The 60,948-nt window shown below is 44.2% G+C and overlaps 4 protein-coding genes across 7 annotated transcripts in view; all 4 read right to left on the bottom strand.

The window, feature by feature from the left end:
• Positions 1 to 842: 842 nt before the first annotated feature.
• Positions 843 to 15,399, bottom strand: faxcb (failed axon connections homolog, metaxin like GST domain containing b). 2 transcript variants are annotated; one of them, XM_070967029.1, is made up of 7 exons: positions 15,225 to 15,399; positions 13,463 to 13,584; positions 10,716 to 10,851; positions 10,329 to 10,525; positions 6,622 to 6,839; positions 4,842 to 4,958; positions 843 to 4,300 (listed from the first exon to the last, which is right to left on the bottom strand). In XM_070967029.1, the coding sequence occupies exons 1-7, from the start codon at positions 15,258 to 15,260 to the stop codon at positions 3,981 to 3,983; spliced, it is 1,146 nt and encodes a 381-aa protein (XP_070823130.1). In that variant the 5' UTR covers positions 15,261 to 15,399; the 3' UTR covers positions 843 to 3,980. The 2 variants fall into 2 exon arrangements, with proteins under 2 accessions (XP_070823130.1, XP_070823129.1); XM_070967028.1 differs by lacking the exon at positions 15,225 to 15,399 and having other exon boundaries at positions 13,463 to 13,912.
• Positions 15,400 to 16,152: 753 nt separating this feature from the next.
• Positions 16,153 to 21,881, bottom strand: coq3 (coenzyme Q3 methyltransferase). The gene is made up of 6 exons (XM_070965528.1): positions 21,647 to 21,881; positions 20,986 to 21,123; positions 19,217 to 19,316; positions 17,952 to 18,221; positions 16,903 to 17,062; positions 16,153 to 16,668 (listed from the first exon to the last, which is right to left on the bottom strand). Exons 1-6 carry the CDS (start codon positions 21,775 to 21,777, stop codon positions 16,493 to 16,495), a joined length of 975 nt encoding a protein of 324 aa, XP_070821629.1. The 5' UTR covers positions 21,778 to 21,881; the 3' UTR covers positions 16,153 to 16,492.
• Positions 21,882 to 22,495: 614 nt separating this feature from the next.
• On the bottom strand, positions 22,496 to 29,365 carry pnisr (PNN-interacting serine/arginine-rich protein). 2 transcript variants are annotated; one of them, XM_070965635.1, is made up of 12 exons: positions 29,261 to 29,365; positions 28,611 to 28,719; positions 28,255 to 28,431; positions 27,788 to 28,023; positions 27,244 to 27,406; positions 26,695 to 26,885; positions 26,341 to 26,481; positions 26,130 to 26,229; positions 25,440 to 25,493; positions 24,844 to 25,038; positions 23,324 to 24,452; positions 22,496 to 22,850 (listed from the first exon to the last, which is right to left on the bottom strand). In XM_070965635.1, exons 2-12 carry the CDS (start codon positions 28,696 to 28,698, stop codon positions 22,817 to 22,819), a joined length of 2,508 nt encoding a protein of 835 aa, XP_070821736.1. In that variant the 5' UTR covers positions 28,699 to 28,719; positions 29,261 to 29,365; the 3' UTR covers positions 22,496 to 22,816. The 2 variants fall into 2 exon arrangements, 1 of the variants encoding a protein (XP_070821736.1); XR_011602323.1 differs by lacking the exon at positions 22,496 to 22,850 and having other exon boundaries at positions 23,434 to 24,452; positions 27,852 to 28,023.
• Positions 29,366 to 34,182: 4,817 nt separating this feature from the next.
• usp45 (ubiquitin specific peptidase 45) overlaps positions 34,183 to 60,948 on the bottom strand; it is a 35,709-nt gene continuing 8,943 nt past the window's right edge. For both annotated transcript variants that reach the window (XM_070966692.1, XM_070966693.1), the window contains 13 exons: positions 56,850 to 57,001; positions 55,335 to 55,430; positions 54,768 to 54,898; positions 44,887 to 44,974; positions 41,939 to 42,020; positions 41,353 to 41,444; positions 40,200 to 40,256; positions 39,851 to 39,982; positions 38,908 to 39,559; positions 37,681 to 37,778; positions 37,482 to 37,568; positions 37,070 to 37,214; positions 34,183 to 36,342 (listed from right to left, as the gene is read on the bottom strand). In XM_070966692.1, coding sequence (XP_070822793.1) covers positions 36,212 to 36,342; positions 37,070 to 37,214; positions 37,482 to 37,568; positions 37,681 to 37,778; positions 38,908 to 39,559; positions 39,851 to 39,982; positions 40,200 to 40,256; positions 41,353 to 41,444; positions 41,939 to 42,020; positions 44,887 to 44,974; positions 54,768 to 54,898; positions 55,335 to 55,430; positions 56,850 to 57,001 — 1,943 coding nt within the window. In that variant the 3' untranslated portion in view covers positions 34,183 to 36,211. The remainder of the gene's footprint in view (positions 36,343 to 37,069; positions 37,215 to 37,481; positions 37,569 to 37,680; positions 37,779 to 38,907; positions 39,560 to 39,850; positions 39,983 to 40,199; positions 40,257 to 41,352; positions 41,445 to 41,938; positions 42,021 to 44,886; positions 44,975 to 54,767; positions 54,899 to 55,334; positions 55,431 to 56,849; positions 57,002 to 60,948) is intronic.

Here is a 60,948-nt window from a genome sequence, read left to right as displayed (position 1 = left end):
GAGACAGTCAGTGTGGAGGGTGGGCTGTTCAGAGAGCCAAATTAAAAAAGGAGCAATGCAGATTGTTTTAAGCTCTGGCAGCCCCTTCAGGCCCAAAGGCCTTGCTCACAGCCTGCACCTGCTCCGTCCCCCGGGAGGCTGGTTCCTGATCCGTGGCCCTCGCTTCTCCTCCCCGGGCCCCTAGCCCAGCCGCCTCCTCCTCCTCTCCTCTCTTCCCTTCTCTCCTCTCGTCTCATTCCCACTCCTATTTTTCATACTTTTTCTCCTCCCCATCGACTTCTCTCCTTTTCCTTCCTTTCCGCAGCCTCCATCCTCCTCCTCTTAAACTTTAACTCTTCATCTCTCCCCTCCAAAAACTCCTGATGCTCCTTTCCTCTTTGCTCTTCCCCAGTGACTTCCCTCTATCCCTTCACTCCTCAGTCGTGGCCTCTTCACCCCTTCTCTCCTCTCCACCACCTGCTCCTCTCCTCCTCTTTATCCCTCCTTCTCCTCTTGCTTCTGGTTACATCCACCTTTTGTTTTGCCTCTTTGCCCTGGCCCAATTTCCCCCTATCCCCCAATTTTTTTTTTCTCATCCCCCATGTAACTTTTCCTCTTCCAGTTCCTGCTCCTCTCTCGTTTCCTCTCTCCTCCTGTCTCGCCTCCAGCCTCCAAGTCTTAATCAGCCCCCCTACTCACCCGAATGATTGTGACTTGTTTGCCTGATTGAAAACACACAACCACATACATAAAATACAGTTAGAGCTATGACAATATAACACAATCTGGGGGCTATTATGATTATTAAACTACAGTGCAGAACACATGCCAAGGATGCAAATTAAACTCATAACCATGGCCTGTTTAAAATGATCACAGATATTCTTTATTGAAATCCTCCAGTCGCTCCAGTTTATGACTACACATCCATAGGTAGTTTGATCAGTCAGTCAGCTCTACATACAGTACAGTACACGTTGTCACACATACAGTATTTACATTACCCCAGCAGTAATGCTATGACATGATTCCAATAACAAGACATTTAGTTTTAATATGGCTTGATTAAAGCAGTCCAACTGTAGAGGATGCCCAGCCTGGATGAGGCGACTGAAAAGCACCTTACCCAGAGGGGGGCGGGTCGGGATGCGAACCACAGGATGACATGATGGAAGAAGGTGGTCTCTAAAGTCCCAGTATCTGAGTCAAACTCTGTCACTAACTCACCTACAGCCCAGCATCTGTCCAGGCTTCTCATTTAAATGGTCAATTCACCGAAATTGCAAAAAACATATCTTGTCAATTACCTAAAGCACAGGTGTGGAGCCATGCACATAGTTTTGGCTTTGGTGTCCAGATTAGTTTGGAGTTAGCAACCTGATAAATACAAGTCCAATGCTTACTCTGCTTTTTGGTCAGAGGGAAATATCTGTCTCCAAAGCCACTGAATGACAGTAGCGGAGCTATGTTCACCAGCTAGTCCCTAACTTTGTCTGTTGGCATTTGGTGCTGAGCAGATAGCGTACAGTAGCTTTTTAGAGCTTTCTTGATTAAAACAGCTGTGTGCTGAGTTTAAGAATGATGCTGATGAGAGCGCCGAGAGTGAACCAAACCAATAAAGCTATGGGCCATAAAACCAAAACACGGAAGAAGACGCTAAAGCACTCCCTAGAGTTGAGAAAAGCTGCAGAATCAATTGATAATTCCCTGTGGGTTCACATTAGACAATGTCATTTGATCTTTTGTTAATATAAAAATACTATAGCAGCTTTAAAGGGATAGTTTGGATTATTTGAAGTGGGGCTGTTTGAGGTACTTAATAGCACTTAAAATCAATAGTCAGTGTATTACCTGCAGTGGATGGCAGCTGGCACGCCATGCTGACTGCTGCTTAGCTTCCTACCTTGGTGCTCCTGCTGCTTCTCCAAACTGGGGCTGTGCCAACCGCCATCTACTGTAGGCAATACACTGACTATGGATAAGTATTTCAAACAGCCCCATTTCAAAAGACCTGAATTATCCCTCTAATGCTGCAATGTACCTACAGATTCTGGAGCAACATGTGCTGCACCACATCTTATTCTAGCTAGACGGTGCAAAGATATAATCTGCAAGTGTTACAACAGTGTGGCTTCAGGTTCAGGTACTGGACTGGCCTGACTCCAAATGAACAAAAATTCCACCCCCCCTTGATTGCATGGAGGCATCTTACAGACACATATACCTGAAAGCCTGGAGACATTAAACCAAAACTACTGGCTTGGCTCAGTACCACTAGATGTAAGTGACAACATGTTTTTTGTTCTAAATAGGGTGAACTGACCCTTTAACAAGTACTATTTACTCTATAAGCACCACAATCTTATTACAGCAGTCACACTGCCATGACGATCACTTCTACCGTGCTCCATGTGACAGACAAAACACGTGCCGGGACATTTTGGTCCATTTTAAACCCGAGGTTTTGAAACTAGCAATGGTTAGTTCTGATGATTTGGTAATTCTGACTGTCTCTGCAAAAGCGTCGTCATCAACTGCTTCATTGATGACATTCACACCCCGTAATATTCACATACACACAGCCGACATTAGCAGCACAGTCCCCTCAAAGCACAATCATGACCAGAACACTCAGCATCCTGTACTACCGATATACACGTTTATGTTTCCCATTCATTTGGCCTAGACTATTCTTTACCTCTACACCACACTGCTCTCACTGAAATAAGGTGAAAATAAATTTCCACTAGTGCAAAATAACTTCTCTCTTTGAGAGCAATAAGAAAACAAAGATTAAGAAAAAAATATATATTTGACACATAAGATCATATAGAAAGAATAATCCAGTGGCACTGATAAGAAATTATATCACAACAAAAAAAGTTTCAGACTATTTCCACCCACTGCAGTCTGAGAGAACTAAGGCTGATTTGTTGCAGTATGCACAAATGCATGCATACACACCTACACACACACTGACAGGTTACCTATGAATGGGAACCACGATATTAAAGTTCAGGACTGAAGGAGGAATCATTCGCTGAGTTAAACGGACTGCAGGTCATCAGGGTGGACTGACCTTGATGTTAGGGAGTTTAGGAGGCATCAGGCTGGCTGCCGACTCCATCTAGTGGTCTAATATACAAATTACAGCTGTTTACTTATACCAAAAACAATGACTCGAAACTCCCACTTCCCCAAAAACAAAGTGCAAGCAAATCATTTCTAAATGGAGAGAAACAAGGATGCTAACGGGTAAATGAAACAGGCACAAATCTGCTTGTCTCTCCTTCTGATTTAGGACTACAAGTACATCTAAGGTTGTGGTCTGATGGAGACATGGAGTACATCACACTTCGATACGGATTCTTCCCACATACAGTAGCATACAGGAAATGACACGAGGATCAATCTGCCACGGTCTGGCACTCAGTGTCATCTGTGTTTCCTCTCCAGCACATGGATGGTTAACAGCTGAGACACAGCAGCTGTTCCTTTTAGCCACATGATCAATCTCCACCTGTTCGAATGGGCTTGTGCGTTAAGACACATGGCAGAGTGGTGATTAGTTGCATCGTTTCATAGCAAGTGAAGTGCCACCTGTCTTGTCTACAACACTCCTCTGTAATCTCCACACTTTTGATGAGATGAGATGTTTCCTCTGCGTTGACCTTTCACAACACCAGCATCTGTATCTTGGGACGAGACAAATAAGGCAAAGAGAAGCTGCCACAAGGACAGTTCTGACATTACAGGAGGGGTGAAACCATACAGTAGCATGTGTATGATGCGGTTCAGTTTGTACGCTCTGCATATTAATACCCAGTCTGTCCATCAGGAGGGGATATCATTCGGAGTACTGGGGTGGAGGAGCTGGAGTAGTTTCTTCAGCTGTGAGAGCTGTTGTCTGGCAACCTGTCCACACCGCCAGATCTATCAAGCTAACCGAGACAATTTGTCCCGCCTCCTCAATCTGTCAGCCAATCATGGCCATTCTCGGGTCAAACCTCCAGGTCGGGCATTAACTCCTCCTTAAGCTGAATGTCATTGTCAGATCCCGTGCCCACGTCTGAGTCAAAGAGCGAGTGGTCGGAGTCGGGGGAGTGTGTGTGCGTGTGTCCGGCTGAGTGGCTGCTGCCGTCGCTGTCGTCCAGAGTGTCAGTCCTGGAGAAGAGGCCAAAGTCCAGTAAGCCTGTAGGGGAGCCGCCGCCACTGCTCTCACTGTCTCCGTCATAATAAAGATCCTCCACCTCCACAAACCACTCGGGCCAAAACCTCCTCCGCATCCGCTCGCAGAACATGGCCAGGTTGATCAGCTCTCCTGCAGAGACGGCAGACACAGCAGGTTCACATGTACAAGCTTTTACAGGTACAGTGAAAAGCAGCAGGAGGCATCACTGGTGCTTATTGACATGTTGAGTCTGATACACAGGAAGACAACACATCTGAGATACTCTGTGAGACATATTTTGTGTTATCCCTTCATTATCAGCCCTTTCATCCTTAATTATGAATCAAAACAACAACAACAACAAACAATCAAACATCTTCATTTGTGACACTACAAGCTCTCATTTCGCTCTCCGAAAAGATAAGAGACTCGAGTGTTTCCTACTCTGTGCAAGATGAGAAAGCAGCAATCAAAGCCTGTGTCAGCAACACTGCACTGCAGAAGAATATTGCTGCCACCTAGTGGCACAAACAGATAAATACACCTATGACAAACCAGCAGGCAAACTAAAAATGACAACGTAGATGATGTAGTAATATCTCCAGTAAATGTGCAATGATCGAATTCATGTATTTAAGTTGAGTTAATTATTAGAATATTCAGTTTCATGTCTGAGTACAGCTGCACTGACCTTTGATGAGCTGCTCTGGTCTTGTCCCGGGCAGAGTCCACATCGCCTGGGCTAGATGCCCAAACACCGTTGCATCTAATGTTGACATCTTAGAGCCCATAAAGTACTTCTTATCTCCTATAGGACAGAAAATAAAGAGCAATTTGAAGTTTGGATGCACAAAAAATTTCCACCATTTTTCAAATATTGCCTGAAATTAATGAAACAAATATGGAAATAAACATGCTAACATGTTAAATAAACCTCTTTATTAGAAGCCAAAAAATACTGAATACTCCAATTCAATCAATTCAGTGATTCCCAACCTTTTTCAGTCCACCCTCTCATTCAACGGTACTAAAAGTAGATACTGTTATTATAATTTGTAGGTTGAGTTGAAGTTTTTCATACACTTTAACGTCCTACCACTAACACTTAAAGTGGCAGAAGCTGCATCTTTCTACTACTTATCCATGACGTTCAGCTAATTATCTCAACCGTTTTTCCATGTATCCATTATTACTGCTAACAGGTACTTCAGCTGTTTAACCATTAATTTTAGCTGATGAGTTCAAACGTTCAAATCATGACTTCTAATTTTCCAAATTATATGAGCAGCTACACAATCTGTCCATGTAGCCCTGCCAGCTGCAGAAGCAGCCTGCTTGGGGATCACTTTCCTATTGTTTTACATAATAACACGTTACCTCCATCACTGAAATCTATCACAGAACATTTTAGTTTTGTTAACGTAATTGAGTGCAAGCAAACATTGCGTTGTAATTTATGCTAAATCAATGATCTTCTGCCTCCCATCCCTTTAGATAATACACTTCAAAATCGGCTCATTTCATCTTGAAGCTGGAACAGCTGCAGATTTTAGAATCACACACTCGCATGCACTTGAGTCTGGAACAGCAAAACATTCAAAGGGAAGCTGTGTGTTGTCAGAGTGCACGGATCCTTTCGCTCTGGGAATAACTTTCCCTTTTACAAGTCCTCGTCCGTTGAAATGGCCCAAACAGATCGATGTAAATGACTTTCTTTCCAGCGTCTGACTCTTTGTTTCCATCTCAACTCTGATATTTTATCACTGTGGCTGACATCCACAACTTCACATTTTCATTCATCTTTAGTATGATGGAATCTACTGTAAATTCTGCTTTTTCATCCCCGGTCACAGTATATCATTGTGCATATGTGCTGTGAAATAATTCATCAGGTCTATAAGTCATTAACACTAATGCTTCATTACACCACATTAGCCTGCCAGCGCATCCAACTATTTTTACTTTGGTTGTTAGACCTGGCAATGTCAAAACAAATTATGTTGATACAAATGTACAGACACACTTCAACATCATTCACACCAACATGAATATTTCCTGTATCTGGCTGCACACATGAACTTGGATCTCCTTCTGATTTTATAGAAAAACAACAGCAACTTTTCTGTAAAGGATGTCAGATTTCTCCACAGCTATCCATCAAACTGAGTTTATGAATACACGTGAGAGCATTCAGCGCTTCTAGAAACAAACACAGAACTCTCCCTCTCATGACAAAGGACTTATGGTAACAGATGCATGTTATTCCATTATTCTAAATAAGAAATCTGGTAACGTCACATTATATAACAGAGTTTGGGTAATCTCTCATAGGATCCTGCTCATAACTTTGATGAGGAAAGTGGTAGCGCAAAGGTTTGGAGAGGAGGCATTTAGAAAGCTTATCCACACACACACACACACACACACACACACACACACACACACACACACACACACAGTCCTCTTCCTACCCAGCAGCGTGGCCAGTGTCCTCATGTCCTTCTCCATCAGAGCGTAGACCTCCTCCTTAGAGAAGCGTCCGATGCCGTGGCCGTACATCTCCCTGCGCACCATGCTGCCGTTCAGGTGGCTCAGCAGCCACTTCAGGGTGTCGCTCAGAGGGCCGCTCATCGCCAGAAGCTTCTGAGTTTCCTCCAGGTTGTCCACCCACTGGCAGTAGGCTATCGTCCTGAGAGAACACACACAGCAGACAACATCAAGAGGCTGCTACTGGTCCACTATAAAGAGTCACAATAAATTCAATATCTTTGCAATTCAGGCTTTTAGACTCCAGAACCAGAGATCTTTTTGGTTTTAACTTCAATAATATGCAACTGCTCCATGAAACCACATTCAAAAAGTCTGTGGCAGAACTTTTCATATTCAATGTTGTCTTCAGCTCAGATCTATAAAGGTTTTGGATCTCTGACAGTAGACGTCGTCTGCTCTCTGCCATTAGGTCCTCACAAACCAAATCATATACAGTATTTCTACAAGAAGCTCTAATCCAAGGCTATTTTTAGCAACACATGATGAGTGGCCATCATCTCAGGATACCAAAAGCTAATCCTGACACCAGCACAGCACAGCAAGTCCAGTTGTGAAAAAACAGGAAGTAACTGAGCCCGTCATGAATGGACTGTGCAGGATGCACAGCGGTGTCAATAATAATGTTTTAATCACAGACTCAGCCCCTGTGTCCTGTTACCAACAATGCTTTGTGTCTATTGACAATCCACCTCATCCTAATCAATAAAAGTGGACTGCCGCATCCGTCCCACTGCCCATTTATCAGCTGCGCTGCTCTCAGCTGGCTGCCAGGAGATATCGTATCATATATCTTATATTCGTCCCTTCGAACTGTCAGGCCGCTGTCACGTCCCTGAGGAAACGCTGGGAATCTATCGCTGCCTCACAGGTTAGAGGAGAAAAGGTGACTGTGCACACGGGCAAGAAATTCCATTACAGATTTGGATTAAAAGCTCTTGAACAAAGCACTCACTTAATGCTGCATTGCACGGATTCAGATTCCCTCTTGCTTGTGGTAAAAGAAAGGAAAGCTGAGCAGCTACATCCTGATGTCAGGCAGAGATTTATCTCACAGCAGCAGACTGAGAGATGTGGTTTGTCTATGTGTGCAAACAAGCCTGACTCAAAGCCTTAAAATCCCTCTCTGACTCCACTTCTATTGTTCTGCATCTCCACTTTTGTGGCCATGAAAGATTTGCTCAAAGAAACCAGTAAGAGGCAGCTGTTTGAGCAGCATGATCTCATTAAATGACAGTAACTGTCTCTGATGTTTGGTACATTCATTGTCGACTCTGCTGTGTTCTGTTGTTCCAGAATCCTCCTGCGTGTAGACGCTAACAAGATTAAGCTGCTATATCCTTACACACTTGCACTTCCACCTTGTTGGAAACACAGACTGAGCTTCTCCCTCAGCTCGTCTGAAAGCCTGGAAGCTTCATGTCATCGTTCTGCTTGTAGTGGCCAACCCAAAGGAGCCTCTGTCTGCAGCCTGAAGTCTTCTGGATCACTCTGACAGACCGGTCGCTCAATGTCAATTGAATTAAAGCATCTGGTCTATATTACTTCTGGGAGTGATCACTGTACACTGGCCACACCCCACTTCCTATTATATTATCTGACCCGTCAAGATGCTGTCCTTTGTTTCAGATTTGGAAGAAACTGTTTGGATACTTCATACATAAATAAATATAAATCACACATAACGTATTCAAATATCAAATTAAGCTTTAGCTAGTCAGTGTGAGGCAGACAGGGGACATAATCCATTTTTTGTCTCTTCTAGCTCTGTTTTGGTGTCCTCTAAAGGTACAGACGCAGAGTCCAGCGAGGACGCACCGCCCAGCTCACGGGATGAGTTTTTCTTGGCTCGTCTGTTTTCAATATGGCGCCTGAGTAACAAACTCTCATATTACACCCAACAATATACGTGCAGTAAAATCTGTTTCTGAATAGCTTTTATATGAGAAATAGACAATGCAATAACAGAATCTAGATTCATGCTTTATCAGCACTGTCTAATTTGACAGCTCTGGTGTGCTGAGGAGGAGTCGTTATGTAAATTCAGATACGCCGACTGGTCTCGCTGTGCGGTTTCCATCATGCACTGGATCTCCTGTGCTCCACAGAAAATGAATAGGATCTGTCGATTTGATGCAGAGTGTCTGTGCTATAACTCCTAAAAAGAAAAAGAAATCTGTCTCTTTAGCTGCTAAGTGCTTCTCCATGTTCACTGATTGGCTGCTAATGCTGTCTGTCTGCTGTTTGGTGCCGGGCAGGTAACGCACAGTGGATTCATCTCACTGCCTGCTGCTGCTAGAAATAAGTCTGAGGACTAAACGAGGTTAAAAAGTTACACAGGACTGAATGCAACTGCAGCTGGGTCATAATTTATCAAGCAACCCATCATGTCATTTGATCCATTGTTAACATAAAGTGCAGCTTTAAGAGAATTCTTGGAAACGTGATATATTTTTTGAAAGGCCAGTTTGTTTATCATCCCCAAAAAGCTGATAACAGATACGACTGGTTTGATAGCAGTGGTGGATAAAGCTTAAACCACAGTTGCCACGGTTGCTATTTCCTCAGTTTCCTGTCATATCATTTTTATTACAGCATCAGTCAGGAGGGCTGGTGGGAAACTGTGCGTGTATGACCTCACCATCAGTTGCTGCTGCTACCCTGCAGCTCTGAGGACCTGAACAGAGAAACAATCCGCCACGCTGCCCTTCCCTGACATAAATAATTCAATCAATAGGTCTATATGTGGTCTAAACGTGGCACAGGGTGGGTGGAGGAGCAGAGGAAGGAGAGCATGGAAGGAGGGAGGGAGGGATTATGTAGGTCACATGAATGACCTCTAAAGCTTCGGAGAAGTGTTATAAAATCTACCCAATTCTACCCAATGACAACATTCCTAAACACATTAACCTGTGAGGTTAGACACGTCACATCCACCTTCACACAGTGGATGAAAGCGTTACATGGTCTGAATGTGAGGACTCAGAGGTTAGCTCAAAATGATTAAATAGAGGAGAATAGGCCACATCTCACTGGGTCAGACAGTGTAAGATCAGTGTGTGTGTGGGGGGTGGGGGGTGGATGGTGGAAGATGGATAGAGCTTTTAGGTAATGGAAAACACTCTGAGCCTCTCTGGGCGTGGGAGGAGTGGTAAACCATTTCCTAGCAGCAGCGTGGTTCTCACCCAGAGGTACTGGAGTGACTCACCACGGCGAAGGATGGCTGACAACACAATGTTTACGGCGAGGACGGAGTCAGCCTGGCCCGGAAGGCTGCGTAAATAATGCTTCAATAAGAATATGAAGAAATGAAGATCTAAGACTCAATGTGTCTTTTTTTAGCCGTTAAAATCATCGTGACGCTGTTGTTTTTCCATTAGATCTGCGTGGGTGGTTCCTGACATGGCTTCACACAGCTTATGTGTTAAAATATGTATTTAAATGTGAATATGTAAAATAGAAATGTACATATTCAAGTCAGTTTACGCAGAATTTTATCCCTCAAGCACAACTGTTAGGTCAAATTATGGAAAAGTTGACGTATTCAGCCTTTAAAATCAGCTTCCAGTTGCTTAATGATTGGATTTTTCCACTGAAATCACTGGAGACCAAAGACACCAGTGTAACTCACCAGTAGAGGTGCTCCTCGACCATTTTGGTGACAGCTCGGGACACGGCTCTCTCCTGCGGGGTGAGGTTCTTGTTGAGGTTGGCGCCCAGCTTCTCCTCCAGGAAGTCTACGATGAACTCGGACCCTGACGCCTGCTCGTGGTTGTACTCCATCCACGGCATCTTACCCTGCGGCGACAGCTTCCCATCAAAGTAGTTCTGCAGAGGCAAACAGCTCCGTGTGACAACATTTTCTGGACCGTGAAGACATGTTATTTCAGACAACACAAAGCTTCGCTGACAGGAAGAAGACAGTGAAGGCTCTTAAAGCAGCTGGCGGCCTCGTCAGAAACACCAGAGCGAAGAGCACTTCGCTGCCTGTCCTGTCGCTCCGTCCGCTGGGTGTCACCTGGTAGGGGAGATCCAACATGCGCAGGTACGTCTCTATTTTGAGGCAGAAGGGTGAGAGGCTGGGCACGCCATTCTTTGGCCTGGAGAACTGATGGAGGATGATGGCGTCTTTAGAGTCCAGCTCCTGCTCCTTCCTGCACAGATGGAGACGACACAATCCTCAGTAAATAGACAGTGACTAAATGATGGAGTGTCTCCCTCTATAGATGGTGTGTTTCCTGCTTTTCAGGCATCATTTCTGGGAGGTTTGGGAATATCTTTAACCTTGACTGTCACTGGTGTGGCTGGGAGCAACCGGTGTTACTTCCTGTTCTCTGGGTCAGCGAGGGATGTGAGATAAATACCAAATAGAACCCAGCTTCCCAGGCTCTAACAAACCCTCCTGGGATAAAAAAAAAAGGTCGCATCTGCAGTTTATTATAGCCTGGTGAGTCCCTGTGGTTTTTCAACCACCCACCAACATGCACGCTTTTATTTTCAGCAGCGGCGGTGGCGTCACTTCATTAACTTTCAAACAATAGCTATGAGCAGACCCAGATTCTGTTGTCCTGGTTGAACTCCACAAGGAAAAAAAACACTGTTCATCCAAATGACCCCCGAAAGCAAAGCTATAACATGAACAGGAAGTGCTTTTAGGGTCGACGATCCTGTGAAATGAGTCGAGCTTCTGATACTGAAGTTCTGCACCACTGAGTGGCTTTAAGAGCTTCACTTAGAATAGAAGTTATTGACTAAATGAGTCATCACGCTGCTCCAGGTTTAATCAAACACAGTCATCCTGTGCGCCTGCCGTCCGGACACAAACAACTAGAAACTGTTCTACTGTCCTTGTCTCCGTCTGTCTTCCCTGGACTGCTGTGGATGTGAGGTCCTGTTGTCTCTGGAACAATTGTGCCAACGTGCACATGGACTGTATTATTAATGCCAAACCTATAGGTCCCTGTTCCTCACCACACGTTGTTCATGCAGCACACAGGAAGTGGTAAAAGGAGACTTTAGCGTGGCTTTGCAGTCAGATGGACCTCGTCCGCTCTGTTCAGCGTCTCTTTTATCACAAGCTCTTCAAGTCTGAATAATTCAATATATCTTAACAGGGGGTTGGTGATATGTGCTCTGCTTCTTATTTAACATGATTTCATGAATAATATAATCATTGCCAGTTTATTAGGTACAGCAAGCTAAAAATGCTGCAGGCTAATACAAAAGGCCTGAAATAAACCTGCTCAGTTCAGTTTTTCTTGAAAAGATTTTAAATGTATTTCTATATATATAATATTTCATCCACCCTCATTTCTTTACGCATAACCTTCGACATTTAAAACAGGAAACACTTCCTTATTGGTGTAATAAGAGTTTATCTTGGTCTTTTTCCCCTTATTTTTTCATCATCCAATGTTCACAACCAGTGTGTGGCAGAGGGAAGGGTCACCACGTCAATACTTTATATTCAGCTTTAACATGACCAGACAAAATGTTTATGTATGATAGATTTACACATACATCAGTGGGATCTGTAAGTCATGGAGGAAGTAGAGCCAGTGTAAACAAACAGAGTGAAGTAGGCTGTTTGTTTGTTTGTTTGTTGACAGTAGTGGCCATTTTTCTCATGACTGTCAGTTGATATGTCATTTATGTGATGCTAGGCTAAATAACAGAATCCAGGGAGCATTTACTGCAGGACTGTGGTGTCACACTGCATTAGTTTTAGTGAGGTGTATCCAATAAAGACAGCGTGGACACAGTATGTAAAGCACACTGAACTCTCTCCTCGTGTCTCTGTCCACATCATGTGGTGCTGAAACAGTTCCAAGTCTGTGCAGTCTGCACAAACGAACATCTCTGTCCACTGCAGCACTGAGCCTGCTCTGTCCTGTGTGTCCCGTCCTTCTTTCAGGTCTCCATCAATGGAAAGGTGCTGCTGAACTCTCACTTTACGAGCTCTGCAAGCACGAAGGAGCTCTGATAGAGGGGACACGGAGAGGAGGCTGAGTGCAGAGGCAGAGCTGCCGCCTGTGTCGACGAACACATCACATGGCATGAGCAGATGATGCCGGCAGGCTGCGGCTCCAGCCTCAGCAGCCTGCACGTGATACGGCAGCTGAGTTTCTGCACGAAATGCAAGGTTGCACAGATTAGCGCGCGGGGGGGGTAGTGAAAGCAGACACTACCAGGCCACTGTTACAGGATGTACTTACTCCCCGGCGCTGGCCTGGCCCAAAATAATCCCCCTCTGACAGACACGCACTCCCGGCTCTGCACATTGTCCCGAGATAATCACGCTCGCATCGCGGGGCCTGATCACACCCTTCAGCCGCCTCCATGACAAGGTGCAGCTGAAATATAGGAGTGTTCTTCGGGTATTTGTGCGCAGCAGCTGAGCATCTCACCGCAGAGTTCATTAAAGGTCGCTCTGACTCCGCAGCGCCCGAGGAGCGCTTCGTTTAGACACGCTCAGGTGCCGATGGAGCGGCACACGAGCGGACGCGTGACTCGTTTTTTATTTATTTGATTTTTTTCTGCCTCCATCTAGCGTCGTGTCCTTGGGAGGAGGAAAACAAGGACTGAAACCTCAGCAACCACCGCGAGATCTGCACAGCAATCACAGGACTCGCATGTCCATTCATGGTTTGATCGCAGCTCATTCCAATGACAGCCGTCAGTCAGTGTCCGCGGGCCGCAGCCCTGACGAATTAATGAAACAGAAAGTGGTGAAGAGAAACTGATCAGCCATGCTGCGTTTCCTACCTGATGGCGAGCAGTTCATGCAGTAGGTAGGCTGCAGCAGCCAGTAGGGCCCCCCCGGTGATGTATAGGGTCTTCTTCCACCAGGAGTCCGAGCCCAGAACCGACATGATGCCTCCGTAGTCCTGCAAAGGGAAGGCGATGATATAGCCATACAAAGACTGCTGCTGCTCGGAGCCGCACAGTCCGAGGGGCAGGCTGTGATTCCTCCCGAGTTCAACCACGCACGGCCGGGAAGAGGCGAAGCCAGCAGCCCAGTACATCCTCCCTCCCTCGGTTACAGCCACCCCGCGTCCTCCCTGCTGTAGTCCCCGTTAGGCTTCATCTAACCGCCCGGCGGGTTGTCTACGGCATGGCGGCGGTGTGGCGAGTTCTCCTCCACAAATCCATCAGAGTAAACATCTCCACTCGCCCTGCTCAGCAGCGCCCAGCTCGCTTTCCTTTGCAGGTTTTAGGTAATGCTGTCAAGTTGCTAGTCAGAGATACAACAGCTCGACTTCCGGTCACACCGTTTAAAAGTAAATGTCGCAGTTGAACTGTTATTTTGATGACTTGCACATTGTTCTGTGAGGGACACCACTATACCAATACTGACATTTCACACTGCTTCTGTCACACTTTCTGTAAATGAAGAAAACTTTTCAAATCTGCAGGATAAGTGAAGCTGAGGCCTTTTCTGCCTCTCTCAACAGCTGCATTCACTTCTACAGCAACTTTAATCGGACTGCAACAAACTATTATTTAACTGAATAGTTAATAACGCAGTTATTTTCCAGATTAATCATTGTGTCTGTCTTTTCACAACTGTCACATTTTCCCACTGCAACAAGTGGCACATTCAAATTGCTTGTTTTGTCTCCCAAACTCAAACATCATTTAATATTTGGCTTTTCCAAACAGCCTTCATGTTTTTGGCCATACAGTATGTATTAAACAGTTTGTATTGACTTATTATACTGTTCCACATTTCTGCAGCTCCTTCACAGGGCTTTGGTTCAATATTCTTGGTCTCTACAAATGTGTTATTAAAACTAAGAATGAAAGCTCATTCTTGATCATGGAAATTTGACAGCAATGGAAGAAAGAGGAGGAGACGCGATGCAAGTTCTCACAAAGAGCTAACAGCTAATGGACTTTATCTTGAGATTCTTTTTACTTGTCAGACAAATATTGTATGATTATTATTTTATAAAATGACATGATGGATTATTAGTAATAATAGTCAACTGACAAACATAAAAAGGTGGTTTAAAAAAATACCACGCAACATCATCCTGCTTTTATTTTCTAGATGAGTTCGCGTGGATATCCGGTGTTACGTGCCAAACTGTGGCAACTTGACGCAGCTGTCCTATTGTCTGCTCCAGCGGAGGAGTCACCCCGCCCTGACGAGCCTCCCGCATCCCGGAGAGAGCACTGGCTCCCCTCGATGGACGCGGCGCTTATTGGCCAACAACAAAACACGACGATAAGACACAAAGTTTTCATGACAGGAAGCAGCTTTAGCTACCAGAGGCTTCTTCCTCACCTCCATAATGTCCGCTAAAGTTTGTGTGTACTATTTACAGGTAAACACCTTAAAAAGTACTTGTAAAATGGTTGTAATAGTATTGAAATATACTTTATATGCTCAATTAAAAACTACACAGACAAGAAAACTTCTGATCCAGTTGATCCGTGTGTTAGCGCTCCTTCAGAGCTGGTCCCAGATCACCTGTTGTGGGTCTGCAGTGAGTCCCTAACAGGCGGGATGGAGAGTACTCACTCTGGAGCAGCTGCGGAAGTGGAGGAAGACGTTCATGGTGACGGCTGAATCCACCGGGCGCTTGTTGTGTCTGTTTGTCGAGCATGCCGAGAGGAGGACGTGGTCAACTTAGAGGAAAGCAGATTTGGCCGAGGATCCTCCAGTTTACATCACCATCGGTGCCACCTTGATGCCAGTGAAATCCCGTCTCCCGCCGACCAGCAGGTGACAATCTGTCCAGGTCGACGAGGGCTGGCGTGTGTGAGCAGGACAGGATGACCCGATGGCCTGCGTGCACACTGCAACACGGTGATCCGCTCTGAGGTCCTCACTGCAGCCATGGCTACTGCAAATTAGGTGCGCGCTCCCCTGGCTTCAGGGAGCGCGCATTACAGCGGGAGCGTTTATTATTGTAGACAGCTGATCTGTTGTTTGTAGTCCGCTGCAGACTTTATGCTGGCAGATGTGAAGTATGTGGCAGTTCTCAGGGTCGTCCCATGGCCCTTTTTTATATTTAATGCATTGATTTTCACTATCACCCTGTACAATCTGATAACTTCTACAAAGTGAAATAACAGAAGTGACATTCCTTGGTTTGCTGGGACCCCTGAAGAACCCAGTAAATCCTCAGAGTCTGTTCATCCATCAGAGAAACACATCATCTTTGCAACCACTAACAGCCTGGTTATTAGTCTCTTTAAGAACATCATGCAAGCATGGCTTCTCCTCTGCCACAGGCTTGATTTGAATTATATAATACTTCCACATGAGGCCCATTGTAATCCCAGAGGACATGACTGTCCCATCCGCATGTGTGGACACATCACATAAAAAATGCTCTCCAGTGTGCAGCCACATCCAGCATGACATCATATTTATTGTGAGTAGCCAGATCCAAAGAAAACACACATTCCACTCTTAGACATTCACTCTCCAGAAACGCAGCTGATGAAATGGCCGTTTTTTAAGAAGGCAAATCACAAAATACTGAAGCTACAATGATTCAGGGCAGCGCATGCTGAAGATAACAGAGTTACATAACTCTGCTACTGCACGATGAGAGCATCTACAGTTGCTTTCTCCAGCTCATCAAACACTAAACATTTCTCAAACCGTGTCTAACAACAGCAGCGTGCAGCCGTACTCTGAGTGCAAAACAGCAGCTACTGTGCGCCTCTAATCTCAAGGCTGCTTGTCCTTTTCCTTCGATGAACTCAGTCTTCCACCGGGAAGGTGGGACCCCACACATCTCAGCTGATGGCTTTCTGTTTTCGGACCAGTTGTTCGGCTCAGCTGTGTGCATCTGCAGGGGGCGAGCTGCTGTCCTCAGCCTGGTCTGCCGGGGGGTCGTTCCTCACTTTGACAGCGTGGAGGGCGTAGTTGATGGCCGTGCTGTTACCCCAGCTCCACGCTCCAGATACTGGGTTGTACAGCATTCCTTGGACAGACTGCACCGAGAAACCATCTGAGAGCGGATGAAAGGGATATGAGGGGGTTAGAGGCCGAAGAAAAAGACAACAAGACAAACATCTCTGTTTTTTTTATATCCCTGTAAAGAATATTGTCACCTTTGGGCACTGTGAGGACATGAGATGATGACGTGAATCCTTTTTATTCTTATTGTGCTGATTATTAACATTTAATAATGGCCTTTCATCCTGTGTGCTGCTTTCCTCATATGGAAAGTAGAGGGACTTACTGGACTCCAGGAGGCGCTCCAGGTCTTCTGGGCTGATGAACTTCTGCCAGTCGTGCGTCCCCCTGGGAACGATGCGCAGCAGCTGCTCAGCTGCGATGATGGCCAACACGTACGACAGGCTGGTTTTATTCATAGTGGTGATGAAGAGTGAGCCACCTGGCTGCACTTACAGAGAAGAGACAGTCTCAGGTTATGATGTATTAAAGATTTACTATTTTTACTGCTAATGTTGCTTCAAAATACATGACAGCACATCCCTGCAGGTACTATGTACACAAGCAAGGTGCTGCCAGGGTCATCAAGATATTTATAGAATGGATTTAGAGCTTTTAGTGCACAAGATCAGAAGGGAACAGTGCCAAACCTGCAGGTTCAACCTCGGTCAAGATTAACAAATTTAAGGGGAGGGGAGGCAGAGAGAGTGGACAGGGGGAGAGAGTGAGAGGGATGGGAAATAAAAGCACAAGAGTTCAGTTCCTCTTTAAAACGAATCCAAACAATACAAGAAGTCATGCTAAAACATCCCTGCATAGCTGCCCTGAAGCAAGACACATTTAGAAGGTTTTTCTTTGTAAGAGAGTGGAAGTGAGAGATTTGGGCCACAGAGAGAGAGAAAGTCCAGTCGAGCCTGATCCAAACACAGAGACATGAGGTGAGGATGTTTCTCCCTCTCAGCTCCTCTGCTCTGCTGACTGAGGAGATCATCTGGTCTCAGTATTGATGCACAGCTTTCATTAAAGCCTCTCAAGTTTAAATGCAACTCACACACATAAAAACACATGCTAACCTATTCCCAGAGACACACGACGGATGCAAACACAGCAAACACAACACAGTCACCATATGCACATTAACATACGCTCAGACGAGCACACAGACGCAAACGCTACATGAGTTAACAGCTGGAGGAGAACACACACACACACACACACACACACACACACACACACACACACACACACACACACACACACACACACACACACACACACACACACACACACACACACACACACACACACACACACACACACTGTCCCAGGACACACCTTTAGCATGAGGCTGCAGGAGGAGGCGAATGTTTCTAGGTTGGCCAGATGTTCCACCACCTCTGATGCGACAATGGCATCGAACTGGCCCGGCCCCTCCTCCTCCTCCTCCTCCTCCTCCTCCTCTGCTGAGAGCTCCTCCAGGGTGCAGGCCCGGTAGCTGACCCGGTCACGAAGGTCCGGGTCAGAGGACGAATGCAGCTGGGCTGTGCCGATGCTGTCTCCTACTGGATCTATGCCCAACACACTGGCTCCCAGGCGGCCCAGGGGCTTGTGAAGGACAGGGAGGAAGGAGGGGATAGAGACAAGTCAGTGGACATACTGTGTGTCAGGTTTTTATAAAATGCCTTCTGCAGCAGCACTTAGAAACTTTATTCCATGTTGTGGAAAATTGTCTTCGGCTTCACTGCAGTGTTAAAAACAATACAGGACAACAAACTATCAACAAGGTTATTTTAAAAAACGTAGATGCAGGAAAAATCATGTCAAAGCAATGAAGAATCCACAGATTCAGTCAGTGCTGAGGGAAAAAACTAACAGCATTTTAAAGCTGGTGATGAGCGTGAAAGGTGGTTGGATGTGAGCTACACCGCCCTCCCCTGGACAAAAGCTACACACACAGGCACGTGTGGCGAGCTGCACTCGCCCACGGGCTGATCTCGACCCTCCCACAGCTGATGCCTTCTGATGGAAAGGGCTGCGGTGACGAGACACCCAGAGACACAACCGCAGTTGCAATCTTAACGGACACTTTTTGTGCTTTTTGTGTGTGTGAATGTGACAGCCTGTGCGACAGAGGCACATAAATACGGGACCTGAATTTGTCCGCTCAAATCACAGAGCACAGCTGGTATGTCCTCAGTTCAAATGAAGGCAGAGACAGAGGCCCTGTCCTGGCTGCCCAGCTATCAGCACTAACAAACAGACAAACAACTGCAAACGACCGACTGTCCGATCCACCAAGCTGAGACCAGTCAAATCACACGAGAACCAGAATTTGTCTGACGTTTAAATGTTTTTTTTGCCCACTTTGGTACGTGAAAGGACCAGCGTTATAATGCACTGAAAGCACAAAGCAACAGACTGCTCTCTGGACAGGCAAGTCAAGACGTGATGTGAAAGGTAGCAATTGAAAATATTGGGAATGCAGAGCAGGAAAGATATTTTTCACTGCATGTCCTTGTTCACATGAGGTCTGCACTTTCTCAGACACACACACACACACACACACACACACACACACACACACACACACACGCACTGACCTCTGTGAGCAGGCCTCCTCCACAGCCGACATCCAGTATTTTCAGCCCTGCCAGTGGTTTCCCAGGATGATGCGTGGTGTGCACACTCAGCAGATGGTCCCTGCACAGGTAAATGAGCAGTGGGTTAAACCCTCCTCTTACTCTCCAGCACACACCCGTCATGTTACGGACAGACTCACTTGAAATGAAAAGGGAGGATTCTTGAACATCCACAGCCTGTGTAATGCTGCTTAGCATAGGGGGGAGTTATGGGAGGTTGGAGACCGGGAGAATCTTTACATTTTGCTTAAACCATCCTCTGTCTCAGCCACCCCCACTTCACAGTGAGCCGCGACATCAGCCGGCTAACAACACAAACATCCTCTGGCTACAGATCCATCCCTGTGCGCCTTCCTCCCTACCTTCCTCACACGCTATCTGGAGACCGTCTGCCTCGGGCATTGAACATGCAGAACAAGAACAAGATCTGAGGATGCATCATCCTCATTAAAGCTCTGCTGGGTTCAGGAGCATTTGTGCAAACAGTGAGAAAGAAGAGAAGGTGTTGGCTGACTAGCTTCCAACCACACCAAAAGACAGAAACACACAGACAAAGGCTTTCCTCACTTCTACATGTCATTCTCTTTCTCTTGAAATCATATGTGGCTAAACAGCCAAAAAACAAAATTTCTGATGGCAAACTAAAACAGTGTTTTATGATGACTGCTTGTATCGATGGCGAGTTTTCAACATGCAAAACTACGATGGAAAAAAAAGCGAAAGTGACTCAAAGTGACACATTAATACAAAGTGCAAAATGCTAAAAGCTCATTATTCAGCACCCAGACCACTGAATCAAGCAACGTGTGTTTGCATGCATTTCCCATTTTTTTTTGGCATTTTGCATTTCAGGTGTAATGAAAAAAAAAGTGTGAATTGTTATCCATATGCTTGCTGTCATGTATGAAGTGTCTCCTGCAGTAGCCAATGTGGTTTAAGATGATACACGTTCCATCATCACACTATTACTGTACTCTGCTGTGCTTTAGATGAGTAAACCTACAAGTGATTGAACTACTGAAGCCTTAGTGTGGTGAATAAAAACCCAATCATTGTGGTTGATACAGATCAGAAGTTGAGTGACAAAAACTTATATATACTTATATATTATGATCACTGTAGTGTGGTCAGACGTTATTATCTATACATACAATATTTCAGAAAGCTCAATTTGAAGTCTCTTTAAGTCAGGATTGAATCATGATAAGACTGCTGGAGTCTAAAAGGTACAGTCTCGTTTAGACACACCCTGAGGGGCAGACCCAGATCAGGCAAATCAGCCACACTCAGACTTATGCTGGCACTGGATCTGTCACGCTGTCACCATGACACACATCATCACCACCACCAACAACAGGACCACAGCGGGGGAAGGGGAGAGCAGCGACGGGCTCTTGGGTGGATGGGTAATGTCATGATTATCTTGTGGGGCCCCTACAGCAGATCTTATCAATCAAAACAGCAGCGGCGCCCAAAACAGGCACGGGTGTAGCGTCTGGGCGGCTGAAAGCCTATTGGCTGGAAATGCGCTGCTGTGTGGGGGAATCCTGTCACTTTCACTGTGTGTTACTTCCCTCGTGTGTTCTCTGCGTCCAAACACCACGAGGCTGGATCTCCTCCAGGTTGTGTTTTGACACAGCGGCTTGATGCCTCCTGTCACAGTGCGGCGACACCTTGACATTTCAAAACTGTAATGAATGTTGAAGTGCACATTGTGTCCAAACACACACCTTATAAAAGGCACCCTCAGGTCATTCATGGCATGCAGAGCTGCAAATTGTCCCTGCTCGTCCCACCACTTGCTGGCCAGTGACTGGAACCTCCTCACCTCGTCCGGGTCCACTGTGGTTTGGGAGGCTGAGCGAACACTGCGCGGCAAAACAGACAGGAGCACATCAACAGTGTGCACACAGCAGCTCATCCAGGCAGAGGACAGCATGGAGAAGTCCACGAGGACAAGTGTCTGCATCTAATATGATTCTACAATATCGGATGTTCAGTGCTGAGGAAATTAGTCTGCTGGGAGATTATTTGCTGGTTTTAGCTCCTTAAATGTGAGGATAATCTCCATTTTACATAATTGAACATTAAATTAGATTAGATTCAACTTTATTGTCATCGTGAGAGTGCAGCACAGACAACGACATGCAGTTTCTAATCAAAAAGTGCAAATAGTCATAATATCCTAAATATAAATACTTAAAAATAAATACTCTAGCTCTATCGCCAGCCTGTCTCAGGCCCTGCACACAGACAGCCGTGTGCTATAAACTCCGTTTATCTGATTGCGTTTGACCTTTATATCATTTGGCAACATATTGTTGGTGACATTTAGCGTCCCTCCTAACGATCTGTCCGGATCCAGGTCTGAGTGAGTCCTGGCTGCAGTACCTGGTGAGGCGCTGGCTCCTCACGCACACGCTCCTCGGTGACCGCGCCGCCGTCCAGCTGAAGCCGCAAGCAGCGGCGGCTCTGCGGCCGCACGGCGCCAGCATGAGGCGGCCCAGCTTGTTCCAGGACATTCTGCTGTCATAACACGGCTCAGCTGCTCGCCACGGCGGGTCTGTTTACCACTCCACGGAACCTAACCTCTGTATGCCCGTCGGTGCTCTGATCTTTTCTGCTCGGGTAGAAACTACACACACACTTTGGTTCCTACTTCTCTGACGCTTCACGGTGTTCGTAAGGACAGCGATTTAAAGGCTAAATAGAGGAGAAAAATGTCATATAGAAAGATTTAATAGTGTTAGAAATGGCCATTTAAATGTTAGGGCTCTGCTTTGGACAATAATTTAGATACATGTCTAAATGCCTTTCTGGCTCCAGGTCTTAGCACGTTTCATTGGCCTCATGGTGAAAACCTCCTCCAAGGTTCATCCTCTGACTTCATTTCACCCTCATCAGGTTTCAGTGACAACAGCCTCTACACACCGTATCTTCTAATAAGACTTATTTCCTGACTGTTTGAGCAATTCACGGGCCAAATCTGTGGTGCACATTTTCCCAGGAAACCCTTCATTGATGTGAATGGGATGACACTTTCAGGCATGAAGCCCTTCTGACCCTCAGGTGTTCTGCTCTTAACTTTGCAGCCCAGAGGACATTTCTTGGACCCTCATGAACCCATAGCTTTTCTGTCCTGTGTGATTCTCTGATGTAACATTACAAATCCTCGCCATGTCTGAAGGAACGCCGTGTGCTGCTGAGTGTTGCATTAAGAAACGAGACAGTGAGGCAGGACAAGGAACAAACAGTTTATTGGACATCTTACAATAATGTTTGAGGGGGAAAAAAACGGTGATCCTGTTACGCTTTAAAATGATGCAACGTCAGTTTTTAGTGTCCACAGTCTTATTAAGTTTGCATAATGATACATGTGAAAACTCCTACCATTCAAAAAGTCTCGTTCTTCAGTCACGTTAAAAATAACATATTTACAAAGATGAAAGAAATGTATGAGGGCGGTTCACCTACAACACTGCCTCTATAATGAGACAAGCCTGTTCAACTCATGGAATTTAAAATGGTAACGTGCACAGATCGGGACATTAACTGTGCTCCTCAGCGTCTGCTACGACGGGAGGGGGATGTTGACCTGAAAGAGAGGCGTGGACATACCATTAATACTGCACCAATCACACTTACCCATGCAGACTTCACAATACAAACATGCACAAGACCCACCCACCCACCAGAGTCCAAAAAACTGCACATCATCTCCATAAAGCTTGTGTTCAGCAGACTCTAGAGAAGTTAATCTACCCTGTAGTGCACAATGTAAGGCAAGACATCTCTATTTGGCCTCATTATTAAAGGCCTTATTTCAGTTTCCACATTTTAACAAGGTGCAACAAATCAGAGGCTTGGACTCTACTGAGGCCACAGGAGGGAATATTGAGACTTGTGACTCGTGGCAGTACATGTTCATAACAGTCACTCAATAATTGTCATAAGCTTCCTTTAAAAAGTCAGTGAAAATAGACTGATAACAAGGACTCCAGAGAATTGACAATGAGACATAAATTGAAAACATACAGTAGGAAAAGAAGAGAAAAAAACAAATACTACCTTGATCGCGACTTAGACTTGTGTTTGCGGCTTGCCTTCTTACCAGACTTGTGAGATTTTTCCGTCGACCGTGAGCGACTACGTTTGGATTTTTTGGATTTCTTTTCCTTGCTAACTTCAGGGGTAGGGGATCTACTAGAGTCAGAGTCTGAGCGCCTCTTGCTACCTCTGGCGGAGCCCTTCTTGCTGGATCTGCTATCCTGCCGGGAGTGCTTGTCACTCTGAGAGTCTGTGCACGAGTCGCTGTCTTTCCTTTTCTTCGATTTACCATTCTCCTCTGTCCCCACAAAGCTTCCTTTTTCCTTTTCCTTCTCCTTTTCTTTCTCTTTGGTCTTTGGCTTTTCCTTCTTCCTGTCTGACTCTTTCTCCCTGTCCTTATCCTTCTTTTTCTTGTCTTTCTCATGGCTATGACTCCTTTCCCTCCTCCTCTCTCTGTCTTTGCTGGAGGCCTTCTGTTTGTGTTTGCTGCTGCGACTGTGACTGCTGTCTCTGCCATCCCGGCTCCTTTTCCTCTCCTTCCCTCTGTCTTTCTCCTTTTCTCTGTCTCTGTCTCTGCTGCGACTGCGGCTGTCTCTGGCCCTGGCTCTGCCCCTGTCTCTCTCCCTGGATCTGGATCTACTCCTGCGGCTCCTGCGCTCCCTGGAATCACTGCGCTCTTTCTTGTGGCGGCCTGATCTCTCAGCGCTGCTCCTCCTTCTGTCCCTGCCCTTCTCACTACGATCGCTGCGGTGCCTGTGGGGGCTGTGGCTGCGGCTGCGCCAGTGAGCCTTGTGAGAGGAGGAGCGGCTACGCCTCCTCTTCCTTCGTGGGGAGGAGGATCGAGAGGAACTGCGGGAAGATGCAGAGGAAGAAGAGGAGGAAGAGGAAGAACGACGGCTGCTGTGGCTGGAGGTGGAGCGGGAGCTGCTGCTGTGACCGTTGGCTGGGGAGTCGCTCCCGCCGCGCCCTGATCGCTCCTTCCCTCTGCCTACGCGCTTGCTCTCACTATCCTCCTTCTCACTACGGGACCTACGCCTCTCTACCAAGGGCTCCGCCTCCCTCTCTTTTACTTCCTGTTTGTGTGGGTTCTCTGGCTGGCCCTCATCATACTCCCCCTTTTCTCTGCTCAATCTCTCCTTCACCATCTCTTCTGTAGAAACAAACAACAAACATACATGTTTAAGTAAACAAGGAAACGTCAGGTTCTGTAAAAACAAAGAACACACACACAGCTTTCCACGCCAACAATGGCTGTGAGCTTGAGTGATGAGGCTGAGATCAAGTCAGCACAAGTTTGAATGTTTTAACTCCCGGTCACACTGCGAGCATTTGCACAGATGCACATATGTGTTCAACTTATCCCAGCCTCAACATTTCCCTTTGTTTGCTTTCTACTCCAACTTGAATGCACATAGAAAAAGCAAGTGACATACAGAAGTAGTAAAAGATATGCAAGAAGTTGGACAAAAAAAAAAAGGTCTACCATCATGTTTATTTTGGTTCAGTGGTTTGGTTCAAAACTGTCAAACGTCATGTCTTACCGCGTGCAAGCAGAGCCTCTTGTGCTTGTTTTTCTTGCAGCTGCAGCATCTCCCGCTCTTTCCGGCGGAAGGCGTCCTGCTTCTCCCGAATGCGGTGCCGCAACTCCTCCTCGTCTGTGTCGGAGGATTCAGACCCTCGCACACTGCGGTCGTTGTCATCCTCACTCTCATCTGAACCATAGTCACCAAGCCCACCTGCCACAATAGAGGGTTGTTGAGTGTTGGAAACGATGAAGATCCATTCTCACATTCAGGTTTCACTCATGAAAACCCTCAATCCCAACCCAATTTCCCAGTGAAAGGCACTTAAACCTGCATAGCTGAATATCTCACACTGATAAACCCCATAAAAAGAAATACATATAGCCCTTTAAGAAAAACTAACAGAAACAGTTTGCATTAAAGAGCATGCTTCGGTCATTAAAGTGCAAAACTAAACCCAAGGCAGTCACTGAGATTCCACGTCTATCTGTAAATTAGGTTGTATATTTGGCTGCTGCCAGATTTTCACAGGTTCTTACTAACACCCCTCCATAAATTCAAAATATGAAATATTTTCCTTCCCTCCCCCCGGTGACAGAAAAAGGGATACTCACTGAGACCGGTCAGAGAAGCCAGTGCACTTGACTGTGCCAGCTGTTTTGCAGGAGCTTTGATTCACATCAACAACAGGAACAACATGTTAAAACACATACTGCCATTTTCTCAAAGGCAAGAGAGTCGCTAGAGAAGGGGATCACAGATAAAGCACTATTCACAAGAGCTGGCGTGGGCAACAAGAGAAAAACAAAAACAAAAAAAAGAAGAAAAAAAAAAACGGAGAAAAGAGAGAGGGTTAACAAACAAAATTCTGTCACACAATCCAAGTCAAACAGTCGGACAGGCGGGAAGAACCAATCTGTACTAATGCACAGTCACTTCAATGGAGGATGTCACTTGTATCTACAGGTGGGTGCTGGTCAGTCAGTGCTGAGACTTCATTCAGTCCTATCATTGTCTCTCAGTAGGACCTCCTACTGAATGTACCAGAAGACCAGGATCAAATACTGTTTGTGAAACAGAACATTGCTCTGCTTTCTCTCCTTCTGATGCATTAGCAGAGAATGGTTGAAAATGCATATCAGATATACTCCCATGTTTGCCCCTCAATCATCCTAGTTTACAGGGCATAATTTAGTTTCATTTAAAGACATTATTATGCATACAATGAATTGTCTTCAGATTTAAACATAATGTCTTGGTGACAAGCATAGATGATGCATAAACTGGAAAAGGCAAGAGCAGACCTCGAGTGGCTTTCCGATGAGCCTCTTTGGCCACGTGTTGGATCTCTTCATTAGTGACCTCAAGAAGGATCTCTGTGAGAAGTGTTTTTGTGATGATCATCTAAAGACAAAAATTCAATTCAATTTAATTCTTTTCAATAGATCATCTTCAAAAACAGATCAACTACAATCGTGTACATGCAGAAGAAATGATATGAATGTTCAAACTGACCAGCTGGAATTCTTTTTCCTCCTCAGTCATTTCAGGTTCACTGTCCTCTGCAAGAGGCGATGGGCTAAGGCCAGCAAACTCTTTCTTCATGGAGGTCTTTTCTTCGTCATCATTGTCGTCATTCCCCTCGTCATCACTGTCCTGATGCAGACAGAAGCAAGGACTCATATTCAATTAACAAAGCGGCAAAGCGTGCATCCTTTGTGACACCAATGTCAGCTGCAGTTCCAAAACATGCGCCACAGAAAACAGTTTATGACCTTGGATGTCCTTTCACCACGAACAACACACAACCATAACCTGTTTTTCAAAAGGAATCCATTTTGCTATCAAGGCCAGAAAGGGGTTGCTTACAAATTTGCTCTTGCGGGGCACTCGTGGCCCATCACCTTCTTCGTCTGCCTCGTGCTCTTTGCCGTCATCTTTTGCCATTTTTGCACGCTCTTTCTCCATTCGCTCTCGCTCCAGCTTCTTCTGCTTCTCTCTGTCCATCTTTTCAAGGCCCTCTCGGATCCATGCAGGTAGTGTGCGCCTTTTCACAGCATCTGGAGGTGAGATCCAAGGTCAAAATGAATTATCCACATACTACCATGCTATTAAAACGGAGAAACCCCTTTCGAGTCTTTACACTCTTGCTGACAACTTGTAAAATGCCTTCTGTTGAACTTCAAACATTCTGAACTGTTCAATTCTTAATTCAACTGTTAATCTGTCCAAATGGTACGTAACAGTTAACAGTAACTACTAATACAGAATAGTGCTTATAATACTACTTTATGTCTACTCTGACATGCCTCACTGAGAAAGTCAATTTTCCTACTTTGACATAAAATTAGGAGCATTATTTTATGTCACCCTCTTTGTGGGTTAGTGCACAAACTGCAATACATTCAACACACTCACCTAGTGGTGCCGGGGCCTCCTGCTTGACAGGGAGCTGGATAGGGGATCTGGGCCGGTCTCTGAACCCAGGTGGTCTGGCATCCCGTCTGTTCTGTGGAGGACCCTGCCAGTATGGGGAGTGAAAGCCTGCAGGTGCAGGTGCAAAGGACGAGGCAGCTCCATGCTGTGGAGAGACAGCACAAACAAAAAATTAAAGGTGGTTCCAAGAACAGACGGTCCTCTCTTAACTGCCACCAAGTGGCATGCACTCTACAGGGGGTTGTTGTCTTTCCCCAGATTAAGTTAGCTGACACTCATCCATCACTGGGTTAGAAAGCCGGATTGGTTTTAAAAAGGAAAAGAAGAAAAAAAAATCAGCTGATAAAATAATACCAAACCATGCTGGATCCTCAACAAGCCAACACTTTCCTCTGCACCGCATCAAGAAAGATACACCTAGATGCTGGGACCCGGCACAGTTTCTACGGATTGCTCCTTCTTGAGTTACTTGGTTGCACACTAAAACCCAAACGCTTCAACAGTTTCTACGGTAGCATCTGCATACCTGATAATCAAACTGGTTCATGGCCATGGGGGCCATGGCGTAGCTGTCGGGCTGTGCCCCATACCCATGGCTGTTCTGGGGGTAAACCCCGTGGTGGGCTTCAGAGTTGAACTCCACGCTGTCCTGGCTGTTGCTGTCCTCACTGGGTTTCACCACATCCATCGGTCCTGAACCTGGAGGGATCCAGGCCTGCTCAGGGGGTGGAGGAGGAGGGGGCTGGCCATGTATTCCCCATTCTGTTAATGACAACATAATTAATAAGCAAAAGCCAAAGCACAAAATGAACTAAAGGACAAAAGGAAATCTTGTTTATATTTCTCACCATCCGCTCAAGAATACTGAATGTAAAGAATTTTCCTGTACAATTTCCAGTACCAGAAAAATCAAAAAGAGAAGATTGGGGCAGAAACAACGAGTCAATAAAGACATAAAGAAACTTCATGTAGTCCAAGGGGTTAAACTTGTACCTGGCTGCCACATTCTGCCAAATGCTGGGTCACCCTGGAAGGCGCCGTGGTTGCTCTGTCCGACAGGTTCTAGGCCTGGGATGTCCTGGCCATTGGGCTGAATGTTCTGCTGCTCTGCACCTGTTGACTCTTTCTGGGCTATCCATGCCTGTGCCAGGGCAGCCCAGTCCACTTGACCTTCACAAACCCAGAAAATACACCCATTTATTTGAAAACACACCCATACAGAAGCTATTACAAGACTGGTGAAACTCTAATTATCAGTGCTGGCTGAGTAGTGGGTAGATGTGCAAAGGCACCCTTCAAGTGCAGATCTCTTTGGAGGAAAAATTTTCCGTGGTGCATCACTCACTAACCTGGATCTTGCTGGTGCTGGAAAGACTGCATCCATTGCTGCTGGCTCAGAGGCCACTGTGGCCAGGGCTGTCCTCCCTGATCCCACATCACTCTTCTCTGGATTCACACCTGAAACATCAAGGCCAGCTGCATTTTAATTTTGATTTGCAACCTCGGCATCTCTTTTGCTGACACGACAAGAGCTGCAGCAGTTTTTGTGCTAAAAGATTACATCTGGGTCTCGCCTGGTGTCCACAAATGGGGTAGCGTTAGCTTCGATGTGCTAACGTTACCACAGGCAGACCGGCTATCTGTTTGTTTGTGACTCCCGTTGGCTGGGGACCTTTTCGCGTGTTGGTGGCAGAAGCAGAAGCTATATAATATGGGGTCTTGTGTCATTACTGACGCATGATACTGAAATAAACTCGGGGCCAGTGAAATTCAAACCTCTGAGCCAGGCTCTGATCATGCGTTTGTGAGCTAAGGAAGCTCAACCAAGCTAGCGCGAGCGAACGTTTCAGCTAAGCTAAAAATGAAAGCTAACCGACAGAAACGTTAGCACCATTATCTTCCTGGGTGAGCAAACGTGGCTTTACATTTCAATTAAATACCCTACGAGTGGGAACGTGTGGTTAACAGTAATTTGTGCTTTCAGTAACATAGCCCCCACCTTTTCCAGCAGATTCTCTCCACCGCTGCGGTTCCTAATCAAAATGGCTGCAGAAGTGAGTCGATCGGAGGAAGTGTGAACAGGGGATCTGCTGCTGCCTTCAGAGGCTGTCCAGAGTATTAGAATTCAGGCTTTCATTCAGTTATATTTTTGTCACCTTGCCTGCATTCTAAAACGCATGGGCGCAAGTTTTAAATTCATGGAATAGAAAAATGAAGAGGTTCTCCATCTAGTCTCTGACTCTGTATTTAGTGGGCAAACTATGCAGACCACCGACGTGTTGATGTCATTTTTGGGGCAGTTGTCCGACGAGTGGTACGTAAAGGCAGCATTGAGATTGCGAAATATTCAGATGCTGATGGGATTGATGATAAAGCCGCAGTGATGCTGGACAAGTGCATTAAAGTCAGTCAGGTGATTTAATTCTAAAAAACGGTGCGTTCAATAAAAACTTCATAATGTTGATTAAATTAATTTTGCAATGAATTCAAAGGGCATTGTTCTGAGTCGAGGATTCTTGTATTTTTTTTTTCTGTAGTCCTTGATAATAATAATAGTTCCCTTTGCCATTTTTTTAGGTGTTCATCAAACAAGACGATTTTAGATCCATCTGGTCTTCATCACACATATTCAGACATACCCATGCGTATTATAACAACTTTCATAAGGTCCCTGGTCATCCCCGGTCAATCACATGACCAAATATGAAATGTGTCATGAAGAGTTCTGCAAGGTTGATCCCAGTGGCTCAGCAATGAGAATCTCTCTGCAGACTCCCCAAACTCTTCAGCCTGAACACACTCTGTTCATTTGTGTCTGGAGGATCAACCGTGTTTCAGTACTCTCGAGTCGTTAGTTGAATTGGAAAATTGTTATTAGAATGTCTTTGTCACTTTGATTGTTAATCCTGCTCTGAGTTCTGCAGACCTGCTGGGACATCAGCTCCTATACGTATCAGGTAAGAGCCATGATAGTTTTCATATCACATACAAACACACACACACACACACACACACACACACACACACACACACACACACACACACACACACACACACACACACACACACACAGTCCAGCACTACACCTGCCCTCCTCCCCGTTCATGTCACACCAACCTGTCTGTAATGAGGACAGACACAAACAAATACAAATGATTTTTTTGTTTGTTTATTGTTTACAAGAAAAACAAAACTAAGTTCTTGACAGTTTCAGTATGTCAATTCTCAACATTGTTGGTATCAAAGTCAACAAATATCAGAGAATGTGTTCAAAACTGAACAAAAAATAAATAAACCATCACATCATCAAATTAATATTTAGTAGTCTTGCCATTAGCACGCAGTAGAGCTCTAATCCTGGCTGCCATGTTGCCCACCAGCCTTCCACACTGTTGAGGGGTAATCTTGTCCCATTCTTCTGGAATTACTGCTTTTAATTCTTCGGTTTACACTTTGAAACAGATGTGTGGCAAGGGGCATTATCTTGTCGAAACAGTGCACGTGCAGAAGGGAGCATGTGGGTTTCGAGAATGGCACAATGCTTGGCAGAGTTCAATGTGCCATCACAGACAGTGAGACGACCAACACCAGCAGCACTCATGCATCCCCAAGCCATGATACTGCCTCCACCATGCTTGACAGTAGGTACTGTACATGCTGGAGATAATGCTTCGCCTGGCCTTCTGTGTATCCTCACATTAGCAGGAGGAAGATAAAGCTGGAAACTGGACTCATCTGACCACAGAATCTTCTTCCAGTTCCTGGCTGTCCACTTCTTGTGTGCTTGTGCCCAATGACGCCGGGCTAACCTCTGTCTCTCATCGATCAGGGGCTTCTTGACAGCCTTGTAGGACCTTAAGCCATGATCTAAAAGTCAGCCACGTACAGTGCGGGTGGAACACTGGACACCAGTTTGGTTTGACCACTGCAGCTGAAGCTCCTGTGATGTCATTCAGTGGTTTTTCCTGCACATGCAGATCAGGGTGTGGTCATTTCTTGCTGAAGAAACCCTTGAACGCCCAGATCTTGGTTTGTCTTCTAAGATGTTGGTTTGTCTATATTTCTGCAGAGTGTATCCAACCGCTGAAGGACTGCATCTGCACTTCCTGGCTATCTGGCGGCAGCTGCACCCTTTCTGGCTGAGAATCTGTATCTTCAGGCGTGTTTCCTGCTTTAGATTCCTTGTTTCAGCCATTTTTGTCTCTGAAGAACTTTCATGTGTCTTTCAGTGTGCTGGCTTTATATAGACATGAAGCACGGCAACAAAAATTGTGTCTTTTAATAAAAAGCACGACCTTCATTAGTGGATCACTGGTACCAAAATGACCCAATACTCAAAATTTCTTTTGTATTTTTATGGAACCAATCAATTTTTAGTTTTTAATGTTTTTTTTTTTTTTTTAGGATTTATCTAGTATTTTGCCTGTGACTGTGTTAAAAGAAATTGCACTTGAAGACCTAAGAGTGATTCTTAATGCAATATTTCACAAATGCATGGGGTGTCCAAACATTTTTTTCCACCACTGTAATACTACTGAAATATCTGCAGAGGTGTGTCAGAGTAAATAAAGATAGAATACGGCATAAATGACAAATAAAAACCCTTGCACAACTTCTGAACATTACCTGTGCCTTAAGACTGATGCTAATAAAGTGAAGCAGAGAACAGTTAGAGGCATGGTACCAAACTGTAAAACTCATTCCATTTACATGTCACTATATGTATTCATTTCATCTAAATGCGACTGTTTTTGTTTTGAAAAATCTGTCACCTCATACATGTTGCCATCCAAAGAGAGACACACAAAGACCTCGAGGTTTGATCGTGTTGTATTAATATTACGATTCGACCACTAGATGGAGACATAGAGCGTGTGTCCGTACGGACGGCTGGGGCGCAGTCCTGTCATAATGCCAAGAAAATGACTGAAAATGGCTGCACGTGACTCTAAATGACCCGCACTGGTCATTCAGTTAGCCATTACTAGTGGTTTTATGCGACCAAACATCTGATTCCAAAAACAGCCAAGCCAAGGCAGACTCTGTACCTGTAAATGTTCGAGAATTGTTGGACAGTTTATTCTGTGGAAGTGCATTAAAGCCAAGCTTTATCACCAGATGAACCCACGAGAGAGCAGTGGGACCAAAGTAAGGTGTGGACACCCATTCAGCCCCTATGGATTGTTGATAAGTCAATAAACATTCCATATATTCAATATAATATCAGTCGCGGAAAGTAACTAAATATTTCCCATCTACTACATGTTTTTTGACTGCTGTACTTGTTATTTTGCAGGTTCATATTTCATATGAATAGCATGTGATCAGGTTAATGAATACCATGCTGTTAAGCATTTAAGTACCTACAGTATAAAGTGGTTAAAACTTGCTCCACTTCGACCAGCAACATTAAAATGCTGCTTACACAATAATGCATCAGCATCAATAATCCAGCACTGACAGAAGCCATTCTGCCACCTGATGAGTACTTTTACTTCAATGCTTTAAGTGCATTTTGTTGCAACTTTTAGAATTTTACTTCAGTAGCATTTTGAATGCATGACATTTACATAAGAGTACTTCTACATAGTGGCATTGCAACTTTCAAGTAAAGGATCTCAATCCTATTGCATATCAGCAGACATATAAAAATTACAGTATATTATGACACAGGGCCTCTGAAGAACAGGAGGGGAAGATGAGTTAAAACACAGCAGAAGCCTGGTTGAGACTCATCATTTCAGTTTAAATATTGAGCATCAGGTCGTACAGTGGTAACTGCTACACAGAGAACTTGAAGCCTTCGTGGCCCATGAGGCCGTGCTGAGGCAGTCTTTGCTCTGTTGGTGATCCTGAAATTTCTCCAACGATGTGCTGGCATTTCTTAAATCATAAATATCTCTCCATCAGTAGAGGGCAGCATGCTCTCAGCATGTATTGGTGCCTTTCCTGTACACATTTAATTGACATTGAGTGACACACACAGCAAAACACTTTAAAGCCATAAAAGAAATCTAAAATGCAGCTCAAGAAAGTGCAGTATTACAGATGGATGAGTGGGGCTTCAGTGTTAGGTGAGTGCGCTGTGCTGAAATCTATTTAACACATGCTCTGTCTTAGGAAAGGGTTCTGTGCAGGTGTTGTTCAGTGCTCTGTGCTTGGCGTTAATAGGCAGTGATGTATATGCACTGTGAGGGGCAAAGCCTGAGGGATGAGTGTGTGGACGTTTGCATGAGGAAGATGTGTTGAGTGTTAATGCAGGGTATGAGCGCTGCGATGTCAACAAAGGTGAGACTGACAGTGACAATGGCGTGCATGGTGAGAGCAGTAAAATTTAACCTCCACTGCTGGTAGATAGGCAGTCAGTAACGAGCATTCCAGCATTACAACTGTCTCACACGGGGGGGGGGGGGGGGGCTTTCATTAAGTGAGATTAAATCACATCTAATGCCTCAGTTGCATGTCCCCGAGCCAAGAGCCACCCCCGCTTTAAAAATAGACAAATACATTTCAGAGAAGATTTGCTCTTTTTGTTGGTGGCGGCTTGACAACCTGTTTTAACGTTCCAGCAGCATGACTGGGATGTCACAGCGTGTGGGAAGGACAGGACACGTAAGGCGATGTTTTTGGACGTTGCCCTTTTCCAGATTCCACACCCACCTCCTCTTCACCAGCTCGCGACATGTTCTGAAGCAGTGCTGCTTTGCACCCGTCAGGGCCGATCACTGATGGAGACGGCTCGAATGCGGCCCCGTGGGATCCGCTGCGACAGCCGAGAGCAACGGTGGACAACATCTCGCTTCGAGTAAAAACAGGGTGACATCCGAGTCCAAAGCACAAACAACAAAACCGTCCTCTTCTGCCAGCGCCGCTGCACAAGAGGGGCTGACACGTGAAGAGAAAGATGAGTCTTGCAGAATATTCAGTTCATAAATTAGATTTATTTTCATACAGTATTTAGTTATACTCATTCCAAATGTTGATCATTTCATAACAGAAATTAAATGATTTTCTGGAAACAATTCTGTCTTGAGGAAAAACCCTGCACGCAAGAAGCACCATGGTTTTGTATTGTTTCTAGTATGTACAATTAGATACACTCAGTACTATTTCTGCGTACAGTAAGTTATACTGTACATAAATACTGTATGTCAGACACATCCCTCTTTGCATTTGCCTATGCATATGTTTTTCGTCTCACCATGCACAGGCTTCTTAAACCTGAAGCACAGGCACTGAATTTGACCTTGTTTCATAAGAAAATAACAGACCTCTAGATTCTGGTGCGCGTGTTCAACCCTTTCCCTTTGACTGTTTTGGCAAATGTCCGACAAGCAAGAAAAATGTTTTCATTTAAAATATTTTCATAGAAAAAGATGAACAACTCATTTGACATAGACATTTCAAGAAGAGGCAATACATTCATTAGAACATTAACCCATGCACATTACAGCAAAGATGTTTTTTCTAGCGAGGCTTGAAGCCTTTATGTTTTTTATAGCTAGTTTTTACTCAATTTTACTGATAGTATGAGGGAATTAAAAATCAGTCTGTCACAGCGCTGACCAATAGTTGAACATCTTAATGGGTCTGGTTGTGCGCCTACGCAGTAACAGTAGAGCTGAAACACAATGAAGGCAGACAAGGTGCTTTGTTGGTCTGATAAACATCTGAGTACGTTTGTTTGTGCAACGACACTCGAGAACCACACTGATGACCTTGAGAGATTCAATGTTAAAGAAACTGAATGAAGTAAACGTGTGTGTTCTGTTTTCCTGCTGTGAGTTGCAGCTGCAAAACTCATCTTTGGCAAATGTAATTCACTGATAGTCTTACATTTATACATTCTGATGTGCTAGAAGAACAATCTATTCAAAGTAGGCTGTAAAACAACAGCTGTGCTACTCCTTAATGGTGCTATGTGTAGCAATTTCAACCAGTATGTCGATGTACACGACTATAAGCTGTGACAGCTTGGCTATTATTATCGTCATAAATAAATAGCGCAAAAAAGAGACAATTACTGGTCACTCTTTGACGCCATTAGTGCTGTATTAGTGCTTGGATTTTTCAACCATATTTTCCCATAAACTCTACCACCAATGATATTGCTACTTGTCCTCATGCATCTTCTCTTTACTGAAAAGGACAAACGTGTCTGAATTCATTTTTCTTACCATCTATTGTCTGTCATAGTCAGACACAATCATGCACACTTCTTAACAAAAACCTGAGCCAGTGCCACACAATGAACTTTTTTTTTTGTGTAGAATACAGACAGAGGAAAATCTTCTCCATGACAGTCGTGAGTGTTGTTAATTACACCGACTATAATACTCTCTCAGATGTAATGTGGCGATGGTTTACTGATGTGCCAATGATACACATAGCACCTTAAATCTACATTCTCTCGTCTGTTGCTCACTCAGTCACTCACGTGTGTGCCTGTGCGCACACACAACTGACATCAACTAGTTAGTGCAGCGTAGTTTAGCATGCAATAATTCTGCTCTTTTCCTGTTAGTTACCGTAGTGAAACTCCTTCATGCAGTTATCTCAGGCACGTGATCGTAACAGAGACAGATGATAAACAGCTCAGGTTCAGCAACGCTCTTTTCTCCCCACCTCGTTTTAAAGGGTAGGACTTTCAAAACAGGAAACATGAATGAAAATCTGGGCTATATCAAAGCGGAAAATAATAACTTAAACATCTGATGTCTATCTTTTATACATCTAAGATATCCAGAAGTCCCAATCTTGACTGAGGATTTATATGCGAAAGACACAGCGGTCATTCCTCTCTTGTAAGACAAGTGAATGCACAGTGAAGTCTTTCCCTCTTCTTCCCTTCACCTACTTGCAGACTCAGTAAGAGGAGGAGTGCAGGGACGAGCCAAAAACAACACAAAGCAAAAGAGAGATGTAGGGAAAAATACTTCAGCTATTCACATTACAGCATTTCCTCGTAGAAGAGCAGGTATGCCTGAGAGTTGAGTACCCTTGACTCTGGTACTGACTGAACGGTGGTATCACTGATGTACACCCACTGGCCCTGGGAGCTGCTGCCTGCGTCCCTCGCACCTGAAACACACACACACATACACAGTGTTAATATCATGGGGCACAGAGACGCATTTGAGAAATAAGCAGCACCCTGGTGTTGTCTCTGCCATTTAAAAAACAAGGAGGCACTCATCCTTTGGTGGTGCTCTTCTGTTATTTTCTGAGTCTGACAAAAGTCCAGCGTGCGTAAACAATCTTGTTCAGTGTCCAGATGTGTGGACGAACACAACAACAAAGCTAAAATAATGCCAAACTAACAGAACACATTTGTTTAAGCTGTTCAATGTCACAGGGGGACCAAAAGTTATACTCTGCTCTGACCGTCAATTAAGCTGCAGCCATCACACCTGAAACACAGAGCCACAAAGATGTAGATAATTCAACAGGTAGGAACTGTGGACCACACTCTGCCAGCAGTCGTTCAAACAACATGTGTGATCCTCGTGTCATTACCAACATGTCAAGTCTTACATTAGCTTGTTAACAGGAAGGACAAGTTTTACAACTACCTTTCAGCACTCAATACTGTAAATCTAGACACTCTCCTTGAGAGGGAGACAAAGAGAAAGAGACAACAACATGGATATATAGAACAGAAAGACCTCTATTCATCCTGCGCTTAGTAGAGGACATTTTCAATTATAACAGTAAGGCCTTTGCTGCAAAATACACGAACAGCGCACAAACACACAGACACAGAATGGATGAAAGGTCTTAAATGGGCTCAAGAGAGCCAAACCCTGACCTGACAGGTTCCTGTGGTGCAGCTCTGTCCTCCTCTGGGGAGCGCGCACTTTTACGTATGCAGTGTAGTGGCCCCCTCGCATTGAACCACTATGTTCCACAATCCCATACAGGCTGTAGAGGACACGCTCACCGGCTGCCAGGTTCTAGCAAAAAATGAGAAAGAAGATTAGCAAAAAGGGAAACGGATATAAAAAAGGAAAGGTAGAGAGGTAAAGGTCTCCAGGAACAGTACCAACCAAGGACATTCATTACTGAAAGAGTGAAGCAGAAACCTTTGGTACAGTAACAGAAAAGCAGTGGTAAAAGTAAGACAGTTTAAAAACCCCTTTATCATTAGTTTGACATAGAAGAAATTAATTCAGTTTCAAGTACACTGGATATATTTCAACATTGCATTAGTAGTTAAATACCTTGCAGGATGCTGAGCAGAATGGAGCAAGATCCAAGATCAGGGGAAAGTCAACATGGCGGTTCACTTTTCGTAAGTTCATCCCTGCCTTAAAATACAAACAGAGAAGGCCACGCATTAACATTTAGGCCTCCACAACACAAGCCCCTCACACAGTTGCTGTTTAAGATTATGTGAAAGAAAAGGCAGCCTGTGCTCACCTGATGGAAGCGTTTAAGATGCAATGTGATGACAGGAGGCAGGGACGAGATCAGCATTTGCTTCCTAGCGCTAGTGTAAATCTTCTCCACCTTCTTATCTATGCCAACGACAAAAAACATCAACAGCAGGATTAACGGTTCAAACACTAAATCTGTTTTATTTTAATGAACAAAGTCATGAATCTCTTGAGAAAAAAAGGTCCGAGTGATTAAGACAAACACAGAACACAGCAAACAGTCATGACAAGACCATACAAGCATCTGGAGCCATGGAGAAACTGACAAGTGCAAACAGTGATGTGTGCAAACAGACCCTGCTACTGATGAACTTGTCAAGGATTTAGATGGTAGTTGTGTATCTAAATATATATCTGCAGACTATGATACTCCACTCTAGCACTGGACACCGGAGCCACCCAGGGCTATGTGCTCAGCCCCCTCCTGTTACTGCTATACACCCATGAATGCCAGCCCCGATTTGGACGCAGCACTCTGAATGATCATTGGCCAAATTTCAAAGTTTCAAGTTGTTGCATGGGATGTGCACGGCCCAGGACAGGAGGGCTCTGCAGCAGGTGATTAAAGCCACTCAGCACATCATCAGTACCCATCTACCGAGCATCAGTGATATCGGTGAGGTGCCGGCACAGAGCCCAAACGATACTCAAAGACAGCCACCGCCCGTTCACCTTGCTGCTGTCTGGTAAGTAATACAGAAGTACCTGCTGCTGTACCACCAGGCTACTGGGCAAATCTTCCCTCAGGCTGTGGGACTCCTCAATTCAACCTCCACAATCCACCATAATGAATAGTTTTACTTGCCTGACTTATTATTCAATCATCCATTTATATCATTTTTATTTTGTCAGTAGCATGAAGGTATTACAGCTGGCATCTGTGTTGTAAAATGACAAATAAATAAACCTTGGACCTTGCAAATATGAGTGTTTGGAACATGGACAGCATACAGCAAAGAACTGAATGATGCTGCAGGCTTGGATTGAGAAGTTTCTATGGTTGTTTTCATATTTTCCACAGCCAAAACTGGTCATTGTTGTACTATTGTAACTGACAAGAATTCAAGAGAACCACATGCTGTGAAGGAGTCAACTACCAAACCTTTAACAGTCAAGCCTACGGGGGATGAGAGTTCAATATGGAAGATAGATTTTTGTTACTAGTTGCTCATCTTCAAAGTGTGTTGTCGTTGCAGATGTTTTGTCTTACCGGCTGAGCTGCTCTTGCGCAGCTGTTTCTGTCTGCGTTCAGTGCAGCTCTCACACAACAGCTTGTTGTTGCCCATCAGCAGTTCCACAGAGGTGAACTGGTGGAGGCAGGACTGGATGGAGCACTCCTTGGAGCTGGGTGTGTAACTGTGCGACAGAGCCTGGAAGGCCCCTTGGTGGTGTTGATGGTGGAGGTTATCTCGTGACAGCGTTTCTCCCTGCTCCTCTGGAGAACAGCGTGTAGAAGGAGAGCAGTCGGCAGAAGTGAGGCCAAGGTTGGCTTTAGACACTGCAGTAACTAGCTGCTCTACGGCGCCACCTTGCCTCATGGAGGAGGGGGAGGAGGCAGAGATGGGCGTAGGAGATGGAGTGAGGGTGGAAGTGGACGATGGGGTGGACATGTGCCCGTGGCTGAAGGAGGAGGTGCGTGGTGACCACTCGCTCTCTGAGGCCTCACTGTCAGCGTCATTACTGCTGTCCTGAGCACCCGAGTCTCTTTCACTGCCATCTGATAGGCTGATGGCAGCAGCCGTCTTGCAAACGGAAACACCACGGGCTGATCCACCAGCTACCCCCTCTTCTTCTGGCCGCTCTGCACTGCAGCCTGCTCCCTTCTCCTCCACAGAGCTTGAAGATCTTCTGCTTTGCTGCTTCTGAAGGAAAGAAGAACAGACATTAGCCCCTTTCAGAGAGGCAGACTCTGCCAGAACTATTTTTTCCATGGCTCAAATATAAATACAAACATTCACGCTGCAAGTCACAAGAGCTCCACTGGTTTTGTGAGTAAGTTTTGCTTTGTGTTTCTATTGGTAGTGAGGATACAAAAAGAATTTACAGGGCCAGGCTTTGTCTTCTTTCATCACACACATGGAGAAAAATTGATCCTGACATGAAATGAATAAAATGTCTACATTTGGCCCAGGCTTTGAACATTGCAAAAATACCTGTCCGCTCAGCTTCCTGGTGTTCCTGTTGACAGAGTGCACTGCTGAAAGGACCTGGTCACTGTGAGTCAGGTGGGTGTCCTGCTCCCGGCCGCCCTTCCCCAGCCTACCAGGGTTGGTTGGTTTTGATATCTGAGCACGACAAATAAAACATCATCTGTTCTAAGTGGAACCACAGACAGCATGCCATGGCAATGATCAGCTGTTTTCAGCTGAAAACAATTAAACAAGCGCAAACGTTTACCGATGCTTACTTGCTAAGTTAGTTCTACTGTATGAGAGTGATATTCATCATCATCCTTTAATATAATTTGCACTGACTTTCTAATGCACAACTGTGGCAGCTCACCCTCTCCTCTATGATGGGTAAAGAGATGTCTATGAATGCCTCCTTCACTGTGGAGATCTGAAAGCAAATGAGAAATGGACTGTATTTATATCGTGACCACTCAAAGTGCTTTACAACACATGGCTCATTAACACACACACACACAAACCACACACACACACACACACACACACACACACACACACACACACACACACACACACACACACACACACACACACACACACACACACACACACACACACACACACACACACACACACACACACACACACACACACACACACACAAAGACGCAGCCACTGGGAGTAATTTGGGGTTCAGTATCTTGCTCAGTGGTACTTCGATATGTAATTTGGTGGAGCCGGGAATCGACCACCAAGCTTCTGATTAATGGACGACCTCCTGAGCTACTGCCACCCGAGAGTCAGTGTCAGTATATTCGTTCATCAGCTTCCTAAAGAAACATAATCACAGCCAGTTGCTAACAATAAAGCTGTATTTTCAACTAGTCTACGTGGAGATGTGGGAACCGGCTGTTTCTTTGCTTTTTCCTTTCCAGGTCCACACCTGGTGCTCTCTACCGTCAAGGATATTCTTTAGTTTTCATAGTGGCAGTTGCTTTGTTAACAACTCCGAGCTCCAACGTTTTATTGTTAATGCCTGCTGCAAACAGTTTGAGCTGGTCCTTGAATTGCTTTTTTGTTGTTGTTGTTGTTTTTTTTTTCTTTTTCTGTTGGCTTTTGTTTCCTCTGACTTTAGTCCATCATGTAACAGCTGGAAGAGAAATAGCAACTTAATGTTGGTTAGAATCACTTCAGATGAGTGATAAATATCTGCCTGTTTATAACCTGTGGAAAATATCAGTGTTGCTGGAAATTGTGCAACAATCTGCTGAGCTTCCTGCAGCATTTGTTTAAAGCAGTAGCAAAATTAAATTAAATATTAAGAAAGGTGGGGAAGGTTTCACAGCACACATGTATTCTGAAGCAAGTGCTGTCTAAATATAAGGATGGCTGAAGAAAGTGTGGACTTGTTGACGACTCTGTTGTGCTCCGTTTGTCTTCCATTGAGGGCAACGCACTGAGCCATGCCTGACTGGTTCACACTGACTACTCACATCGTTGGCTATAGTTCACCCACATACACTTACATGCTCACACTCCTCGCACATTATTGTGTTGGTCAGCTCGCCTACAAAGATGCGGTCAACGAAGTTCATCCTCACACCTTCCTTCCCGTATGCTAGTGGGAAAGAGAGACATAGTTTTCATTTGATTCCATTGGTGCATTTTGTAATGAATAGTCTGTCAATTCACCCCAATAAACCATTTTCTAACACTACTATCACTATAATACCTGCAGTCAAAGCTGAGAACTAATAGTATGAACCGAGCTTCTCAGGCTAAAAAGTGCAGATGCAGAAAAACGTTTTGGCATTAAAATGACAATTGTCAAGACGGTCTGATACTTAACACAGGTGAAACACAGGCCTTTAAATCAGGAAACAGAGTCCTTGCCTAGAGTCCTAGGACAGTTAACAGGTATGTCACTGATTACTGACTGATTTATTGATAATATGAATAACAATTAGCAGTTAACACTGACATAACACAGACAATACTGTCTTCAATCAAAGCACCCACTGCCTGATAAGTGACTGAGCTGTGTTGCCATTAACTGCCACAAGATGGGGCTTTTGATCTTGGCCAGCTATCTACTGCAGCGAGCATACGAACCTTTGACTTGGCGTTTGGTGTCTTCGTCTGCTGTCTTCTCTGTGGGATTGTTGAAAGCCTTCAGAATTCCTGCTTTCACCCTCTGAAAAAAAACAAAGAAAACCATGCTACAATGCAGACTTAAAGCTATGCCCCTAGATGTTAAATAAACACACAAATTCCCCTCAGTTTTTTTCCCTTTCTCTGCATTACATCCATTAGTGACATATCAAAATCTAGCCTGCAGCTCAGTTTGACAGGTATACCTATTATAAGCATCATTAGTGTAAAATAATTATTGTGCTTGTCTAAAAACGTTAACATGTAAATCTCTTCATTAACTGTGGTGTGTGTGTGTGTGTGTGTGTGTGTGTGTGTTCTTCACGGGGCTCTCTTATTGAAGGTGACATGGTCAGTGAGTGTTGGTGAGAGAGCTGTGAAGAGGCACAGCCACAGTAAAGCACCAATCAATAGATAATTGGCCACGGTCTATGTCTGCGGTCGAGACCAGTCAGCCCCCATTGTGCCGAGACCCGTGCACTGGACTGGCTATTTAGGTCAAAAAGTCCTGTTAATCCCATCCTGGCCGGCCTGCACCCCACTCAGTCAGCACAGTCAGACCAGGCTTAGGCTCTCCTACTAATTAATTACCAGTAACCCCCATCCTCCCTCTCTCCCTGTGTGTACTGTCCCACACACTATGGGCTGTGAGGGGGGTTGGGGTTGCTGGTACAAGGGTGCAGGGGTGGAAACTAAAATGAAGACAGGGCAAAGAAGGACAGTCCATGCCCTGAGAGTGTAATATCTACCGTCTCAGCTAAATTAGTGATAATTGACTGGGGCCCAATTAGCATATTTAGATCTCTGATACTAATGGCCAATCAACACAAACACTTAGGCCTCTAAAAGGTTGGTGACGCCGACTGCAAAAACACCAGTTTCCCACTCTGACCGACACACACCCACACAAAAACACACACAGGACAGTGTGTGTATATTATTTGGATGATATTTGTAAGTCACTCAAACGTGCCTATTCAAAATGAATATTCAGGTTAAGAATAAAAATGTTCTGTGTTTGAAGAATTTACACTAACAGAACTTCAAAAACACATTTCATAGTTTTTACAAAAGTTAGCAATAGAATTAATATTTCCACTCATTTAAAAATGTACTCAATTATGCATGTAGGCTAAAATGCCACTGTATGTCTGAGTGTGCTGGGCAGGATAAATGAGCTTTTGAGTGAATGAATAGAGGAGGCTGTACCCCTACTTCTATGCACTGGCTTGATTGGATTGGGAGACAGGCTGATGAGTGAGTGAGTGTGTGTGTGTGTGTGTGTGTGTGTGTGTGTGTGTGTGTGTGTGTGTGTGTGTGTGTGTGTTTGCGTGCGTGCGTGTGTGTGTGTGTGTGTAGGAGGGGGGCGAGGGTGACCCTCAAGCACAAAGGGACAGCCCTGGAGCTCATTCAGCAGCTGTGGGTTTCCCAAGATCACACAATGATGCCGGTCGTGCCACTTGCAAGTCCCCTAAGTGGCACAACTGTCAGCGTTCACAAGTTTGAATGGGAGCAGAGGAGCCCAGCCCGAGGCCCCTCTTGGGTCTGGGGCTGACCACTAAACACACCCGCTAACTTCTCCTCCTTGGTTCACACAGCCACTGGTGGGGCCACGGGGGGCAGCTCAGCCCTGCAAAGGCTGCTGTGGATTCTCCTAATTGCTCTATGAAGGGTTTTATGGGGGGAGGGGGGGGTTCACTGTCCTTGCCAAAAACATGGCACCATAAGGTTAAAACACAAAAACTGGCCAGCCAAGCAAAAAGAAGATATTGGTTCTGTGAGAGCACACAGCCACCCAAAAACACACAGCAAGATTTCTTACATTATGACTACACTCATCTCGGATGGATTTTAATGAAGTATAAAATATACCGTACAAGTGGAGGGTTGATAATTCTGATGACACATGGCCGCGACAAAAATGACTTCATCATTTGCTGAGATTAATGGCTCTCAAAACGAACAGAATTTCAGACATATGTTTGATAGTTCGTGCTGTTAGTTAATCAACCACAAGCAGAATTATATTAACTAATCGTAAAACAGCAGTTTTTCCTGCCACACAGCAGTATTTTTTCATTGATTGCATACCATCTTGCAATACAGTAATCAAGCAGAGACCTAATTTATTGACATATTTCAACGTCGATTTATGCCTTTATGCTTCTCATGCCTTTGCTATAGTAGGAGTCCTAATTTTGCGACTGGGTCTTTTCCAAAACCAGCGATACAGAAAAAGTTATGTTTTGACAAATAACCTTGTAGGTGAAGACTAGGCATAGGACTGGTGTTTTTCCACCCTAACTTAGGAGTGAACTTCAACAAAGATGGTGCAACCCAGTACTGGAAACTAAAAATAATCCAGCTGAGGCAGAACAATAGATTTCTGGAAAACTCTCCCACTGTCACTAGTAAAAGCTGTTATGATGGCAGTTCTCCTCTGATTTTTATATTTCCTTCAGTCATTCCACCATGCATACCACAAAGCTTTTTAAGAAATTAGACTCTATCACACACTGCTTTAACTGGCACTATAAAGCTGTGCATATAAGCAAGAAACACCTGTGTGAAGTTGGAATTTCACTGAGGGCACGGCGGAGGACATCTTGGCCTGGATTTCAATACAGTGAGCAGTCTGTCACACAACCTTTCCCCCAGTCCTTCTGAACAGAACAAATCTTTATATGGAGGGAACCTCCTGGTCCAAATATCGAAAAGAAATCTAATCAAAGATGCCAAGAGACAGCCCAGTCTGTGACCACCACACCTTTAAACCATCCAGCATGGGTTTAGTGTTTGCTCGCCATTACAGGAAGTTAAATACAGGTGTGTGTGTGTGTGTGTGTGTGTGTGTGTGTGTGTGTGTGTGTGTGTGTGTGTGTGTGCGCGCAGGATATATTTAAGCTCACTTTAGTTTCCTCTACTCGTATGGAGTCCATTAGGTAGTGCAGAAGCTCCTGGCTGTCTTGCTGTTGGTAGCCCTTGAAGCGCGGAGCCCTGGAAAAAACAAAACAAAAACACTGATGAAAGTCAAGAGCAAGAGAGAGAATCTTATCAAAATAAGGTGAAAGCAGAATATGGTTGAGACAGGACTACCATCGACTGACAATACAATCTTTGCCATTACACATTTGTGCAATATATGTGATAACAAGCAAGCGATGTTCAGCGGCAGTGAATCTCTAACGTCGAGAAATAAAGCTCCACTGTCTGCCCTCAAAAATAAAACCCACACAAATGATCAAGTCAAAAGGAAGAAAATCATTACACAACAAGCACCTAAAATCCATAGAGAAATCTGAAAAAAGGAGAAAACTAATACCAACCTTTTTCAAGGCCTTTCCTATGGTCTATCTGCAAAATCTTCCCTTTCATTAAATGAGGTGAGATTACTGTCACATATCAAAACATCAAGAGGAAGATTTGAAAGGTTGACTACAGCATTACAACTGAAAAATAGGACGGCTGCAAGTACTGTAATCAATTTAATCAGTTATTTGATTGATATATTAGAGCCTCTCCTCATATAGTTTTTTTTATAATATATTATTTATTCTAATATAAAATCATTCTATAGATTCAAAGGTAAAAAATCCACCACAAACTATCTACCATATTTGGCAACCCTTAAAACAAGTGGGACATCTAATTGAAGCTCATATGTTTAACAGTTGTGCTGAGAGACACAATACTTAAGACGCTATACTGACATCTAAAACCAGTGATGAGGTTGGGGCAAGAAAAGGTCATCATATTCAAATACAGCAATAATGAATCTGTCACTTGATCCAAATAAGCTGCCAATGTGCATTTATGCTTCCATGCATGCAGAAAGTGAGGTCCCCTGGTATTACTAGTCTCATGTGAATAGGGCTAAAGACACATAATAGTAAGCAACCACAGCTCTACCATCCTGACAGTCAATTTATCAGCTTGACATTTTGCTGAGCATTTAATTGGCATTTTGTAGGTGGATGTCCATCCTAGCCATTAATGCCTGAGTGGTTAGAGGGAAGCCTCTCCTTGGGTCCGTCCCCTGGCTGTCCACAGTAAAGCAGATGTGAGGACAGATGCCAAGGGCAGATGGGCAGCCAAGGCTAGAGCCACTGCAACCTGTTGGGCCGAGCCAACCACATAACCACAGAACAGGTTGGTCTGACAGGCACAACACACACTGAGAGGCCATATTACTGTTTTTAGGAGGCATCGGTCAAATGCTGAGGGTGTTTGGAGGGCGGGGGTTTGGGGTGATGAGTTAACCTTTTTCCTTTTAAAAGGAATTAAAATCACCAATACTCTGATGCTGCAAATCGCTGGTACCAATCTAATAATGATTTATCAGTACTTAAACATAGCAATACTATTCACAGCTGTTTCTTTTTCTTACTGTCCTAGTGTTGACAAAATCTGACCACAGCTTTTGCTGCCAATCATTAATGCCATTCATAAACCTACTAATTGGAAGAATTCACTTAAAATGAATCCTCCCTCTGAGACATGCTGATGGATGGCCATAGTTGGGGGAGAGATGGCCAACCACCTGCACTCAACACAGGTCTTAACTGGGAGGTCTAGCGGAGCCGAAAGTCACCCCCACCCACCTTCACAGACACAATCTCTGTCTCTTATGCCCTTTTCGTGCAGACACATGGGGAGGATGGGTAAGGATGGTAGAAAGCACATATGTCACTTATTCGCCAGCACTAAACATGAACAGCATGTGAAGGAATGTGTCCCTCTTGTTCTGCGAACTCATCTGTCGATCTCCCAAGAGGGAGACACAGAGAGAGAAGCACAAAGCAAAACAGAGAAGGAAATGAGTGAGGCAGTGAGAGGCAGAGGTAGAGCAGTATAGAGGGGAAAAAATGAAAAGCTTGGTGAGGATCAGTGGGAATGAGGAGGTCTGGAAGCTCATCCCAGTGGAGAGAAGCAGAAGGGCCCTGTAGCGCTGCTCTCAATCTGGCCAATGCAAACAGCTGCGGTGCTAACACAATTAATAGCCGGATGAGTTAGTACCAGACACAAGGCCACACAAGCACCCCCTCTCCCCAAACACACAGACGTATGAGCAACACAATGTACCCGCACACAGCTCACATATCAAATTCATCCAGCATTTACGCTCACATTGGCATAAAAATAGGAATATGACTCAATTATTTACGTTCATGAAAAATTTGTGTTACTGTACAAATATAGAGGGCTGTTTAAAACAAAATTTATACACATAATTCACCAAGCAGCAATGTCTACCTCTCCCCCAGGCTGCCAAGTTTATTTGGAATACAGTTTTAAAGAGTGAAAATGAAGGTCACATCACATTACCAATGATTGGAGCCTCGTGCAGAAATTCAAAGCCAGAAGGTGACAACGGCAGTACGCTTATAGTTTAATTTCACCCTAGAGAAAATACAAGTGAAGTCATACTTCTGCATGCCAAATCATGAGATGTTGGTTTGCTTCAATTAGTGGAGTCATGGTTTGGATTCGAAATTGAACCCGAACAGAATCAGTTATCAGTTTAACTAAGCATTACACCCCAAAGACAATGGGCAAGTTTTTAACTTTCCACATTACTCGGTGTGGTTACAGGTTACATTAGAAAAAGACCTGTTCAGGACTGATACATTCACTGTTTATGGATATGTCAATCTGTGAGGCAGCATGCACATGAGGCACATTAGTAATGATAGCAGCTTAGTCCTGCTATTTGTTTGTTCTGGGAATGTTCACAGTCCAGCAACTCCAGCCAAACGTCCATTACATTTGCCAAATTCATGGCTTATTCCTCATATGCTCAAATCCTTCTCTCGTAAAAGTGAAGCACTCTGTTTGAAAATACAAACAATACAGCATAGCCTAAATCCATTTACTGTATTGCTTGACAAAATATGTTTTTCTATACTAAGCATCCAATATTCAAGTGATGTCAGAAGGAAAACTATTTTAATTAGCCTACATTTTATTGTCTTTAAGACCATGCTCTGGGGCGAAAGCTGTTCTCTTGTATACATTACATTACACAAGTTTTAAAACGGGTCACATGGAAACACCAGCTGGAGATGGACTTCTCAGTTGACTCAGATTTTAAACATTACCATTAGCTTACATTAGCAAGCTATACTTATGAAATCTGCTAGTGAGAGGAGGAATGCAGGAGGATGCTGTAGTAACACTGTATAACAGGGACTTTTTTTTTTATCTCTCTCCTGTGACAGTGAGCACAGTACAGGGCCTTTCAGTTGCTCATATGCTTATCTTGCCACATCATGGCAGAATAAAGAAACTTAATCACCCCTTATAGCATGCACTTCCTGTGACTGCAACAATGTGCTGGCACTGAGGGAGACACAACAAACCTGCTAGTCATGTAGTCATGTATTGGGCTTTGGAACCACATGGAAGTGCCAAAAACTGCAGTTCCTCAAAAGGCTTTAAAAGCCAGTTAATCCTCATAGACCCCCATATTAAAATGCTTTACAGCAAAAATAAACACTTTTACAGCCTAGCACAAAAACAGTTTTGGTCTCTATAGCTAACTGTCATATTCATGGCAACTGTACATGGGTTGAATTTCTATATAACTCACTTGTTTAAATCATACTAAGGCTTAAAGTTGTGCAAAATTATTGAGCTTCACAGTGGCTCTTCAGAAACCTATGGGTGGCGTCACAGAGACTACATTCAGGTCTATGGTTACACACAAAGCCACCTTCCTTAAAGGGGGCTGGTGGCGTCTTACAGGTGAGAAAAATCAAGCTGTAGTGAAGTATACCTCTGCCATCTAGTGACTCTTCTTTTTACTTGGATGCATGGATGCAATATGATTTTGGTTCTGCTTGCATATTTCCCTGTGAATTTTTGTTGTCTATGCTAGAACTTACAAATATCATAAGATATGGTTTTGCAGGATTCAGATACACTAATCAGCAAAATCTATATGAATTTTGAAAAGTTTTCTACTGCTCAACACTAGCAATGCCACAAGTACTGGACAAGTAAATACCAGCCTTAGGAGATGATTTATGGTCAGCTTCTTTGAAAACAATGTATTTTTTAGCAACTTGTGCTCATTTGCACAGGTTTCTCCCCTATTTTTTTTTTACCTCTATTTTGGACATAAAAGGGCTATCAACATTCTTATTTTCAGGTTTCCTAACATTCACAGGTAGACCAAAGAGAATGGATTCTAATTATCAGATTGTAAAGTTAGAATCCCCGCACTGCAACTCTCTGCTCAGCTTATCTGCACAAGCCAATATTTGTATTATTATTTTTTTCTTTTTTTACCAACAATGAGTATCTGCTTCTTTTCTTCAACATGAGAGAGGTCCTCCCCGTGAGCAGACCTGTATGCCAGGCCTGCCTCATTGTGTGTGCACTGTATGTCAGTGTAGATATGTGTTTGTGTCCTGGATGCCAGAGCACTAGATGGAATCCATTGTTGTCCTCTGATATTTCTATCAGCATGTACGGCTTTTCATAAAGGCTTAGGCACCACATTTGAAAGATGTGGGTATGTGGACATTTATTCACAGCACATGGATGGTGAATACAGCCAGCATCCCTCTCCTTTTTTGCAATACAAGAAAGTGTCCAGTGGCTGTCCTGAAAATTTAATCAGTCTTTGAGAGAAGCAGGTGCAGACGAAAGCCTCTGTGTGGCCTTTTTGTCCAGGTTATGCATTAGACATGCAGAAATAGTGCATTCCAATAGATTGATGGTGATAACAATCAGAAACATTTGATAAATGGTCATTTATAAAGCCATTCAAGAGAAGGCAGACATCTACACAGCCAACATCTCCAGATCTCGGACACAGAGACCAAAGACGGACAAATGGCACTGCGGGGGGGGGGGGGGGGGGGTGATTATAACAGTTGTTCTAAAAAGCGGGAATATCCAAGCAGGCTCAGCAAGTTGGACAGACTGGTTGAGTCAAAAAGACAGTTTCTGATCTGTGTGACCTGAGTCCTTAATTAAATGCCATTTTTTCATGTCTTGCCACTATTGACTGGCTCTGTAGTAAAACAAGGTCTGGTTACAAGCTGGGACCCCCTCTGGTGCTGGCCACCCAACCCACATAGACTGGCACTGGTCTGAGCCCTGACCAGAGGCCTGGCAGGAGAAAGAGGCAGTGGGATACTCAGCTGGTTGAGGTCAAATGCATGTGTGCAGACACGCGGAAACACACATACACTCACGCAAAACTGGGCTCAATAGGGCTCCAGTGTCGCACACAAAGGGCTCTATTTTCGATTCCGCTGGCAGTGCGGCGCAGGCGCAGTGCAAAGTCAGGTCCACTTTGCCAATGGGGCATGGCGACGCAGACTTTGGTATTTTCGTGCACTGTGACGCCGGCGCATCTACACCCCCTTCTCATCTCAGTCCCACCCAGCGGCGCAACTCGGAAGGAGGGAGGGGAGAAGGCGTGGAGTGGGTTTGACACAGCCGAGTCAAATTTTCACCAATCACACCAGCTCCTCACCTCACCTTTAAAAACACCGCTGGCGAGGCACATGGCAAGTTTCGAGGATGACTGAGCCTGCGCAGGAAAGTGTCTGATGCCCAAACTTCTCCCAGGAGGAGACTGACGTCACTCATGTCTAAATATGAGGTCCTTAGATGGTAAATCCTCAGCCTCCTCCTCCTTCTCCTCCTCCTCCTCCTCCTCCTCCTCCTCCTCAAAGCAATGATGTACTCCATCTTTGTAGATAACGTTAGGCATTACTATGATATTTGTATTTGGAATGAAATGACGTGGGTAATAGCGGACAATGATCATCACTTACGTTTTTTCCATGTGTCTGTCTCTGTGTCTCTCGAGTGCTCTGAGGTTGATGCAGTATATATGCTCTGTAGGATGCCACGGCTGTTTCTGGTTGGCATAGCGACGTTAATCAAGCATCCCTGTTTCACCTGTGGACATTCGGTCAGGGTGAGTGACCATTACGCGTGCCGAATGCGCTTGCGATGTGGTCAGATGAGATACTGATCAAAATATAGAAATTTAGGTCTGACTGTATGTGCTGACTCAGATAGTTGCATTGAATTGTGGCTGTTGCTAATTATTGATCGCAGTGAAATGCCAGACACTGTGGAAACCTGACTGTGAGGTGTTGGTGACGTGAGCGCACAACTCCGCCGGTTTACGAAAATCCACTTGCCCAGTGGTGTGCCGCTGGTGCACAGAGTTGACCAGGTCTGGGGTGGCGAGCTTTCAGCGCACTTTTACACCACCGACATGGACCGAAATGACCGGCTAATTATGCTGACACCTGCCCCCTACTGCACCGCAACGCCCATCCTGGCGTACCTCTGTGCGCCTCGGTTTACCAAAATACCAAGTGCGCTGTGCGCCTGCCTGCACTGCATGAAAATACCGGCAGTGGAGTCGAAAATAGAGCCCCAACACTCAAACTGTCCCTGATCTGAGTCAAAAATCCTCACTAATCTGTCTGTCAATGAGAAATGGAAAAGCATTCTCAGTCCCCACAGGCCAAGGGCAATCCTCTTTGAGTGACAAGCTTGCAGTGACAGGTGAGGATGATAGGCTAGATTCACAGAGTGTAGCCATCATAAAGGTCACTAAAATGGAGAAAAATGTCCCAGTTAACAGCAGCAGTTCTTGAACTTGCCCTATCAGCTCAAAGCTTTAGACCTGACTGAATATAGACGTGTTGCTGTGTGGAGATGCATGTGAGAGTTCAGAATACTACTTTAACAATGTACACTTTGTGGATGTTAGAGGGAAAAGCATACAAGTGAATAAGGCCTTGAAAGTGCAATAAATCTCCAGTTCTCCTGTGTCATTTAGAACACTGAATATTAAAATGATTACAAGGTACCACTAATAAGATTTAGCCACAATTTTGTCGCATTTACTCATCTTTGACAATGTGCTTCAGCATCTCTGCTACTGCATCTGTTTCACAGGCTGGTGGACATTAAGCAAAATGTCCATCTTTAAGTAATAATCGAGGTGAGAAAGAACATGGGTATGTGTGTGCATTTTTGTTGGCAAGTACACAGTTCTCCATCCAGGCTTTAACTGACCTTGCCGTATAGCAAGAGGCATTGTCTTGGAAAATCCAGTCATTCGAGCAGGAAAGAGTTTATCAGCTGATGGAAGAGGACTGTTTTCAAAAGTCTGAATGTGACCTGTTTCATTCGCCCTTCACACAACTGCATTTGCCCTGTTCCACCCATACTGAAACAACCCCAGATCATCACCGATCCACCCCCATGTTTTACTGTAGGGGCAAGACAGTGTGGTTTGTAGGCTTCTCCAGGCTTCCTCCTAACCAGTAAGTTGGCTGGAGTGGGCATCAACTCAAAATTGGATTCATCACTGAAGAGAGCCTTAGCCCAATCATCAACAGTCCAATCCTTGTGATTCCTAGCAAAGAGTAACTGGGTCTTCCTCTGCCTTTCGTTGATGAAGGGCTTCTTCCATGCCCTGTGTGACTTCAGACCAGCTTCAAGAAGTTGGTTTTGAAGTGTCCTTGCTGAACAACTCACATTTCTTCAAAGTCCCTGGAGGTCTGACGACGACTCCTGACACAGGAACGGACGAGTCCACAGTCCTCTCATGGGGTAGAAAAACGTTTCCTGCCTCGACCAGCTAGCAATTTGGTAGTACCATGTTTGGCTTGCTTTTTCTGTCTTGGAGATCTTCAGTTTTTTGGCTACCTGTCTCTCACTCATGCCAATTTCCAGCAGTACCAAGATGGCTGCCTTTGTGGCTTCACATAATTCTTTTGTTTTAGGCATTATGTGAGAGCTGACAACTTCTGAGTTGTGCTACTGCTTGAATGTAAGCAGGAAACCACTGTAGGCCTTTGCATGTGCAGTGCTGCTTATGACATGAAATGGCCTCTTATATACCCTGGGAATACAATTAAGCTTAAACGTGTCAAACAGGAGATAAAGTATTATGGAATCAGCTGCATTTTTAGTCATGTTCATTGTATTCTTCAGGTAATATACCTTTAGTGGTATCAGGCATTAAAATGAACAAGAAACTGAAGAAAACAAGGGTGGTCTAATCATTTTTCTCCATGACTGTATCTTTAGTCTGAAGCTTTAGTCTATAAAATGTCAGAAAATTGTGAAAAATGCCTATCATAAGTTTCCAGAGCTCAAGGTGACATCTTCAAGATTGCTTGTTTTGTCAGACAAGAAGTGCAATTCCAGAGATATTCAATTATATTATAGTGTTCTACACTGAGAAATGCAGTAAATCCTCACATGTGAGAACCTGGGGCCAGAAATACTGGTCTTTTTCATACAGAAAAAGTTATTACAAACAAGAAAGTCTGTTAGAGAACAAACAAATCCCACACAATGTCAATCTTGATTTCTTGGTGCTTTCATAGTCAAAGATTTTTATCTGACACAGCCTTTTTGGTGCGACTTTGTTGAAAATTGTTATCTGTTGGTATCTTGTTTTGAGTGTTACCACTTGGAATCAGAGGGTATTTTCATGAAAATAACAAGGTCACACAGAACAAAGCCACCACTTTTCTTGGCAAAAGATTCAAGAATTTTAATTACCCACATATGTACAGACCTGGACGCTTGCAACTCCAGGCAAGATGCAAAGATTAGAGTAATCAAAATGAGTTTAAATGATCAACAGTGTGTGGGATTTCTTGGTTCTTTTACAATATTTTTTCTTAGGAAAATTGTTGCAGATTGATTTTTTTGTCAGTCAACTTATCAATTGAGCACTATCCCTAGGCTTTTTTGTTTGTTTTTTTGTTTGTTTGTTTTGTTCTTTCACATCCTGCTTTAGCACCAAAAACTATGTGAGTGGATATTAGGACTGCATATCATTGTTTACTGTATGGATGTACAAAACAATTACGTACTGGCCTTAAAAAAAAGTTCACTTGTGGTATAAATGTACCATATGAGTAATGGGTACTGAGGCTTAAAGTCATTTCACTCTATTCAAACGCATGTCAGTGGAATAGATTAGTCCTACTTTAAATTAGTCATGTATGAATGCATAAAGGCCTGAGCAACGCTTCCTGTCTGAATGCACAATTGCCTGCATGTTTGTTGCAGGCTGAGGTGGTACCAGGTGAGGTGGCAGTCCACATACACACACTCCCACACAACACACTCACAGAGGCCTATCTGATAAAAGCTAGGTACCAGAATAACTGTCAAAGCCGCACCAGAGATGTGCCCAGTCATCCAACATCAAATACCCTGGTTACCCACCTGCACTACTAAACAGTGCAAGACTCCCCCACTCACATACACAGATAGGGTGGACCCAACCAGCAGTGCACCATGCTCAAAAAAGAACCCAGCCGACCAAACATTCACACTGTTCATAAAAGAGAACAAAACAACTGTGAAGTTCACAAATGCAGGGCTGTTTCTGCCTGTCACACAGCCTGTTAGACCTTGCTCTGGATCAAATATAACACAGGTGGCACAGCAGTGCGGCAAGTAGCAGAAAGAAAAAGAGCTTGCTGCTGCTGCTGCTACACATTTGATGAGGCACTGTGCCTTTGGTGTGTTTTGTGTATGTTGAGCTCAGAAAGGTATTCAGCTGGGACCAGGTGCTACCTGGGTCTGGCTGGTTAACGCGGTCACTGCAGCAGTGAGGGAATGACAGCAGGTGAAAGCTGTGGCTCCTGTGTTATAAACTGCTGCTGTGATGATAAGAGCACTGCCATACCAACAATTATGGAACAGTTCGACGACTTCACTGCCCCAAGATTAAATATGCAAATATGCAATATGCAAACTGATATGAAGAATATCGCCTTACTTCTGGCAGAGCTGGTTGAAGAGGATCTTGGGATTGAGCGGGCCCTTCCCTGGTTCTTTCATGCTCTGGAGGAAGAGAAACATGGCCGCAGTCAAGGGCTCTGGACTGGGCAGCGTTACTGTCAATGGACTCTGGAATGTGAAGAGACCAAATGAAAGTAAGACATTCATTTCCATAATTTAAAAGACATTTACAAAACACGATCCAGCTATAACAATAACTTTTTGTCCAAATACAAGTTAGACAATAACAGTTTTGAACAACTTAAGAGTTGATTTTGTTCATTTACTTATGGAAAGTTGCCAAAACTACCAAAGAATGAGCTCTATATTTGATCAATTTCAAATTCACTAATTAATTGGTTAATACTTTCAAGAGTTATTTTTTGTTAACTTTGAGTTAAGTGTTACTAATCCAATGAATAACACAAACACAATCATAACAGGGTCAATGGGTCAGACAAATCCAGCATTAGGATGATCATTTCAAAAGCAAAGTCATTTGTATTTCTTCAATTTAGACAACTAAGGCTTCAGGAAATTAGAAGAGATGGACAGCAAACTGTACCAGATTGGTCTCCACAGGGGGGCAGATCCTCAGTTTGTACCCTTTCTCCTTCACTTCCTGGATGAGGTCGATGAGCATGTGTGTCTGAGACAGGTTCTGCAGGGACAACACAATTATTGACCATTTCAATGCATCCATGGATGAATGGCACTGGGTAAAGGCATTGTTCAGGTTTGCCATAAGATCAACAGAGCAGCGGAGTACCATTCACAAGAGGAGTGGATCATCAAACTGTTTGTATGCAGTGATTTTAGCATTCATCAAATGAAGACAACAACAAAAAAAGTTAGAATCCTTCAAAGATACGAAACAGTATCCACACTTAGCTTTGTGCTAATTCAATGTGGTCAATTAAAATACCCTTGTGAAATGGTACCTCCATTTTAGCAGAATTTAAGAAACCTGTGGCGAGTTCATTATTCTGAAAGAGGCTTTCAAATCTATCTATGATCTGTGATTTTGAAATGTGGAGAAGATCCTTGGTGAGGAGATGGCCTAAAGCAGTCATTGTCCCTTCATGTTAGAGAAACATTTTTTCCTTCCCTTTCAAGAGGTATTTGTTTTGTCACGTCCTGGCAATGAAGACAGTTGCTATGGAAAACGCACAATGGAGCTGGCATTGTGAACACAGACACAGCCCATCCTCTGACAATTATGTGTTTTCACCAGAAAGATTGCAATTTTCAAGGAGACAATACAAACAGACAGGGAGAGGGAGGGAAAGCATGTAAAGCGCACTCACTCAAATTTCAATCAATGAGGAAGGCCCTGAGGGTGATTAACAAAATGGCGGAAAAAAACAGCTTCATTGTTGAGGAGGCATGTCAGTTTTCAGTCACCATGACACAACCAAAAAAGACTGGGGAGGCTCTATAGCCGTACTGTATGGTATGGTACGAGTGCCACTCGTGTATAGGCAGGTGAACGTGGGCAAACCGACACTGCATTTACTGCTGTATTGAATATACTTCAAAATGACCTCAAGGCGTGGCCTGTTTACACTCACAGTCAGCGGCAGAAAGTAACATAGTCTGCTATAGGCCAGCCCCCTACTTGAGAGGTGTTTATTCATTGCAAAGGCATGAATATGTACACTGATTTGTTAGCCTAATGAGTCACAGGGTTTTCCATTCAATGTCATGGTCTCTTGAGATAAAGCAATGACTTGCAAGCAGGTTACCTGTAGTGAGGAATTCATTTTACACTTTTTCAGATTTACAATGACTTTAATCACACCGTCTTTTATTTCCTAAGGTATTCATTCTGACTAAATAGTGTACTAAGACCTATTACCATTTCTGTAATTTCCCCTCGGGGATCAATAAGTACTCTATCTATAACATACCATATTTCATAATACATGATAAAACTCTTAAATGAGCAGTATGTTGGGCTTTTTCCATGTCACTATTTTCTAAATTCTTTCTTCTAAATTCTCCTTCCATAACAGCACAGAGACACATGCAGAGAAAATATTTATGTTTGAACTGACACATATACTGTAATTATACCAACCTGCATGACAGCGTTGAAGAAGCAGGTGTTACCGAGGTTATTTATGCCTTTGACAGGGACCAAGGTGCTGTTGACGGCTGGACTCTTGCCTTTGGGCAGGTCAGTATAATCTGATAGTTCCTCTTGCAACTTGATGATCTTGGGTGATGCTCCTGGAACACAGAAAAGCAAAACAGGTCATTGATGCACAGTAGTAGAAACTTAAAAACAGTGTGTATTAGTAAAATGATTCAAGAGATACAAGCCTGGAAATTACAGGTACAGTATGGATTTATGACATGTGGACAGTCTTTGAAATTGACAAACGATTCTGTTTCTAAAACCTGATTAGCTTTCAGGGGATGTTTGGTATCAAAACTTGGCGGAGAAGCTTCAAGACAGAGCTGAGATGGTGGCTGAGTTGAAACTTGGTTGTGATTGAGGGTGGAAGTCAGTCTTGCAGCTGGAAAATTTTGGCCTCTATTAAATTGGGATTGCGGCAGTACGGAGAAAAAATTGGGCTTAGCCTTGAAGCCTTGAAGCGAGACTAGGGCTGGGAGCTGGGTGCTTGGATGGCAGCTGGAAGGAAAGCTGGGTCATTTGGGAAAGCAGATGACAGCTGTAGAAGTTTCCGCTGGTTAGTGAGGGGGGAGTGGGGGCTGGGGTTGGAGAGATGGCTCTCCAGAGCCAGCTGTTACTCCTGATCACCAATGAAAACTAACCTTAAACAGGAACTCAGACACAGATGGTCAGAACAGTGACATACAGATAGTCTGCTGGGGACAGACTGGCATTGGTAGTGTAGCTGTGTGAGCTGATGACGTGCCAGCAGCTAACAATAATGCCAACACCATGACGACTCAATACCAATGACATGTTACTGACACATGCTATTAGTTACTAATTTGCTAATGAATAAGGAATCCGATAACAGAGATCACAGAAGAAGGGGGTTAAGACCCCATGCACATAATTTATTGAGTGACATGTATTCAGCCAAAATCATTACCAGTCAGCAAGACTAGTGAGATTAAAGCCACAGCTTTGGGTCAAACAATCAAAACGTAAGTCTTTGCTGTGAAGTAGACAATGAATGCTTCATATCAGATTATTGAGCCTTCATTTGTAAAGATCATCAGACATTGGTTTTATGCCCTACATTTTCAGACCATGTGCTGCGGTCACTGTCACAGGAGAGGGATAAAAAGTCTTTCTTCATGAAATGTTATTACAGCGTCCTCCCGTCTACTTCACAGCAGAAGTGTGTGAAACACTACTTACCACGGATGAATGTTACCTGCAGAAATACGGAGCTATCTGCTACCTTAAAGATGGTGGACAGCGAGGATCAATTAAATAAATAGCGACATCTCCTACTCAGGCAGCGAAAGGCACAGCCGCAGGTTACTGGTTAGCTATACTGTGTCATCTTTGACGTGCTGTTTTATATTTTTCTTCAGATACGTGCCAAAAGTGCACAAGTAGGTGGAGTAAAAACACTACGTTCAGACAGAACATGAAAAAACAGAGGTGGTGCTAATGGATTTAAAGTTAAGGGAAGGAGATGAGTGAAGCAATGAATGAACGGAGAATAACCTTCTCTAGAAGGTGCAATTTGAGGCAGAGATCCCAAAAAAATACCAGGCATTTAGTTTCATGCGGGACAATATGGCTACATGAGTAATGACAAGCTCAGTAAAATAATACATGGTCCCTCAATGGCAGAACATACAGTAGATTACTGGTACTTGCAGAGATCTCATCAAAAAGGAAAAAACTGAGAAAAGGGTCGACAGGATGGCTGCAGTTTCAGTTAAAATAGTGCCGTCTGCATAACATGCTCACATGTTGTCAATGCCAATTTCACTTGCTTATTTTTCAAATCAAGTGATCAAACACTGAACACACCACGGTGAGTCACTAGCCAGCCACACATACTGCATAGTTTCTAGCATAATACAAGAAATGAACGATTAACAACTCCATAAGATGAGGGTTGGGTGAGATTTTAAAATTTTCCTACCGGCCACCATCAGCCCAACAACCGGTGATTGTGTGTGCGGCTGTTCCACACATAGTTTCAGCTGGGAGATGTGTGCAATCGTCACGTTTGCTCTGTTTATAAGTCAAATTAGTAAACAAAATTAACTCACAAAATGTCAAGAAAGGAAACATTCTTACACTGATTTTTCTTAACAAATAGTTAAAAAACAACTGTATGCCTTCTAGATTCTCCAGTACCTCTCTTTCACTGCATTAAAACGAGCTTAATTGCCTTGTTAACTCATCGTGAAAAACACACTTCAATTCAGACTCAACAGAAACAAAATAACACTCACCAAAACCATTGTGGTTAGTCTTTCTACTGTTCCACTGCCAACTGTTTAGTCAAAAGAAACCCTTCACTCAGAGAGTTAGATGTGAAAATATTCCGGCTCTACACGACATTTTGCCCCTGCCTCTCTGCTGTTGCTGGCCTCTGAGTACTACTGGGTTAGGTCACTGAATGAGAGTCCGCTGCTGTGCAGTGACTCATCCATTCTTCGGAGGCAGACTATTAAATCATCAAAAGAAAATAAGTTTTCTAGAGTATAGTAAATGAAACTGCAAGTTCCTTTGCTGAAAGCTGAACCCAAGACATACCAGTGCAAAATGGACAGTTTTTACAGGGACTGATGGGAGTGCCTTCAGGCCTACAGGCTGTAGAGAAATCAACTTAACACTGGTATACATAAAAAGACATCACTCCATGAGCACTTCACCCACACAGTGTAAGCCAGTCAAGAGAGCAGGCTAGCAGCAAGGCCTGACTGACTTCACTGGCCTGAACCCGCTTATATCCAAACTAAGGAAATTCAACTGAACCGCAAACCATCATAATCATCACAACAACCTGCACCTTTACTTTCACTGTTCTTCTCCTCATCACACAAATGGCCTTGCCTTAGCACATGTTCAATTCATAGAACCACTCCTTGAGCACAACACATTTATTGAAAAAGCTATTCAACCCACAACAGTGATAAGCCCGCTGCTGGCCGCTACCCAATGAGCTTTTCCTCCTCAAGGCCAAGGACATTAGCCCTGGTCACACTCACTGGAATGTGAACTGTGGGCTTTTTACTCGTGGTCTAGCAATTTGCATTTCATCCTCTCAATCAAATTCCACTCAAAGGAATGGGGGTAAAAGGGCATTTTTTCTGTTAAACAGATTTGATAAGAAAAAACACTATTGCTGTACTTAAACACACACACACACACACACACACACACACACACACACACACACACACACACACACACACACACACACACACACACACACACACACACACACACACACACACACACACACACACACACACACACACACACACACACACACACACACACCTGTCTCAGGTCTGCTGAATTATGATATTTTTCTTGGCTCCACCACTTGGCTTTAAATCTACGTTGCTTTCACCAAAAAATGTTCATCGCTAAAGAGAAATGAAGAGAGCATTAACGGCCCATTATTTAGTTAGGGGACGAAGAAGGGGTGAGGTTCAGCTTGTTGGGACTACATGGTTTTGTGGCACTCCACCCAGTAGGGTTAACTGCATCTGGCCCTCTGTGCTGGCAACATCTGGAGGCCTATTTTCATTTTCAATATGGAGCCATAAGGGATCTCCCATATGTCAACACACACAACGCATGGAAAACAAGTGGAGATTGGGAAAGACTGCAGCCCCGATCAGGAAAGGAAACTGTGTATTTAGAGATTTGGTGTGACACTGAGAAGGTGTGAAGAGATGTGTTTACGCAAGTGTGAACAACTGAGCAAAAGAGAAAGTAATTGAGAGAGAAAGACAGTGTGTAAATTAGTGTGTGTGTACTTGTTGTGGTGTTTGTGAGCGGGGACACAAAATCAACAGACTTAATGCAACTTGAGTGTAAGAGCTGCGACTGGCACTTCAGCTAAAAGGGAGCAGAGGAATGAGAAAACTAACTGGGCGGAATGGGGATGCCAATGGACACACTCTGCATCTGGGACCGTCACCCAAGGTAAACAATGTTCAGGGAGCCATCTGGTTGAGACTGGGGAGAAGGGGGCAGAGGAGGGCAGGAGGGGCAGTGG

Source organism: Chaetodon trifascialis, chromosome 7, assembly GCF_039877785.1.
Source record: "Chaetodon trifascialis isolate fChaTrf1 chromosome 7, fChaTrf1.hap1, whole genome shotgun sequence".
Taxonomy (NCBI): Eukaryota; Metazoa; Chordata; class Actinopteri; order Chaetodontiformes; family Chaetodontidae; genus Chaetodon; species Chaetodon trifascialis.
The sequence above is the reverse complement of the archived record's forward strand: the minus strand, read 5'-3'. Positions and strand labels throughout refer to the sequence as shown.

Coding starts and splice junctions, on each gene's coding strand:
- faxcb (XM_070967028.1), bottom strand. CDS start 13,722: ATGTACTGGGCTGCTGGCTTCGCCTCTTCCCGGCCGTGCGTGGTTGAA. Junction 6,840..10,328: donor GTCGAGGAGCACCTCTACTG/GTGAGTTACACT, acceptor GTGTTCTCTCAG/GACGATAGCCTACTGCCAGT. Junction 4,301..4,841: donor ACCAGAGCAGCTCATCAAAG/GTCAGTGCAGCT, acceptor CCGTCTCTGCAG/GAGAGCTGATCAACCTGGCC.
- coq3 (XM_070965528.1), bottom strand. CDS start 21,777: ATGTCCTGGAACAAGCTGGGCCGCCTCATGCTGGCGCCGTGCGGCCGC. Junction 18,222..19,216: donor GAGGAGGCCTGCTCACAGAG/GTCAGTGCGTGT, acceptor GTCCTTCACAAG/CCCCTGGGCCGCCTGGGAGC. Junction 17,063..17,951: donor CCTGCAGCCTCATGCTAAAG/GTGTGTCCTGGG, acceptor CTGTAAGTGCAG/CCAGGTGGCTCACTCTTCAT.
- pnisr (XM_070965635.1), bottom strand. CDS start 28,698: ATGTGGGATCAGGGAGGACAGCCCTGGCCACAGTGGCCTCTGAGCCAG. Junction 26,482..26,694: donor TGCCCCGCAAGAGCAAATTT/GTAAGCAACCCC, acceptor TGTCTGCATCAG/GACAGTGATGACGAGGGGAA. Junction 22,851..23,323: donor AAGTCTAAGTCGCGATCAAG/GTAGTATTTGTT, acceptor CCTCTCTTTCAG/GTCAACATCCCCCTCCCGTC.